The following is a 70,412-nucleotide window of genomic DNA, read 5'->3' as shown; positions in this document are numbered from 1 at the left end:
GTGGAGGCCATCTGCCAGCAGTGGCATGACCGGTTGATGTTGATGATATATCAACGCATGTTTGTTCTTCTTCCCGTACAACACGTAGTGCGGGCCGATCGCGTTGAAGTTAGCAAACTGTCTGTATGCGTATGGACCTAAAAATTATAGATCGGTTAATATGTAGGATTTAATTAAGATGATTTCATAAAAGTTTTGTTAACTTTTTATCGGTTTGGTTGTAGCCATGTTTTTTCGTAAAGTTGTTTGCTTGCAGGAATAGAGTTTTCATTGTTGATTCTGATGGATAGATCTATTGGTTCGATTCCAGAGCTTTCCAAATGCTGGGTTTTGTTCTTGCTGAATGTGTTATTTTGGTAAATCAATGAGGTTTCACTATTTTTTGGCTTGTATGGGTTAGTTAATTTCGTTATACTTTAATTCTTTTATTCAGTGGTTTGCTTTTAGTTTAATGTAAAGTAATTAGTCAAAGGGGTGCTTAGTCGCTTATTAGTTAGTTATATGTATTATAATCTATGACTGGTCCAAAAGCTTAATAATAATAATGCATTTTTGCATCTCCATTTCGATTAATCTTCGTTTCGCTTTATGTTGGTTTCGTTAAACCTTTATTTCTTTAGGTCTACGTTTCGCTAAAACAGTGGTTTCAGCTAAACCTTCATATAGTAACGTTTGAAAAATCTAACTAACCTGGAAATTAAAGTTGTTGGTATGATGTCACTTAAAGCTTATAAGAATAATAGCTTTTTCAAAACAACGTTACTCTAACATTGTTATTGTTTTTTTGTACGAATAAATTTTTATTTTAGATGATGCTAATTCCAGCTAAACAATCAACATTCCTTTTATGCATTAAGAACACCCAAATGAACAGCTATAGAACAAATTGTTGCAACATATACTTCTGCAATCTGACAACTAGAAAAAAAAAATCAACATCACAAATTGTTACCTTAACTTAAGACAAGCATGAAAAAATACAAAGCTCTAACAGAATGCGAGCACAAATTTTGCAACACGTAATGACACCTGATGATAAAAACACACAAACAAATCTTCAAACACAAATTTTAACGTTACAAATTATGCAAATGAAACTTGTGATATTTTATTGTATTTTCTTAAGCTTGTAAAAATAAAATTGCAATTTGTTGAAAATATTTTTTAAGTTTGTAAAAGAAAATTTAAGTTTGTAACTTAAAATAATTTTTCATGTGTATGTTTTCAGAGATAAACTTTCAGATTACAATTTGTTGAAACTACTTTTTTTATTTTCAGTTTGTAAGTTATGGAACTTAAAAGGTTGCAGCTGGTCAGTTAATTTTTGTTTTGATTTGTCAATCATACAACTTAAAAGTTCATAGTTTGTTAAAAAAAATATTTTTAGTTGTTGGTTTTTACAAGGAAAGCTTTGTGATTTATTAAAATTATTTATTTTCATTTTTGCAAGTAACAGAACTAACATTTTCAATTTCTTAAAATAATTTTAGAGTAAAAACTTTCAGTTTACAGTTTGTTGAAATAATTCTTTTATTTCTTTCAAGGATAATACATCTGCTTATTTATTTATTTGTTTAATTTTTATATGTTACACAATTCAGTTTGTAATGTTTTAGCATAGAAAATCAAGATGAGGTATTTCCAGCAACTTAAAGCACGCTTATGATTTTATATATTTATGAATATGAATGGACTTGTAAATGTATTAATCCTAAGTGATGAAGCACATTTGATTTTATGTGAGAAAGGTAAATCGCAAAGTACAAAGTCCGAATTAAGTGAAGCGACATAATTGTGTAACCGGGTTCGCTTCATAATTCTCACGATAGGATATTGATGAAAAGGCACCTTATTATGAAATAATTAAAAAATACTCATAACATATATAAAGTATAAAAAGAGTGGAATGAATGTTTTTTTTTTATGTGATAGTTTGGAAAACATGGAGAAACAAATCTCACCAATCTATGCGCCACAACCGTATGAATATAAACCATTGTATGAGGCTGAACAAGGCTTAGCTAACGAATCAAAACTTAAACGTGCTTCAGAAAAAGTTGTTGACATCGCCAGTACTTTCAATGTGAAGCATGAAATTGAATTTAATCCTCACTTAAGACGAGCTTCATTATCTGTTTGCGTCGGAAGAAAAGCGTTTCATCCTGAACAACTTTGCAAAGTCGCGAAAAAGCTAATTGTGAAACAACCGTTTTTTGCTTTTCCCTCCACGAAAAATATCTTACCAATTTTATACTGGAGCAAAGAAGAAGATTTAAATTATTGTTCTCATAGTCAGCATATCCAGCGTGTGAAAGAGGAGCTCCTACCTCAACAAATTGATTTGAATTTTACCAATGGGAAAGTTTACGCGCCAGCTGCCTATCTCTCGTATATTATCGATGGGAAAGTGAATGTGAAGGTTTATCATGAAGCGTGTCCCTTGCCAACTCCAGAAGATCAACACCAATTACAAGAAATCCTCAAATATTTAAAAGTCCTAAAGGATCAAACACCCAGCGCTTTTCGACCTCAAAAACGTATTAAATTAGATTCGATTCTGTGATTGTTTTGAACCATTTGTCAATAAAATATGATTGAAACTGTGCTGTCTTGTTTCTTTTGTCAGTCAGCACATAAGTTTTATTAAACAACAAGATTTCCAATAAAAAACACAGCAAAAATTAGTCGTAAAGCACATAGACACATACACAAATTATATTGATAATGGCAAAGTAGTGACAGCATCAGAACAGACGATACGTTTCACATAAAAATACGCCAATCCTTTTTTAGTTTGATGATATGTGTAAATTTTGTTTCTACATTCTGACAATTAGAAAAAAAATCAAAAAACCTAACGCAAACTACATCACTAATTGTTGCCTAAACTTAAGACAAGCATGAAAAAATACAAATTCTAGCAGAATGCGAGCACAAATTTTGCAACACGTAATGACACCTGATGATAAAAACACACAAACAAATCTCCAAACACAGATTTTAACGTTAGAAATTATGCAACAGAAACTTGCGATATTTTGTTGTAGTTTCTTAAGCTTGTAAAAATAAAATTGTAATTTGCTGAAAATATTTTTAGTTCGTAAAAGAAAATTTAAGTTTGTGACTTGAAATAATTTTTCATGTGCATGTTTTCAGAGCTAAACTTTCAGATTAAAATTTGTTGAAACTATTTTTTTTTTATTTTCAGTTTGTAAGTTATGGAACTTATCAGTTTGTTAAATATTTTAGTTTTTGGTTTTTGCAATGAAAACTTTGTGATTTGTTAAAATTATTGTTCAGTATGTAAACGAAAATTTAAGTTGTGATTTAAAATAATTTTTCGTGTGTATGCTATTAGAATATTTTTTTTTAGTTTACAATTTGTCAAAACTACTTTATTAGTTTGTACTGTAAAACAAAACTTAACTATTCTTTTTATTTAAAATAATTTTTCGTGTGTATGCTATTAGAATATTTTTTTTTAGTTTACAATTTGTCAAAACTACTTTATTAGTTTGTACTGTAAAACAAAACTTAACTATTCTTTTTATTTAAAATAATTTTTCGTGTGTATTTTCTTTGAGCAAAACTTTCATCATGTTTCCTTATTTCACATTTATTAACTTTACAAAATTAAATGTGAATAATTATATATAATGTAAACTTGATATTTGATTTAACTTATAAATTAATTAAGATAATAATAACTCAAATTGATAGTTTTCTTGTACATAGTTTTGTTTGAAGCAAAAAATATTATGATAATGTTTAGTTTACAATAACTTATTACTACTTATTGCGAATTAATGTGAGTTACTCTTAGATTGATATTTTGTTTTCTTATTTCTAAAAAAAATAATACATCGGCTTATCTATTTTTTATATGTTACACAATTCAGTTTGTAAAGTTTTTAGAGTAAAAAAAATCAAGATAAAGTACTCCAGCAACCATATCGGGGTGCTTGAACGCATAAGATGTGGCTACTCAAAGTGCACTTATAATTTGCAAACTCTTCAAACACTTTCGATGTGTCACATTAAACTTTTAAATGGCAACACCATGTACTTAAGGTTTCACCTCCATTCTGTTCTGAAGTTTTTATTATTGAGCTGTTGATTCTCTGATCGATCCCATGCTTCCATTTGTAAGAAGTATTAGTTGTCTTGTTAATACTGGGGTCACAAGTGTTTTTTTTTCACATTTTCAACCCTCCTGTTAGTTTTGTTAAAAACAAGCATGGTTTACTTTGTAAATACTAAAACTTTTATGCTGGTAGTTTTATCAAGCATATTAGGATATATTACAATTCATCTGGAAAGATAATGATTACCTAAAACTTGTTGTTTTAAAGTAACAACAAAATATTCCATCTGACTCTTCCTTGTTTCTTCTCCATCTAAATTTGTTGTCTTATTATAAATCTCATGTACAAAATCGTGCCCAATAGACATCTATCAATGTCATCATACTTCTTCCACTAAATTTGTTCTATTGGCATGTATATCGTACTTGTGATTGATGTTACACAAGCGACAATTTATCAATCACCAAGCCAAGGTAGTCAACAAACCAACATGTTCAAAAAACATATATTATAACTAGGTTATCCTACAAAATTATACCTATTTATGTTATTAACACATATATATAAAATATATTATAAATATTTAAATAGAATATAGTATTATAAATTATATCTAATTATATGAACTTTAAAAATATATACTATAAATATGATAGTTTTTTGTAAACATGTTGGTTTGTTGACTACCTTGGCTTGGTGATTGATAAATTGTCGTTAGCGTAACATCACTCACAAGTACGATAATATATGCCAATAGAACAAATCTAGTGGAAGAAGTATGATGACATTGATAGATGTCCATTGGGCACGATTTTGTACATGAGATTTATAATAAGACAACAAATTTAGATGGAGAAGAAACAAGGAAGAGTCAGATAGAATATTTTGTTGTTACTTTAAAACAGCAAGTTTTAGGTAATCATTATCTTTCCAGATGAATTGTAATATATCCTAATATGCTTGATAAAACTACCAGCATAAAAGTTTTAGCATTTACAAAGTAAACCATGCTTGTTTTTAACAAAACTAATAGGAGGGTTGAAAATGTGAAAAAAAAAACACTTGTGACCCCAGTATTAACAAGACAACTAATACTTCTTACAAATGGAAGCATGGGATCGATCAGAGAACCAACAGCTCAATAATAAAAATTTCAGAACAGAATGGAGGTGAAACCTTAAGTACATGGCGTTGCCATTTAAAAGTTTAATGTGACACATCGAAAGTGTTTGAAGAGTTTGCAAATTATAAGTGCGCTTTGAGTAGCCACATCTTATGCGTTCAAGCACCCCGATATGGTTGCTGGAATACTTTATCTTGATTTTTTTTTACTCTAAAAACTTTACAAACTGAATTGTGTAACATATAAAAATAGATTAGCCGATGTATTATTTTTTAGAAATAAGAAAACAAAATATCAATCTAAGAGTAACTCACATTAATTCGCAATAAGTAGTAATAAGTTATTGTAAACTAAACATTATCATATTTTTTTTTTGCTTCAAACAAAACTATGTACAAGAAAACTATCAATTTGAGTTATTATTATCTTAATCAATTTATAAGTTAAATCAAATATCAAGTTTACATTATATATAATTATTCACATTTAATTTTGTAAAGTTAATAAATGTGAAATAAGGAAACATGATGAAAGTTTTGCTCAAAGAAAATACACACGAAAAATTATTTTAAATAAAAAGAATAGTTAAGTTTTGTTTTACAGTACAAACTAAAAAAGTAGTTTTGACAAATTGAAAACTAAAAAAAATATTCTAATACCATACACACGAAATATTATTTTAAATCACAACTTAAATTTTCGTTTACATACTGAACAATAATTTTAACAAATCACAAAGTTTTTATTGCAAAAACCAACAACTAAAATATTTAACAAACTACAAACTGATATGTTCCATAACTTACAAACTGAAAATAAAAAAATAGTTTCAACAAATTTTAATCTGAAAGTTTAGCTCTGAAAACATGCACATGAAAAATTACTTCAAGTCACAAACTTAAATTTTCTTTTACGAACTAAAAATATTTTCAGCAAATTACAATTTTATTTTTACAAGCTTAAGAAACTACAACAAAATATCGCAAGTTTCTGTTGCATAATTTCTAACGTTAAAATCTGTGTTTGGAGATTTGTTTGTGTGTTTTTATCATCAGGTGTCATTACGTGTTGCAAAATTTGTGCTCGCATTCTGCTAGAATTTGTATTTTTTCATGCTTATCTTAAGTTTAGGTAACAATAGTGATGTAGTTTTGCGTTAGGTTTGTTGATTTTTTTTTCTAATTGTCAGAATTTAGAAACAAAATTTACACATATCATCAAACTAAAAAAGGATTGGCGTATTTTTATGCGAAACGTATCGTCTGTTCTGATGATGTCACTACTTTGCCATTATCAATATAATTTGTGTATGTGTCTATGTGCTTTACGACTTATTTTTGCTGTGTTTTTTATTGGAAATCTTGTTGTTTAATAAAACTTATGTGCTGACTGACAAAAGAAACAAGACAGCACAGTTTCAATCATATTTTATTGACAAATGGTGCAAAACAATCGCAGAATCGAATCTAATTTAATACGTTTTTGAGGCCGAAAAGCGCTGGGTGTTTGATCTTTTAGGACTTTTAAATATTTGAGGATTTCTTGTAATTGGTGTTGATCTTCTGGAGTTGGCAAGGGACACGCTTCATGATAAACCTTCACATTCACTTTCCCATCGATAATATACGAGAGATAGGCAGCTGGCGCGTAAACTTTCCCATTGGTAAAATTCAAATCAATTTGTTGAGGTAGGAGCTCCTCTTTCACACGCTGGATATGCTGACTATGAGAACAATAATTTGAATCTTCTTCTTTGCTCCAGTATAAAATTGGTAAGATATTTTTCGTGGAGGGAAAAGCAAAAAACGGTTGTTTCACAATTAGCTTTTTCGCAACTTTGCAAAGTTGTTCAGGATGAAACGCTTTTCTTCCGACGCAAACAGATAATGAAGCTCGTCTTAAGTGAGGATTAAATTCAATTTCATGCTTCACATTGAAAGTACTGGCGATGTCAACAACTTTTGCTGAAGCACGTTTAAGTTTTGATTCGTTAGCTAAGCCTTGTTCAGCCTCATACAATGGTTTATATTCATACGGTTGTGGCGCATAGATTGGTGAGATTTGTTTCTCCATGTTTTCCAAACTATCACATAAAAAAAAACATTCATTCCACCCTTTTTATACTTTATATATGTTATGAGCATTTTTTAATTATTTCATAATAAGGTGCCTTTTCATCAATATCCTATCGTGTGAATCATGAAGCGAACCCGGTTACACAATTATGTCGCTTCACTTAATTCGGCCTTTGTACTTTGCGATTTACCTTTCTCACATAAAATCAAATGTGCTTCACCACTTAGGATTAATACATTTACAAGTCCATTCATATTCATAAATATATAAAATCATAAGCGTGCTTTAAGTTGCTGGAAATACCTCATCTTGATTTTCTATGCTAAAACGTTACAAACTGAATTGTGTAACATATAAAAATTAAACAAATAAATAAATAAGCAGATGTATTATCCTTGAAAGAAATAAAAGAACTATTTCAACAAACTGTAAACTGAAAGTTTTTACTCTCAAATTATTTTAAGAAATTGAAAAAGTTAGTTCTGTTACTTGCAAAAATGAAAATAAATAATTTTAATAAATCACAAAGCTTTACTTGTGAAAACCAACAACTAAAAAATTTTTTTTTAACAAACTATAAACTTTTAAGTTGTATGATTGACAAATCAAAACAAAAATTAACTGACTAGCTGCAAACTTTTAAGTTCCATAACTTACAAACTGAAAATAAAAAAAATAGTTTCAACAAATTGTAATCTGAAAGTTTATCTCTGAAAACATACACATGAAAAATTATTTTAAGCCACATACTTAAATTTTCTTTTACAAACTTAAAAAATATTTTCAACAAATTGCAATTTTATTTTTACAAGCTTAAGAAAATACAACAAAATATCGCAAGTTTCTTTTGCATAATTTGTAACGTTAAAATTTGTGTTCGAAGATTTGTTTGTGTGTTTTTATCATCAGGTGTCATTACATGTTGCAAAATTTGTGCTCGCATTCTGTTAGAGCTTTTGATTTTTTTTCTAGTTGTCAGATTGCAGAAGTATATGCAACAATTTGTTCTATAGCTGTTCATTTGGGTGTTCTTATTGCATAAAAGGAATGTTGATTGTTTAGCTGGAATTAGCATCATCTAAAATAAAAATTTATTCGTGCAAAAAAACAATAACAAATTTAGAGTAACGTTGTTTTGAAAAAGCTATTATTCTTATAAGCTTTAAGTGACATCATACCAACAACTTTAATTTCCAGGTTAGTTATATTTTTCAAACGTTACTATATAAATGTTTAGCTGAAACCACTGTTTTAGCGAAACGTAGACCTAAAGAAATAAAGGTTAACAAAACCAACATAAAGCGAAACGAAGATTAACCGAAACAGAGATGCAAAAATGCATTATTTATTAAGCTTTTGGACCAGTCATAGATTATAATACATATAACTAACTAATAAGCGACTAAGCACCCCTTTGACTAATTACTTTACAATAAACTAAAAGCAAACCACTGAATAAAAGAATTAAAGTATAACGAAATTAACTAACCCATACAAGCCAAAAAATAGTGAAACCTCATTGCTTTACCAAAATAACACATTCAGCAAGAACAAAACCCAGCATTTGGAATGTTCTGGAATCGAACCAACAGACCTATCCATCAGAATCAACAGTGAAAACTCTATTCCTGCAAGCAAACAGCTTTACGAAAAAACATGGCTACAACCAAACCGATAAAAAGGCAGCAAAACTTTTATGAAATCATCGTAATTAAATCCTACATATTAACCGATCTATAATTTTTAGGTCCATACAGACAGTTTGCTAACTTCAACGCGATCGGCCCGCACTTCGTGTTGTACGGGAAGAAGAACAAACATGCGTTGATATATCATCAACATCAGCCGGTCATGCCACTGCTGGCAGATGGCCTCCACATATGTTTCCACATCATTCTGTCTTTCGCTGTTCTCATCCAGGTGATGCCAATCTTTTCTTCTATGGCATCTCGCCATCTTCTTTTTGGTCTCCCTCTAGTTCTTCTTGCATATCTTCGTGTCCATTCTGTGGTTGCCACTTTAGGTTTGTTGTTGTTTTTATAACATCTTTAATACAAGTTTTGTTTCTGATGACTTCATTTCTAGTCTTGTCTTTTCTATTTATGTTTAATATTATTCTTTCCATGTTCCTTTGCGCCGCGGCCAGATTTCTTGTTTGTTGTTTTGTGAATGACTATGTTTCTTCAGTATCCTATCGTGAGAAAAGCGAACTCGGTTACACAATTATATCGCTTCACGAATTCGGACTTTGCACTTTTGCGATTCACCTTTCTCACATAAATTCAAATGTGCGTCACCACTTTGGGTTAATACATTTACAAGACCATTCATATTCATAACTATATAAAATCAAATGTGGTTGTGGCAGGTTAACACTGAGGGTTAATACATTTACAAGACCATTCATATTCATAACTATATAAAATCAAATGTGGTTGTGGCAGGTTAACACTGAGGGTTAACACAAAAAAGGGCTGAAATGAGCATTTCCTTACTACTCAGGGGGTTAGCAGCAGATTTTACGTATTGGAGCAGTTCGATTTGTTCTTGATGAAAAACATATGAAGTAGGCTAGCATCTACTGTACAGCACAATGATGGAAAAATACTCAAAACTACCCATTTCACTCAAAAATTTGTTTATTTTTAAGTTGGTAAAATTTTTTTAGTAGCAAAAAATGGGCCCCCTCAAAAGTGAAAAAACGAAAAACTACTCGTTTTTCCTTTACAATGTTATGCTAGGGGGGAAATTTTTCCGACTTTCCCCCCTCTCAGAGCCCCTGCCCCTCATACACACATTCATTGCCCTGGAGCGTCGACATGTGCTTGGAAACATAGGAGGGAGCTTGTACCAATACTACATTTAATAGAAAACTAGATGGACATGAAAGTTAAAACAAACCAAAGTGAAAGAATTGGACATGGTAAAAACAAGGCTTCCTATGTTTCACTTTTTTAATGAAATTATAAAATATTTCACTTTTTGCTTACCGTCGTATTATAAATAATGTTCATAATACTTTACCCATTCAAAAAAATACAAATAGTTCAAAAATTTAGTGTTGTTAGGGGGTCAAAGAGAACTTCTAAAAACCGGCCGTTTTATCTATTTTGGAGAACCGGTTAATTTCAGATTAGTTAGATCTATTTAGACATACTACACAAGTACATGTTACCACTGCTATTGTGACATGTAAGTTACTTTAAACTAGTGTTCTATCCCCAAGTATTAACTACTAACTTTTCTTTCAAACGAAACATACTGCATAAAAAAAAGATAAAATGATGGTTGTTAAACTGTTTAATTTTAAATTAAAATTTCATGTCTTTTTGTAGTCTATACTTCGTTTAAGGGAGGGACGTTTCCGTTTGTTTGTTTGCTTTATCGGCTGCGCCTTGCACATCAGCATACTACTCAAATTGTTTGCTCAAGAGCTGATTCGGGGACCCAGATTATTGTTTAGCATTGGGCCACAAATAATATATTCTCCCAACGCCCCTGGCAATATGTTTTAGTTTTTATGAAATTATTTTCAGATTTAGGACACTTTGTTGTAATTAATGCTAATAGGTTGGTTGGTTTTTGAATCTTTATCCTCCGACTGGTAGATGTAGGTATTCCTGGTAGTTTCGCATACTTGTAGAGTAAAGACTCTTGACGCAGGGCCGGTTATCGAGATTGGCAGAGTGAAGTTTTCGATTGTTGAAGTGTTGTTGCCAAGGAATTATTCCATTCAGTAGTTGTCGCTGAATGAAAAGCAGTCCTGAAATGCGTTGCTCAAGCGCACACCCCGAGAGCCGAACCAGCGCCGCGTGATCTTGAGCCGGGCGCGTAACTGCTGAGCTAACGGGGCGGACTCTGAGCTAACGGGCGGACTTCAAAATGATTTAATTACATCGAAGTTAATTTGATTTTACTTCATCTTTGCTGTTTCCTTTGAAATCAACTGCTTTTTATTCATTATAGGCAAAACTGAAGCAAAGCACAAGAGAATAGTAAAACTTAAACGATGTAGCCTCAACTTAAAACTACACTCAGTTTATTGTGACCCTGCTTTTGTTGCTGGCAAGTGTCAACAAATGTTGGTTTAAAGGTTTGTGAGTTTTCTTTGAGCGTCGAAGAATGATGTTTGAGCGGTAACTACAAAGTATATATTTGAATCAAGATCTTCAAGACAAACTTTAATTGTTTAATCTGGTTGTATGCTTACAAATGAATAAATGTCACGTCAATTGACAAGATTTAAGCAGAGTTGAGCATACGATCTAACATGAAAAACGGGGAAAGAAAGGCAGTAATCGAATAGACTTTATGAACAAATGCGAGACGGTCTTGCAAACTTTGTCGATGTGTTCATCAATTGGAACTCGAGCCAGCATTTATCAAAACAGAATAGAAACTGCGAAAGCAGACTCTGCGGAAAGCAAATTTCTGTAGCAGACGATGAGAATACGCTTTGTCCTAACAATGAAAAAAAAAAAAAAGATTGCAGCACCTGATAAGTTTACACTTTTTTGTGGTTAGGACTGACGCATCATGAGCAGAGCTTTATAAGCAATCCAAACAGCAGAAAAAATTTTCTTCCCGTTTGTTGCCATCACAATCTCACTTGATAAAGAAATATTTTTTCATAAAAATTGCTTGAACTCTTTGTGAGCGGTGCGTTTTGAGTTATTCAATGGAAACACTTTAGAATAACATTTCATTTTTACTGGAGAAAGGCTTCTAGTGCTTTGCAGAAAACACCAAGATATGAAGCTTTAAACTGCAATTTTTTTGGCCGTGCAATAGCCCTTCAATAAAAGTAATTCATCCACATATAAACTATGATTCTCTGTTTAAAAAAAAAAGATAATGACTGAAACCATGTGCTTTTGCATTGGTTGCTTACGAGCCTTCTACAACAAAAGCATTAAATTTTAAATGAAACAAAGTTTTAAAAAATACAATAACTTTTCTTCTTAGAGCGCTTTTACCTGCAGACTAAGGAAAATAGTAATAATGGTTAAAAACCACTTGATGAACAATTTAAATTTATCTAACTATATATTTTAGTTGGTTAAACGTCCGACATTCTGCACACAAAACCAGCGAGGTTAAACAGCACTGGTTCAGGCATCGCGGTGTGCGCTTGAGCATTGTATTTTCATGACTGTTGTTCATTCAGCGGCAACTGGTGGATGGATAATTCACAGACATGAACACTTCAAAAACAAGCGGAAACTACACTCTGTCAAACTCGGTGGCCGGCCTGCTTCAGTGGTACAAAGCCTTTACAATGAAGCTTTCTCAGTAAGAGAATAAAGATTTCTACAATCATTCAATAACTCTGATGAACATGAGGCCGGAACGAGATTTTTTTCATCAAACAGAAAGAACCCTACATTGCTCTTTGTCCCCATCAGTCGCTGAGCACACAATGTAATACAATGTAGTTAGTCATGTGAATCATATTCAACTATCTCAACAATGCAAACGCGATCAAGTTTAGACGACAAAGACTATAAACTAACTTAGTTTGAAACTTTACAGTCTTTGCATGGATTTAATGACCGCCGCATTTCAACCAGAACCTTTTAAAGCCCAGTTTATTATTGCCATGTAACGCTGTATCCTGCATTGTACAAACACAAAAATCCAGTGTTCAATCACAATATTGTGAAGAAAAGGTGAAAGCGATTTGATTGAAAAACAAAGCTGGACGGAAAAACAAATTTAGATTTAATCAGGGATAGGTTTAATTAAGGCAGTGGATAAAGAAAATCACATATAGATAAATCTCTTTAAGCAGTATAGAGAAAGCTTTTTTCTATTAATTTTGAAAAATTTTCTAATGAGAGACCGTGCCAGATCTTTTCACATAAACTTTAGCTTTCCTTTGATTAAAATACTTGAAGGCTGAATGTGTGAAAAATACTTTTACCTCAACACAGAAACCTGTTGATTCACAAACATTTTACTCTTTGTTGTCAACACGGACTATGAAGATGACCAGCTCAGTGGCCGAATGGTTTCACCTACGGCTCTGGTGCTGGTATATCTGAGGTCGATTCCAGGTCGGGTCAAATCAAAAACTAAAAACGGTACAGATTGTGTTCTTACTGGCATGACGCAGTGAAAATAAGTGGAGTAATAATGTAATGACATCGTAAACCTGATATAAGATTTAAAATGAGCTTTGTCGCTAAACGACCTTAGCTGTTGTAAAGCGAAAATGAATAAAACTATAACATTCAGCTTTGAAAATAGCTATATCAAGTTAGTAAAACCACAAGCCTGCAATCTTCATCACTTTGGTATTATGCTACCAGCACTAAAGCGGCAACCGAACAATTTGGCTTTTGTGTTTGCATTCAAATTGCTTTAGCTTTTTTCAATGGTATAAAATCGAAAAAACGCAGATACCGTACCAATGTTGCAAGAACTACTTTAGCTGAAAATATTTACCTTTCTGCTTCTTAGCTGGAAACTGATTACTGGAGCAAGTAATTTTTTTTGTATTTTGGAAGTTGGCTATATACTAAATTATCAAGTTTAGTCTTCAGAACATTTTCGAGAAATGCAAATGAGCAGTAGCCTACTCAATTTATAATAAAAAGAAGTACCGTGGTTATATGAAAAATCTATCATAAATCACTACCGTTGACCTAGCAAACTTTCTAAGATTTCCGATATGAAAATAAATATTTCAATGTTTGGCAAAACACATATTTCAGGCAGTGGTTTAAAATAATAAAACTTTAAAAAACATAAATATCTTCAGTTGTGGAATGCTTTCTGGTCTCATAATACACTGAGTTACGTTTTCTTGGCTTGTTTTTTTTGAAATTTATAAAATTTGAATGAGCGGCTTTACTGACATGACGTGAAACCTTGCCACTCAAGCGCAAGGAGTCAAATTAACAAAAACAAGTTTTTCTGATCGGTTAAATAGTTTGTTGCCAGTAGCAAGGCGGTCAAGTAACGATTCCAAGTCATCTTTTTTACTGCAAGGATCAATATTGAAGTTTAAATTGGTTTAATTGGTATTTAACTAATCATTGATACAGCATCTTTTCGCAGTTGTTTGATCATTAATTTTCTGCAAGAATAGAACATGTCATCCGATCCTCCTAAAACTTTGAGTGCTCCTGATTACGTTGTGTTTGCCACCACCTTGTCCATATCCGCCGGAATTGGAATCTATTTTGCTTTTCGCGATAGAAAGCGACAAAGCGACACCGATGATTACCTGCTCGGGGGAAGGTATAGTGTTGGACTTTCGTCTGCAGAAGCAGCAGCAGACAATAACTAGGCCTAACTCGCTATTGGCCTGACATTGGCAAAAATGTTTGACTTAAAACCTTTCCTGATAGGGGCAAACTGTGCGCTTGCAAGAGCTACTTTTGGTTTTTCGGTTTTAGAATTTTACGCCAAGATTGAATTGTTTTAGGTTTTCTTGTCAGTCCATTTTAATTTTGTAATAACTTTTCACAGATTCCACGATAAAAGAATGCGCAGTTAAACTTTTATTACTCGAGCAGCATCATAACTTATGATAAGGAATTTAAAGAAGTGATTATTTCTTAATAACCATTAGCTTTACAAAAGATATAATATGACATAAGCAGAGCTGTTGAGAAGCTAATTTTTGGCCGGTACCAATCACATTCTCAGGTTACTAACCATTGAGAAAAGACTGATATTCAATTGATGCAAATCCTCTAAAGAAAGCAAAATATGCTGTGTTTTCTACAACTTTCTGGGCCTCTCTAATTATCCCAGATCATGTTCCAAAAGTTCTTCTTGGACCCCCTTGTCTATGCTATTTGGCATAAGAAAGAAAGCTACCCAAAACATTTTTGTTATTCTAAAACAACAATAAAGGTTGTAAATAGTTTCGTATGCTTCTTAGATCAATGGGAATGGTCCCAGTTGGATTTTCCTTAGCTGTCAGTTACTTGTCAGCTATAGCCCTGCTTGGCACTCCAGCTGAAATGTATATATATGGAGCAATGTTTTGGTGGTAAGTCATACGATACAAACAATATATTTTTCAAACTGGTTTACTTTGTGTTTGTATTAGCTTAGTTTGTTAAAACAGCTAAAATTTAATACATAAGCTTCCATGTGGCGATAAAAGTTTAAAAATTATATAAAAGATATTTCTGTCAACAAGGCAACAAGGTTTACGAACAACATTGTTCTATCAACTTTCAAAAATTACCTTCTCAAAATTACAGTTTGGTGTGTTGTTGTTGAAACCACCTGTTTACAGTAAGCATTATAGTCAGTCTCTCTGCGCAGCAGTTTGTTGAAGCAATCGAACTGACGATGGAGAACATTTCTCAAGTACGAAGCAGAGTTCTAATTAATTTTTCTTTACAGGTTTGTGGTGAGCCTTTTCATTGGCACCGTGATTACGTCGGAAGTGTTCGTTCCAATTTACTACAGACTGAGAATTTCCAGCATGTTCGAGGTGTGAATAGTAGATTTAATCCATATTTCATGCGCCTATTTTTGTAAAATTGGATTGCTAATATTAATATAGAGAAATAAAACATAGTAACCTTAGCGTGTTTAACATACTTTATTACACACAAAAATATAACATAATTAAAATAAACTCAAACGTTTTCGACACGTACGTGTGTCCTCATCAGGAATTAAATCTCCAATAGACATAAAATGAAAAATCGTAAGATAAATTTAAATTTAAACTTAAATTTATAAACCCGCTAAGGTTACTATGTTTTATTTCTCTATGGTTCAACAAAGCATACTCTCTACCAAAGCTTTAATGTTAATATATCAATGAATAAGTAAGCTACACTTAATCGGTTTACAACAGCATAGGCTACAACTGTATTGCACTCCATGTTGCTTTTTGCACTCTTTGGTTTTGTGTAAATATGGTTGTGAAGCGGCCTTGCTTAAAACTCTTGCACAGTTATACTGTAGCGTGGACGTCGCAATAAATCCTATTATAGCGACGTCCACGACTGTAAGTGCTTCTGTGATTGATTTATTTCTCCACTACTCCAATATGACCACTTTGTCGGAGTTTAATTGTTTTAACCCAAGATAAAGAAAACACGAGATTAGTTTTATCAATCAATCAATTTGCCATGTGTTAAGTTTAATAAACACAAATATTTCTTCACAACATGGCTCATAAAACGATGTGCGCATTTAACTGATGTCATGAAAACAGGAATGTTTGTTGAAGGCTTGAAGTAAGCAAACATTTTGGCAAATGGATAACTTTTGTATTTAGTAATACGCCTTCCCAACCATTGGTTGACAGACGTTCAGTATTGTTCCTGAAATCACAAAATCACAACGTCAAGAGCGGGGGCGGGTTTAGCAAGTTTCTCTAGGGGAGAGGGGGCAATTTTAACAAGCAAAAAAAAAAGATGTACAAGCATACATTATTCCCACCTTGCAAATACAGCATAAAGAAGTTTGATTTCTGTGTTTTAGGATGGGGGGGGCGATCGTTCAAATCGCCACCCCCTGGATCCGCCACTGGTTGAGTCTAACAATTAAAATGCGTTCTTGTAAAAGTTGAAATAACCACAAAACGAATCAACACTGTATAGTTCAAATAAAGCACTTGAAGCACAAGCTAAATTTTATTGTATGTGCCGAAGCGTTCAAAGCAAATCGCATAAATTTGTACTACGGTACACTTCCACAAAACAGTTTTAGCACTGACAACCTGGTGATGAATGCTGGTCGTCGCATTTTGCAGTATTTTAGAAAATAACCTGAATTTTTTTAAAACCGCATTTTCCCATCGGTCACTGTCTAGTAAACTCATAATCAGCAGTTAGTAAATTCCGAAAAAAACGGCATTTTGCAAATGTGACAAATCAGACAAGATGCTCAGTAACATATTTAAAAAAAAAAATTATAGAGGCCGCCTAAGTTTCAACAATGTGTAAATGTGTTGACAGAAATTATAGGCTCAGTTGTTGTTCTCCCCGATAGCTCAGGTGGTAAGCGCGTGACTTCGTGAACGAAGAAGCTTCAAGATCTAACGGCGCTGGTTCACCTCTCGGAGTGTGCGCTCTCCCCTGTGAGTGTGCCCTCTCTCCTTACTGTGAGTGTGCCCTCTCCCCTGTGAGTGTGCCCTCTCCCCTCTCGGAGTGTGCGCTCTCCCTCTGTGAGTGTGCCCTCTCCCCTTATATCCGCAACTGCGTGGGCTATATCTATAGACAACCATGCAAAAATTAAGCCATGGAGTAATTCGTTGGCGTTTCAAACTGAAACATATATTTGATAACAAAGTTTTTCCTTTGTTCTTGGGAACTATTTTATCAATTAGTTGTAAGTGAAAGAAATGTAGCTCATGTTTTATTGCTATAAAAATTAAAAATGATTTATAGGATAGGCTACAATTTACCAGATGAGTTAAAAGTGATTGATTGTGCAAAAAGTGACTGATTAATATAAGTTTTGCGACCGTATCTACGACCGTCACTTCTCCATGAATTACATTGTCATTACTTTACCAAAAAACAATCATTTATAATAGCCTATCACCCCTTCAAAATTGAATTCAAGCCTAATAGTCTAGATCACTACAAGTTGCAGACCGTAAACCAGCAATCGACCAAAAAATTGGTCTTTGTTGTTCGCAAGCTACTTGGTCTTATTCATCTTTTTCGATTACTACTGCCTAGAATTAAAACCAAATTAGATTCAAATAATTTCGTTTCATTAAACCTACCTACCTTGTTATTATTTGTTATCGATTAAACCTACCTACCTTGTTATTATTTGTTATCGATTAAACCTACCTTGTTGCACAGTACTTGGAGATGCGATTCAACAGAGCTGTCAGATTGCAGGCAACTGTAGCATTTCTAATCCAAACCGCGCTCTACGTTGGAATTGTCATATACGCCCCTGCTCTTGCCCTGAACGCAGGTAGGTCAACAATGAAATGTTTGATGATTGACCGCTTGTAGTTTTTCTTTTATTTCAGCAAAATTTTTTGATACACTTAATGGTACTTTTAATTGATCTTGCAAATTTGTTGTTTATACCTACAGCTGGTGCCAAATACTTGTACAGTACTGGAAAATTTATTATAGATTTGTTTTGGACAATTTTACAGCAAATCTTAATTTTTTTGTTTTTCCTGTAACTGAGAGCTCGGAAATAATTGTAATGGTGGCCCAAAGCAAAGAAGCTGCCATTCTACACAATCGGTATTCAACAGCGCCACATGTGTCGTCATAATGAACGTTACAAAGGCTCAACTGAACTGCTGGTATTGTAGTAGACTTACGCCATTATGACGTCATAATCCGGCATTATTACGTGTGTTGAATACCGATGTTGGAGAATTGCAGCTTCTTTGCTTTGAACCACCATTACAATTATTGTAGTGCTCTCAGTTATCAAAAAGAAAATATAAAATTTGCTGTAAAATTCTCCAAAAACAAATAAAATCCATAATAAATTGTCCAGTACTATATTGTGGTTTCTTGTGTAAAGCCTACCGTATATGAGGTGGTAGAAGTCGCGTTATTCCATCTACTAGATAATAGGTATAGGCATGGCCACCTAAAGATACGCCTGATTTGTCACATTTTGCAGAAATTTCCAGGTTTTTCTAACTTTGGGCGAACGTTTAAATAAATTTTTCTAAAAATTAGATTTTTACGCTTTCTTTATTCTTTCCCCAGAAGACACAATAGGTTTTAACCTCCTCACATGTTGAAAAACAAAGAAAATTTGATTTCGAAGATTTTAGTCAGACTGTTAATTTTCAATAACAGTCTGATTTTGCGTTTTTCAACTTACTTTTTCTCATTCGCTACTGCTTCCCCAAGGCAACAAAAAAGTTTTATGTCATTAGGAAACCGCAAAAAAGTAAAAACATCTCAAAAAATGTCAGTCAAGCACTAGTAGTAGCTGTAATCAAAATCTGCAAAATGTGACAAATCAGGCCGCATTCCCAGGTGGCCATGGTATAGGCTACTGCAGCGATTGGACTGTATTGATCTCTATCATATCTTAATTGGTATTTTAACTTATTATTTTATAACAGTCACAGGCTTCAACTTATGGGCAGCTGTCATGTCAACGGGGACTGTGTGCATTTTCTACACTACTTTGGTATGTCGGACATTCAATAGCGATAGAACATGTAACTTGTTAATATAAAAATGCAAACAACACGTTCAGTCACAGTTTTACATTGAGCCATCACGACTAATGGACAAGAGAGTTTTTTTTAATTAAGAACGATTCGCTAGACTAGCGCTTTGCACCATTGATAAACTAAACCGAAATAACTCTGATCATCATTCCTCCCGTTTGCAACTTTCCAAAAGGTACCATAGAAAAATCTCTTATGTTGAAACTTCGAAAAACAAGAGTCATCGGTTTGCCATCGGCTGACTTGGCGCAGAGGGTTAGGGCGATGCTAGTCATTTCATTGGTGTGGGTTTGATTCTCACCACTGCCATTGCTCTTTTTTCCTCTGTAATTACCAAACAATCTTCAAAGTGATAAATGTTAAAGTGCCTACCCTACTGATCAGAGAGACTCTGATTGGTCAAATTTCAAAGTAGGGAATTTTTTTACAGTACCTTTTGGAAAGTTGCATCCCGTTTTACAAAGGCTTAGCATGCGTACAACTACAGTAATTAGTTTATACCTACAAGTAACTCTCATATCAGGGAGGTTTGAAAGCCGTGATTTGGACAGACGCTTTCCAAGCCATTGTCATGGTAACAGGATTTTTAGCAATCCTGATCCAAGGGAGTATACAAGAAGGAGGGTTCGATAAAGTGTGGAAAATTTGTGAAGAAGGAGGGAGAACAGAATTTTTATAGTAAGCTAAAGCTAGAGGTGGGCATCTACTACTTCTTTTAAAGTAACGCGCTACCGCTACTCGGACAAAAAGTACTCTGCGCTACCGCTACCTATGCGCTTTTGTTGTAAACTGACAGTAAAAAACTCCACTCAAGTAGCCTACCTTGTAAAGTCAAAGTGACCGTAAAGCGAATAATATCACCTTCAGCATCACATTCGTTTACATCCATTTCACTGTTGTTATGAAAAACAAGTTCTAGGTAAAATTTGTTTTTATGCTTTAGTGTTTCAATTAAAAATTTATAAAAGCAACTTATTATTTTCCACTTTTAATGGGAAAGCAGCGGGCTGTGAAAGTACGACTAAAGCAAAAGGAGCCCTTTTACGCTACCGCTACATTTGGAATGCGTAGCGTCGCTACTGCAGTCCCTACTCTAACAAAAATGTAGCGCCGCTACAGCTATTGCTTTTTAAAAAAAGTAGCGAGCTTATAGCGGCAATACAAAATTAGCGCCCTACTGTCCACCTCTGGCTAAAGCAGTGTTTAAATAAATGATGTAAATAAACTGAATCCTATTTATTATGGACTACTGTATAGTTTGTTTTAATCGTTTTAACTTTTGAATCAATCAATACGTCGTTTCCAAGTTCTAAATTTTAAATGTATCCAAGTTTCAACCTTCGTTTTGCGAGTAAATTCATTTGATTTCCAGCTTGCTATGTAATTTGGTTTCATTTCCAGCGCCGACTTTGATCCACGGTACAGGCACACGATCTGGAGCATTCTTTTCGGTGGAACTTTTCTCACTCTGTCAATGTACTCGGTTAGCCAGTCGCAAGTTCAAAGATACGTCTCATGCAAGAGCGAGGCTCAAGCGAAAGGGTCAGTAAGGCTACATTCCTCTCTACAATTTTTGGATATTGATATTTTCTGAAATTTATTTTGGATTGAACAAACAGGTTACCTACTGATTTTAGGCAAAAACACGCTTTGGCATTTTATTAAAAATTTGCTAATAGCATGCTCTAGCTCTAGATAGAATGTAGAGTCTTGATTTTGTATTTCCATTTGTATTGCATTAAATTTTTTGCTAACACTCTTGTGTCAACAATTAGAGCTCTGTTCATCAACTGGGCTGGCATCACTCTCATCAACAGCTTATGTTTCATGAACGGAGCAATCATTTACGCCGTATATCGCGATTGCGACCCAATATCTTCTGGAAAGATTGCCGCCTCCGATCAGGTTAGGACCGATAGAGAGTATACAATCACACAAATTCATTCGTCTTGTTATTACATCATAAGTCCATTGTGCAACAATATTGCTTGTGCTCATCCATCGCTGTATCGCATGAGTCAAAACACAAAAAATGTGTTTGCTTTCATTTTGTGCAAATTTTGCTTTTATTTTTGAAACTTTTCTTTGTTTCCAGCTGATTCCTTACGTCACGTTGGATTTATTTCGAAATATACCAGGACTTCCAGGTCTCGTTGTCTCTTGCATATTTTCTGGAAGTTTAAGGTATCTAACCATAGGTGTGACCACGGCCTACTAGAACACGGCCAAATATGTTGCTATTTGAGGAAATTTCTAAGAGTCTGAATTGTTACAATCATAGCTATGACAAACCTGTCATCTTCCCATTTCCAGAAGTAAGTAAAATAAGCAATATTTGCAACTAGACATATGTTTGGCTTGTTTAACCGGAGATTAGGTTTTTATGTTAAGCACAACTTATGCAATAACAATGTAAAATATGTAAGATTTTCCAACTGCATCCTTGAGGTAGTATCGTTTGGTGTGTCGCTTTTGGTGCAATTGTATGTTCCATTTAAAATATCAAGCATTTTTGTGAATTCTATGTTGTAAGCGGTTCATTTGATGAGCCGATTTAAATTTTAGTTCGTTTTGTTTTTCACCAAGTTTAATTTTGCAAGTAAAATGTGGCTATTGGCAAAAGATCCTGCTATACAAAAAACCTAACAACTGTATGATGAGACTACCTCCAGGATGCAGTTGGAAAATCTTACATATTTTACATTATTATTGCATAAGTTGTGCTTAACATACATATCTAATCTCCAGTACAACAAGCCAAAAAGATGTCTAGATGCAAATATTGCTCATTTTACTTACTTTTGGAAATGGGAAGATGACAGGTTTGTCATAGCTATGATTGTAACAATTCAGACTCTTAGAAATTTCCTCAAATAGCAACATATTTGGCCGTGTTCTAGAAGGCCATGGTGTGACTCAAACTAATAAAAAAATTGCAAATTAATATTGAACAAAACTATTTGTCATGACCGAGCTTATTCTCCACTCGGTGCCAATCATGGCTGCCTATAGAGATCTACAGGTGGCCAAGAACCAGTTGACACCAGAGGATATTTAACAAGCAATACGACAGTTTACCGAACGACAGTTCATCGAAAGACCAAAAACCTGTTGGAAACTCTTTTTTATTGTGTATGGAAATGAAACAAAAAAAGTTTATGAAAGGAGGTTTGAAATAAAAACGACTTTTTTCCAAAAGTTATTCAAAGCAAAATCAATTCAAGACCAACAATATTGCGTCGAAACGAATCTTTCGAAGTGTTTTGTCTTAAACAGTCACAGAAAAAATAATAAAACGAAAAATCACAGTTTTAACTTGAGCCATTACGACGAATAGACAAAAGAGTTCTTATTTAAAAATTGATTCAATAGAACTTTGCAGAATTGGTAGGTTTGCCTAAATCAAAATAATTGAAGATAGGCAGAAAGAAAATTTTATGAAACGAAAAAAATTGGCTTTTTAAATGCACTTATACAATGGATTACGAAACCGAGCTTAAACAGTAATTTTTTGAATCGGGTTTAGTGGTTGGTACTTGCTATACGATAAAGTTTAGGGCTTTGTGTATTTTCTTAGGTTTTAGTGCAGTCAGCAAACAAAACTGAGCATCACCACAGTGCTTATAATACCGTACCAAGAACATCTTGTCAAAAATTAAACAACCTTGGTTTCTTTACGCTGTAACAAAGAATAACCATGAAAAGATTAAAAATAATAGTTCTTTTACGTTATCAAATCAGAACTATTGGTAAGAATTGATTTCGTAACTCCTAGGTGTTGACACCAAAGCTTGAAAATTAGTTTATAATTTTGAACCTGTCATTCTTGTTGTCATGTTTAACGCAACACACAGTTACTAGATATCAGATATCTGATAATCAGATAGTCAAATAGATATTTACCAAAACGATATAAGTTGATATTGAGCCGTTTTGTTATTATTTTATTTATTTGAAAGCCAACACATTGTTTAAATCAGTTCGCTAATTCTGCAATACCATATGTTTCTCGGCAGCCGATTTGTAGCAAGAATTGACAGCGACAGACACGTGTTTCGCCCATGAGGCTGGGCTCATCAGTATTGCACCGTATTCTGCCACAAATTTATTCGGCCACCGCTTTACCAGTCAGTTTAACTCTTATCTTTGTGGAAACAAAGAAAGAGCCAACAAAACCAGCAGGCGCCAGGGCAGAGGACATTGTGAAGAAAGGGGCGTTCTTCCCGGCTATCAGCACAAGGCTGAGCACTCACTAGTACAGCGAGCAGCTGCGGTTCGCCAACCATAACGGTGTAGCTTCCACGCTAGCCATTCAGACCATCCAATCAACAATATGTTTCTCGGCAGCCGATTTGTAGCAAGAATTGACAGCGACAGACACGTGTTTCGCCCATGAGGCTGGGCTCATCAGTATCGCACCGTATTCTGCCACAAATTTATTCGGCCACCGCTTTACCAGTCAGTTTAACTCTTATCTTGATTGGATGGTCTGAATGGCTAGCGTGGAAGCTACACCGTTATGGTTGGCGAACCGCAGCTGCTCGCTGTACTAGTGAGTGCTCAGCCTTGTGCTGATAGCCGGGAAGAACGCCCTTTTCTTCACAATGTCCTCTGCCCTGGCGCCTGCTGGTTTTGTTGGCTCTTTCTTTGTTTCCACAAAGATAAGAGTTAAACTGACTGGTAAAGCGGTGGCCGAATAAATTTGTGGCAGAATACGGTGCGATACTGATGAGCCCAGCCTCATGGGCGAAACACGTGTCTGTCGCTGTCAATTCTTGCTACAAATCGGCTGCCGAGAAACATATTGTTGATTGGATGGTCTGAATGGCTAGCGTGGAAGCTACACCGTTATGGTTGGCGAACCGCAGCTGCTCGCTGTACTAGTGAGTGCTCAGCCTTGTGCTGATAGCCGGGAAGAACGCCCCTTTCTTCACAATGTCCTCTGCCCTGGCGCCTGCTGGTTTTGTTGGCTCTTTCTTTGTTTCCACAAAGATAAGAGTAAAACTGACTGGTAAAGCGGTGGCCGAATAAATTTGTGGCAGAATACGGTGCGATACTGATGAGCCCAGCCTCATGGGCGAAACACGTGTCTGTCGCTGTCAATTCTTGCTACAAATCGGCTGCCGAGAAACATATTGTTGATTGGATGGTCTGAATGGCTAGCGTGGAAGCTACACCGTTATGGTTGGCGAACCGCAGCTGCTCGCTGTACTAGTGAGTGCTCAGCCTTGTGCTGATAGCCGGGAAGAACGCCCCTTTCTTCACAATCTGCAATACCAGTGTTACGTTTTATTGGTAAAACTTACAAAATAAATTTGAAATATTAAAACTATAAATTCTTATATTACTATAAATAAAATTTATTGTTTTCAAATATCACTGACTTCAATCAAACTATTGAGCATGAGCAGTAAATTTTCCAAGCATTTTCATGGCTTGGGATACGTAGGAATTGCGATAGGCTACATTATTATTTGGTGATAATAAAATTTGGTCATTTATTTATTACCTAGACTTTAAGTTTTTGTTTAAACATATAAGAATCTGCCAGGAGACAAAAAGTAAACAATCTAACAGTACAAAAATATCAAAAAGTGAAATAAAACGCTTTAACGACAAGACAATATAACATGGTCTTTTGTGTAAATTTTCCTAAATATTACAAAAACCTTATTTGTTAGATAAACTTTGTAATATTGCAAAAGTAGGCTTAGTCTTTCTATTGATTTCTCCAAGTTACTTAGCAGTATTTCAATCAAACCAATATTGCGCTATTACTCGAAGATTTATTATCAGTTTATTCACTCACGTTTTAAATTATTATTTTCTGCAATTTGATTTGTAATGGTTTGTTTGTACACGTTGCGCTAATGTATTTTCAGATCAGTAGTAATTTATTTTGCAATGATCTTTACGCAAACCTTTTGCAAACCGCGTTTTATTTTGCATCTCTTTTTTTGTAAATAAAAAAACATCAGTAACATCTCAAGTACATGTAGCTTCACACAAACTGAAAATTACATGACTTATTGACTCTTTTTTTAAATTTTTTAAAAAGATAATGTCTACGAAGACATTCTAAAGTGACAGTTTAATAATGTCCCAGACAGCCACTTTATCTGGCCCAGATCTTTTCCAGATTGGGTAGCCTACGGATCTGACCAGATCTAGGCCAGATAAAGTGACTGTCTGGGTGTCTTTTAATTTTACTACGAAGATAATTCTCTACATGTACATAAGAGGTTACTGATATTTTTTTTTATTTACTTGTTGATTTATGCGTATCAAGTTTGTAGTTTATTCTTTGTGAATTCTTCTCTTGTGTCATGGGCCAATTCAATAGATGTTTGTTGGTACAACTCTTCATTTTGTTTAAATTTCTTTTTTAGCACTGTTTCTTCGGGTATCAATGCGATGGCTTGTGTTGCAATCGAAGACTTTATCAAACCTATGACCAAATGGAGTGACAAAAAATACACTTGGGTATCAAAAGGTAAACTTTGCTGTAACAAAACGTTTAAACACTGGCATGCTCCATTTAACAGCACGGCCGTTAATACTATATTGATGTCAATTTTATTGATTGATGAATTATTCTTTTGGATTATTAAATCCTTAGATGTGCTGAACTATTTCTTCAAGTAGCCTATAATTTAATCATACGTAGTAATTTTGAAACTGTTCTAGTACTTTTCACAGTATTTCGTTTTTCAGTATGTTCAACAGTATTTCATTGTGCTATATACAAAACTTCAATTTCTGTGGAGCAAACGGATTGGCCTACATCAAACACGTTAGGTGTAATTGTTAGGGTAAGCCTACCCTATCGGCTTTGCAAACAAATTAGCTTTGCAACATAAAAATAATATAAATAAGTTTATCCTGAAGAAGAAATTTTTTATGCTGTAAACTTTTCTTTTAAAAAACAATTTGCACACTCGGCTAAGTGTCATGTATTTGTTTGTTTCAAATCAATTTTATATTGTTGTGTTTATGATATATTAAAATGTATTGAATCTTGCATTCTCAACAGGTCTTGTTGTTTTATTTGGAGCAATCTGCATCGCGGTTGCCTACTTAGCCTCCATACTTGGGGGTCTACTGCAGGCCGCGTTCAGTATTCTCAGCCTTATTTCTGGTCCTTTAGTTGGACTGTTTACAATGGGAATAATTTTTCCCTTTTCGAATTCATTGGTAAGAAAAACTTGATACTAGCAGTTAGTATATGATAATGTTATTAACAGGCAGCAGTGGCCGAGTGGGGCAGCAGTGGCCGAGTGGTTAGCGCGTTGGGCTTGCAGTCGAGAGCCTGCATGTTCGACTCCAGCCACCCGCACTTGCTGTTGTTTCTCTGGGCAAGAAAATTTACGATAATTGCCTCTACCCTGTGATCGATTTCGAATAATGGGTAGTACCAAATTTAAGTCATGAGTAGAGTAGACAACCGGAAACAGACATTGCCGTCGGCTGCAGCGTGGGTCAGATGTCGTCGGAAAGAGTAACCTACACCGATGCATAGCGCTCAAGTCCGCTTTCCCGCAATGCAGGATAAATATATGAAAAAACAACAAACAAAGGTGAAATACAAATTTAGTTTTTTAATGTAGACAAGGCAGTTACAATAAAGATTTGCTTTGGTGCATTTTAAAGTGCCTCTAACAGGAAAATAAATTTGCTAAATTTACCTAAGATACCAAAGAGATGACACTAACAAACTTCCCTGACCAGCAAATCGTAAAAAATATCAACAGGCTAGGCCTACTAAGTTACACGCTTGCAAACTTTCGTTCACTTTCGGCAAATTTGGCACTCATTCAATTGCGAAAAATAAAAACGGCAACCTCGCTGTGACGTCACCATGGGTGGGAAGGATACATTCTTTCTCTGTGGTGAGTTGGTAAGGTATGGTACTGGTCACAGCGGTAAACCATAATCTCTTCGTGAGAAAATTGTAACATAAGATTCTCGGATCCGTTCGTCTGTATGTAATGACCGAAAAAGAAACACTCCTTTGAAACGTCTATTCAAAAAGTGTATTTCTGTAAAAATAGCCCAAGGCTGTCGAAATTGGGACGCAACACCGTACGCCACTAAAAACTTGTCACTACAGAACAGATTACTTGGATAAAAGACGGAAATTTTGTCTAGCTTATTCAAGCAATAAGCAAACAGTTAAATATGCGGCCAACTTTCAAGCAACCATTTTACGAATGAGAGAAAAATTTGCGATATTTCAAACTCACGTACGCAGTTACGTGACGTAATAATGAAACATTGTCAAGCAATTCAAACAGGTGTTCAAAGGTGTTCAAATGTTTCATCAGGTCTTACAAACGATGGTGCAATATTTGGACATTTTCTAGCAATTTCCATGACGTAAGATGCAAGCTAGGTTAAGTAGACCTTAACACTTTGCTCCTCAAAGGGAGGCCAGATTTGGCCCCCCCCTCATATTTCCTTTGATTATTTGAAGCACAGTAACGCCATGCACTTGGTTTTTCTTGACTTTTCCTAAAATTGCCAGGCGGATCTGATGATATTAAATTTGATGCTAACAGTTGTGTAGTTTTCTTGTAAATTCAAGATTTTGGTGAATTTTTGCTATTTCTAGCTAACTTCCAGCAAAGCGTGAAATGGATTACATTGCGATAACAAGCCATAAGCTCATAATTGCTTCGTGCATCGATATGCGCGAGCAGAGAGAAACGTCCTCTTGTTTTCCTTTGTTTGGTTTGACCTCAATAATACAAAGCGCGTTATTTCTTACGTTACAAAAGAAAGGCCAGTGATCACAAAGCTATTAATTAGAAAAAATAATAGCAAACGTTTTTTGCGTTATCAGCTCTACAAAGAAGAATAGCAATCCATGATCAAAATAGTAGGCTATGTAGGCCACAAACTATTCAAAACAGTTGTTTCAAGCAGATAATATTCATTGACGAATAAAAAGCGTTACAATAAGAAATCTTGGGTAAAGGCACGAAAACATGGTTTCGAAATAAATGTTCTATGGAAATACTCTCATTGACAAGCATTGCAATTGCGGAAATGTATGACTGCAAATGCTTTTGGGAGAAGCCGTAGAGAAATAGCGTTTTTGCAAACAGTAATTGTGAGATACACTCAAAATTATGAGATAGGCTCCATTTACACGTAGCAGCTAACTCGATGGCGTCCCTTCCCTGCTTTATGTCGCCTACTTGTTGTTATGTCCTGCATTTTTGTTTCACCGTGCACTGTGTGTTGTTCCAAAGAGCGCAAAATAAAGATGATAATGCCTCATGTACAATACAAAATATTTTGTAATGTAGACAAGACATAAAGTTAGGCGTCACATTAGACAAAAAACAAATCAGCTTTCTTGATCATTGATTCAACATCTGAATACGTTGCGCCAATGTACAGTATAAGAGGCCGGCTATTGTGAAGATCCGCCATTTATAAACGATCCGATTATACCAAAAGTGAGACAAACTAGTGGATCAAAGAATGAACAGACAATGCTGAGGAAACTAAATCTAAGTGACGAACAATACCGATGTCTTCATTTATCTTGGAAAAATGCTGCCTGAACTTATCAACAAAAAATACAGTAAATAACGGCAAGGATCCCGAAAGCAGAATTTGCTCGACTTTGGCATGAATTTAGTCAGACATCTACAGTAATAATTCCACACATACAATAACGGGCTCTCAACGGCTGTAAGATACATAATAATCAACCTGGTTCTGGGCGGTTTGTGTAACAGCTTAGGGGAAGACACTACTTGAAATGATGCACCACACAAAAGATTTTCAATGAAGACTGAGTCTAAAAACCGATGTGGATTGTGCTTCACAATGACTTCAAGTTTAGGACAGAAAAGGCACAAAAATATCACGATAAAAATAAAGACCTTTGGGAAATTTTCGAGAATCATAACACGATGCAAATACCAAAAACGCGTAGTTTGCATGCTGGTCTAAGCTGGCCGGCAACAACAAAGGTAGACAATACAGGCAGTTTATAATTCGATAACAGCGCAATAAACATTATAAATACGTAAACCGACAATTTTCTTTTACAAACATATTACGTCTAATAGTAAATTTTCCCCCAACAATTTTTTGTAAAGCGCTTGCAAACCACGGTTTTGTAAAATAATTCATCATTATTATTTTTTTTTACTTCTCGGATATTGTAAAACGTCATCAGCAAAATCACAAAAAGATTTCATTACTTCAATGTAGTAGGCCTAAGAATTTTTTATAGAATTGTAGCCACGTTGTTTCAACAAAGAAGCCATTTTTTGGCAATATAAAGTTATAGAAAATAATTTGCAATCATGCAAATGTTTGGAAAGAATTTAGGAAGTCTTCTCACAATCTGGCACAAAATGATTATGTTTATTGTATCTCTGCAATATTTTTTACGACAAACTTTGAAACTTCGTTATAATCATTTTTATCTTTGAAGTCAAAAGTTAATTTTTTTTTGGCCAGAAACATAATCGCTGCCTTGCTGATGTTGTCGCCTTTACGCGTATTTTTTGTGCTTCAAACAATAAGGAACCAGTCAGCAATCCAGTCCTTTTACATTGATTCAACATTTGTAAACGTTAAATTTATGTAGATTTGCTGACTGTGGGTTATTTCACATTTCCTTTGTTTACGCATGTTCCTCGATTCGCTGTTGCATTATTTCGACGCTGGCGGACTAAAAATGTTATTTCAAATTGATTGACACAATCTTCAATAAAAAGTGAGCTTCGAACTTAGCTTTGTTGATGTAAATGCTGTATTTTTGTGGATGTAATTTATGAGTCATGTTTATAAACACCCGTAAGCGAAATCACTTATGATGTGGCCTGCATGATATTTGTGTTGCGACTTGACACAAATCCACAATTTCAAAAGCACCTAATTTGAACTTAGAAATTTCAGATAATTTCAACAACTTGTTCAATTGTCTTCTCTCTACTAAAAATATTCATACTACAAACTCAATTGTAGACATAAAATACACAAACGAAGATGTAAACAGCTATTCAAGCAGGCTAAGGTGTTACTTATGAGAAATTTGGTTCCATAAAACTAGAAGCTAGCCATGAGTTTCGGAATGCATTAGTTTAGGATAAAAATGTAAGACAACAAACGCAGTTTTGTTTTTTTTTCAAGTTCGTGTAACAATGTTACTCTGATTGTAACTATTTTAGAATCAGTGAGTAGCTTACAATAAGATTTTCTCGCAAGTCGTAAATTCTAATCAATGCAATGATTCGGCACACCGCACACACACTTCGTGCGTTCGATCGAGCTCTTTGTTATTCAGAAGTTTGCATGAAATCGGATTAGCACGGTAATTAAATAGCGGCAAGTTAAATCAAAATTGTCATTTTTGGGTACCTTTGCAAAAATTGAAATATCAAGTTTAACATATAAAATTTTAAAATAATGACTTTTCAAACTTATAGACAAATGATTTGCTTTCACACCAGTGCAACTTCTGTTGAAATAGCACCAGCGGATAACACGTAACAGCTGATTGAATTTGATCCAAAAATGGCCCCCCCTTGAGCAGTTAACTTCCAAAAAAACGTTGAAAAGCAAAGGGTTAACGGTTTTTATATGACGTTTGATTTGGTGAACCATTGTCGGGAACAGGTACAACTGCTTCAAAACGTCAACGTGTGGGGCTCTATTGGTCTAAACGAGAATTACCGAAATGAAAAAGTCAACTTATTGTTACTATCAGGTTTAGATCAAATAGATTGAGTTTATTTTTATCAAACAGCATCTCAATTCAATTAAAATTACAGTTTTTCTAAACTCTTGTAGGGCTACAATTTGGATAATTTTTTATTTGTTCTAATCTGGCTATAGCCATTTGCAGTGTAACAGCAGTATCTCACAGACAGTATCCTTAATTTATTGTTGAGGTAGCCTAATGCCTGGAAATTGCTGTTTATGTGACAGAGTCAGTGACAAAGACGTGTGCTATCTTTTCATGCTTTCAAACAAAACAAGGTGCTGAGAAGAAAATAGTCAAAGTTTTCTTCAAGTCTTCGAAAGTGGGATGGACCATACAAAACTAGTCGTATATGTTCTCTTCACTTCAATGGAGATGATTTTGTTAACACCACCAACCCGATTTGGATCTTCTCAGCAATGAGTAGCGTGCTGGGAACTGTAGGTGGTGCGTTTTCCACAAGTGCGAGTCTATGTCCCAGCCCAATGAATGTGTATGTTGCCATGAAGTGCCACAGACGAAAGCACTTTTGAAGAAAGACGCATCTAGCTGTGTTACCAATTTGACCGATTTTGAGGCACACTTACATCCTGCAGTTCTGAGGACTTTTTTTATGAGAAGCAGGAAGAACTGGAGAAAAAGCAATAAACCGAAAGGAGAAAACGGAGACCTATCGAAGGAGTAATGATGCTACTTTAGGCTAAAAATACACTAAACGCTAAAGAATGCACACTAAACAAATTGATTTTATTTTCTTGCAGGCAGTATCAGTAATTAGTCGCTTACAGGCATGTATTGGAGTGGATACTACAAGGCGATGCTCTCGGAAGCAACAATCGGATTGTGATGCCGTCATGCATTGTTTGGCGAATCCGAAACAATTTTAAAGTCCAGATGGCCGTTACACCGGATTTCAATGGCCAACCGAAGGCACATTATGAGAGAGAGAGAGAACTTTTATTTATTTATCAATATAGTAGAGTCATTTTCAGAGGATCCGTGACCGTGGTGAGGATACCAAAGTTTCTCAGTGGATTTAACAAGGGCAACTGATACTAAAAAAAATAAGCTCCCATATACCTCGCGAAAATGGCGGGAAAGTTGTTATTTTAGACGTTTTTCAAAATGGCCGCCGCCGCCATCTTGGATTTCAGAGGATCCGTGACCGTGGTGAGGATACCAAAGTTTCTCAGTGGATTTAACAAGGGCAACTGATACTAACAAAAATAAGCTCCCATATACCTCGCGAAAATGGCGGGAAAGTTGTTATTTTAGACGTTTTTCAAAATGGCCGCCGCCGCCATCTTGGAAAACTGATAAGGTTCTATTTCTTGACGTGGATGGCCAAAAATGACAATTTAGATGTCAATTCCCACTAATTTTGGTGTCAGAAACACAATGAGATGGCATAATTCATGATTCAGAGTCCCCTTGACCTCAAAATCCAAGATGACAGACGTATGCGGTCCCCTACTGTATTAAGATTCACTATCACTGCAGGACAAATACGATGCACAGCTGTCAGAATCACTTCCGCTATCATCATTGTTGTCAGAATCACTTCCGCTATCATCATCTATATATAGATGACTTGGAGTTGTCGGACGTTCCAGGGATGGTGGAAGTGCAGGTTGGGTATAGCGTACTGGGAGGCATATGCCATTTACAAGGCACCACCCATGGCCAATTGGTGATGGATGATTCTGAAGCTGGAAGTTCTTCTGCAGATATGTGAGGTAATTGGTGCGCTCCAAGTGTGGTCGTAGACTGTCAGAGTCAGGTACCAGTCTGATGATCGTCTTTTTCTTGAGTACTGACCACTTTGCTGCTCTCACCTCTCCCAGTGTCTGGTGTTTGGTGTCACGATAGATGTACCGGATAACAAATTTCTGTAAGTCATTGATGATTTCATGTGTGACCGGGAGGATTGTGCCACAACTCTTAAGGAGGTTATGGGCTTCTGATGATTGTTGTACACTGTCAACAATAGTTTTCTTGCCTATTCCATAAAAGCCGGAGTTATGATCGCATCCGGTAAGAACATGAAGTGGGATCAAAGACTCAGCCAAAGAGCACCATCTAAGTTCTCGAATAGGAAGTCAACAAGCACCTTGAGATCGGCATTGTTCTCTAACTTAGCATTTGCATCATATAGTTCTTGTTGGTCTACTGAACAGCGTAACTTACTGAGAGATGCCTGCATCTCTTCAGACAGAGTGAAACCTTCCAAACGTTTGTCTAGTGCATGGTGGACTAAAGCCTCGTAGAAGAGTCGAAGGCAACGCACACCGCGGTTGAAGTGTTTTCCACACAGAGCTTGATCTACGGATCCATCTGCAACGACACCTGCAGCCACCAGTACATCTGAAATGCCTGAGCCTTTGAACCTCTTGTAGACCGCATTGATGAAAGACATCTGGATATGAAAGGGTCCCATGAATGGCAATATGTCAGCAGTCATGTCTGGATTCTCACTTTTCAATTCTAGCAATAATGCGTAGACAGGATGATCACCGACAATAACGGAAAATGGCATGTTCTTGTCATCACTTGCCTTTGCAAGCTTGCGCAGAACTTCATACAGAATGGTCTTGCTTGGTGGATCAGGATAAGTCATGTGATAAATTGCTTGACTTTTCTGGGTTTCTGGTGATAGCTTGGCCTGGAAGCCAGAAAAGGCTGGTACGGTCTGATCTTCTGGCTTTGGTCTTGTTCCGTCTGCCTTAGCTCGGGCCAATGCATGGATAACACCTCTCATTCTTTGAGGAGCTGTGTCCAGATGTTGTTCATCCGCTACCTTTGGTCTGATGGGTGGTTCACCACGTTTGACTGTTTTGTATGGTTCAACTCTTTGCATCTGGCTCCCGAGTTCTTTGAGACTAGCAGAGAGGTAGGAAGGCAAGGTGGTATTTACAACTGGTCTATCTTCAATCAGGGTAGGTAGATTTAACTCAGGCAGGTCTGGCTGGACAAACATGACATTTGTACGATGTGATTGGCCACTTCCAGTCAAAGTGTCACTTTTGAAGTCATCATTGTCGACTATACATATTGCGGGTGTTCCTTCATGCAGTTCAAATGGACACTCAGTTGAATGCTTCAGGTCAGTAACTGACCAGAAATCTCTAAGCATAAGTACATCGTTGTAACTGATTCCCAGGCCATCCTTATGTAATATGTCTACCATTTCTCTGCTCTTTGCCATACCATGTAGCAGTACAGATAGGTTTGTCTCAAATGCAGTACGTCTTCCAGTGATGTAACTGGTCAAAATAGATGCAATTGATCTGACTGGGGGCGTGTCATCGACTTCAGGCTTAGTGGGGTGCTTTAACCAAGTGATGAGCTTCAAGAGGAGATCATTCAGGTCTTCATTTTTTAACTCATGTATGTATGGAGGCCAAGGAATAGTTTTTGTTTTGATGATCTGATCTCTGAGTCTCCCAGCTACATTCTTCACCAGGTTATCGTCGCTTACACCTAGAGATGATATTGCAGCCTCAAGATATGAACCTGCAGCTCTCGTATCATATACCAGTTCACTCACATTCTTCTGACCTCGTTCATGAAATGCTATGTCATTTCCGAATTCCTTGATCAGAATTTCTTTCAAGAAACTGGACTTTGCTGTGGAATAGTAACCATAATTTGAAGTAATGCGTTTGTAATCCATTAGTAGACCTTGCAGTGTACGGATTTCATGATTTTCAAAGATAACTTGACGGACATGATGAAAGAAGATTGCTTGGGCCTCTCGAAGATTAACCTGTTGTAGATGCTCTGTATTTTCATCAGACAAAGACTTCTTCAGAGGGTTGCTGACATAATTGCGCCAACATCCACGATGATAACGAATTTCCAATCCAAAAGCCGTTCGACTGTCTGGAATAGATGCGAGTAGGGTATTCAATCTTTCTCTTATAAGCTCATCTAACAGACAAACTGTATGCAATTTGAACCGGTTCCATGCGTCTTCTGTTGACAGAAGCAAAAGTTTGGATTTGCCAGGATTACTGTTTTTTTGTGGTCCCTTCATACACCATACACAGAGATTCTTATCATGAACCACTCCAGTACTAGAACGAAGCTTTTTAGGCACATTTCCTGGCAGTTGTGGACTTGAAGTTGATGCTTGAGCTTCTTCTTCCTGTTCAGATTTCCGTTTACGATTCTGTGCTTGCTGAATATAGCGATTACTGCTGACCTGGATGTAACATTTACTATGCATGTACAGGCCTTTAGGCCCCTTGTCCCACTCCACTGCTGCATAGGCATGCTGAAATTTATCAAGTTCCTTACACCTAAAAGTCTTGCTCTTCAGATTCTCCCACTTTGTATCAGATGCATTGTCCATACGATCATCAGCTATACACGGTTGTTGACATAATATGCATTTTAATTCAGGACCTGGGTTAGGCACATCACTATCTCTACTATCCATGCTTAATGAATCTTAAGCAATAGACCTGCAAAAAGTAAACAGAAATCTTGATCAGTCAGCATTCTTGGTTTACATTTTAGTTTCAGAGGATCCGTGACCGTGTTTACGATGCCAAAGTTTTTCAGTGAATTTAAAAGCATCATATTTGTCCTGCAGTGATACTGAATCTTTATACAGTAGGGGACCGCATACGTCTGTCATCTTGGATTTTGAGGTCAAGGGGACTCTGAATCATGAATTATGCCATCTCATTGTGTTTCTGACATCAAAATTAGTGGGAATTGACATCTAAATTGTCATTTTTGGCCATCCACGTCAAGAAATAGAACCGTATCAGTTTTCCAAGATGGCGGCGGCGGCCATTTTGAAAAACGTCTAAAAAAACAACTTTCCCGCCATTTTCGCGAGGTATATGGGAGCTTATTTTTGTTAGTATCAGTTGCCCTTGTTAAATCCACTGAGAAACTTTGGTATCCTCACCACGGTCACGGATCCTCTGAAATCCAAGATGGCGGCGGCGGCCATTTTGAAAAACGTCTAAAATAACAACTTTCCCGCCATTTTCGCGAGGTATATGGGAGCTTATTTTTTTTAGTATCAGTTGCCCTTGTTAAATCCACTGAGAAACTTTGGTATCCTCACCACGGTCACGGATCCTCTGAAAATGACTCTACTAATAGTGATGAATGATGATGAAGTAAATATGAATGATGATTCGTACGATTTCTTCATTTTTCACTTCAAGTATATTTTAGGTTTTGTAGGAACGTATCCAGCACAGTTTTATTAAACTGCAAAAAACAATAAATCTTCGAAAAAAGCAACCGTTTGTACCAACTCCGACCAAACTGTGATTCACCAATTACATCTAGAAAGCATTTGTTTTATTCGTCGCTAACGACGCCCACCCAAGATGACGTAACACCACCAAAGTCGTCGCAGAGCAGTGAAATATGGAGTTTCGCCTGTGGTGGCGCTGCGGAACTGTCGTTTTGTGTAAATTTCGCCCTAACCAGTCGAGCTTCGAGGTTAAGATTAAAAAGTTCGCTAAGCATAATTCTGCGCTAGAAAATGCTTAGAAAAGTTCTTATACTTGGGTCCAACCTGCCAGGGGCACTTTAAGTAAGCACCAACAGCGAAGAAGGTGAAGTTCAAACGCTGGATAACCTTGCAGCAGATCAAAAATTTAGTTACAACAATTTAAAAAAACCTTTTTCCAATTTTCAATGTAATTTCCAGAATTGGTTTAAAATTATTTTTCCGGTGTAGTAGGCTATGGGTTGAAATAGCGCAGAAAATAAAGCGCTCGCTTTCCAATCATGCAATCCTGGTTCGACTCCTGGCTTCAGGTGGTTGTGAAAAACACCACTTACCTCTACTCAGGGTGTAATAAGTTGGGTGGAATTAGTTGCTGAAAGAAAGACAGCCGAGACCTCCTGTCGTTAATGCTGAAAGCTTAGTATAATGAGAACCTTATCTTCACATTCCCCGATGCTTCAAGCAAGTAGGCCTATAGGATTCACATTTACCTTTAGTAGGCTATACTGAACTGTCTGTTGTAATAATGCACTGTAAACTGTTGTGTTAACCTAATAACCTTGTCCGCCCCGTTAGCTCATTGATTATTCAAGATCAAGAAGCCTTGTTTGGCTCTCGAGGTGTGCGCTTGAGCAACGCATTTCAGGCCTGCTCTCCATTCAGCGGCATCTAGTGAATGGTATATATTCTCCGACAACAACAACTATCGGAATCTTTTGTAAAGCGCGGTAACCTGACAAACAGTTTTTCAAAGCCTCTTCAAGTACGGCAAGCCAACGCAAAACTGCTAGGAATAGCCTATATCAAATGCTTTGTCAATCCGTGGATAAAAATTTTCTATAGTGAGTATAGTCAGGTATAGTTCTGACGCCTGGAAGATCGCTCCTTCTCGACTTTGTTCACTAATATCGATTCCATAATCGTTTTCCACTCAAAGCGTAGTTCTTTGAAAAATTTGTGCTGATGCTTTATTAAAATATCATTTTTGTTGATATCTCTTTGTTAAAATTTGGTGTGACCTTTAACGAATTTAGGGAGCTTTTATTGGTTTGATATGCGGGATTGCAGCTACCACCTGGGTATACATTGGACAACTCTTCTACCCACCAAATCCCAAATTTGCCCGCGCTTTGACGCTCAGCACAAGTGGGTGCAACATGGCTGAGGTATGACTATCACCATACTGCAACAATTTTTATATTTGTCTTCTTTTTTTTTTATCTTGATTCAATGTAACAATACAGCAATTTTAATCCATCCCACACTGAAACGAAAGTTCCACCGTTAGAGTCCCTCTCCCCAGGAGAAAACGCCACTTGGGAAAAGTGGAGCACATTGCATCGACTCTAAATCGGTGTTTTCCGTGTTAATTCTGCAATGATAAAATGGGCTACAGCATAAGCAAAGTTACATATTGTATTTGTGGCACCAAGTCTCAAACGCTCTATTTGTGTGTCTTCAGCATAGGCTACCACTCAATGCAGTAAATGGGCCTTTTAGTATGCAACTCCGTGTAAAAGAACTTGTCAATCTATGGTGTATCAATCATATTTATAAGAATTTAGTAAAGAAGAACCAAGTTTGATAGTGTGCATTTGTGCAATTGTCATGTTTATAAAACCAATCCTTTTGAGCATAGGATTCCAGTATGATTAGAAAATCATGAAAAGTGGATAGGCGAGAACATGGTTTTATTTCTCCAGTGATGACATCTCATAACTTGATAATTTATTGTAGACATCAAATACGACGTTAACTTCCATGACAACGGTAACTATGGCAACTACTGCAGCAAATGGAAACTATTCAACGGTTACCGATCAACAATATCCACCAATTGCGGACTTCTACGACATCTCATATCTTTATTACAGCTTTGTAGGATTTTCTGGAGCTTTAGTTGTCGGTCTGATTGTTAGCTTGTTATCAGGTAAGATCTGACATCTTTTGAAATGTTTGTCAAGCAAGGTTATAAACCATCAGGATTGATGATTCTTTCTCAAAATTTTCTTAAAACATTCTCTTGTTCACGGGGAGAAGAGTATTTTATTAACCCGCTGAAGCCAGATTTGAACTTGGATGACAGTAGGGGATGGGAGAGTGAGTTAGCCTGCGTTTGTTTCAAACTCAACTTTATCCCTGATTTTAGGATACAATGGTGTAATCTAAGACCCTTGGTGAAAAAAATTGAAATTTTTGCCCAAAACTGTTGTAGGCTTAATGGATGGTGGTCGACGATAGGTGGTTGCAAAGAAAGCTTTTTCAAAAGAACACAATAAGCGGAAGACCAGGCAGCTTGTCCCTATATCTAGCCCAGCCAGCTATGGATATGGATCAGCTTGACTTTATAGCCTAACTTATCTATAGATGCACATTTCAGTTGCTTATAATTATTAATAGTTGCAACCATCATTAATTTACATAACTTACATTAGGCCTACTCCTGGGCATGACCTACATCGGATCTTGTCGTTAAACTTTTCACAAGATCTAAAAAGTAATTTTATTTTATACTGTATCATATAGCATGATCAAATGGCTTTAGTTTAAAAAAAAAAACTTTCTGGTAAATTTTTCTATAAAAATTCGACGTTGTTGTGGGGAAAACTGGTTTTCGTCCGAAACTAGGCTACTTCTACAGTGGGAAAAAAGCTGCATAAGATAGGCCTATTATAAACATGTTACCTTCAGAGACTTTGACCTGGAGTAGATTCTACAATAAAAATATTCACACGCAAATAATACAGGAATATTCATGCACTGCACTTCACTGTATGAAAAAAGCATAAATCCTGTGAAAGTTTCGAAATAGATTTTAAGTGGATATGTAGCCTATAGGCTACCGAACTTGTTTAAATTGTAAGAAAGCATACCGAAGACAGAAACATCCTAAATTAACATTAACTAGAGATGTTTCTCGGCAGCCGATTTGTAGCAAGAATTGACAGCGATAGACACGTGTTTCGCCCATGAGGCTGGGCTCATCAGTATTGCACCATATGTTCAACTGCTTTATTCGCATCAACAACGCACAGGTACAAAGGATTGACACGGCGAGAGAGCACAAACAAACATAACCAGGTCGAAGACTTTAAGAAACCGGCCTGCCACACCCCGCGGCGGCGGGGAGCGGCGTGATTTAGGAGTGACGATGCACCCGGAGGGGTAAGTCCACCAGCTTAGGTAGCGAGGGCCAAGCTGGGAAGTCGAGGTACCTGTGGAGGGAGACAGGCTCTTCAAGCTTATTCGACCGCCGCTTTACCAGTTAGTTTAACTCATATCTTTGTGGAAAGAAAAGAGCCAACAAAACCAGCAGGCGCCAGGGCAGAGGACATTGTGAAGAAAGGGGTGTTCTTTCCGGCTATCAGCACAAGGCTGAGCACTCACTAGTACAGCGAGCAGTTGCGATTCGCTAACCATAACGGTGTAACTTCCACGCTAGCCATTCAGACCATCCAATCAACAATATGTTTCTCGGCGGCCGATTTGTAGCAAGAATTGACAGCGATAGACACGTGTTAAACTGACTGGTAAAGCGGCGGTCGAATAAATTTGTGGCTAGAATACGGTGCGATACTGATTAGCCCAGCCTCATGGGCGAAACACGTGTCTATCGCTGCCAATTCTTGCTACAATTCGGCTGCCGAGAAACATATTGTTGATCGGATGGTCTGAATGGCTAGCGTGGAAGCTACACCGTTATGGTTAGCGAATCGCAACTGCTCGCTGTATACTAGTGAGTGCTCAGCCTTGTGCTGATAGCCGGGAAGAACGCCCCTTTCTTCACAATTAACTAGAGACTCAGAGTCTCTTTATCAAGCATATAGCTTAACACAAAATCGTTTACCCAGAGAAAGCCTACAAATATGATAATATTTAGGCTACATGTTTTTTAACTTTTTCGTTATTAACTAGGCCTATGTATTTATCTTATAAAGCAGCGTTTATTAACCTTTTCTGACTCTAGCACCCCTGTAAACAGGCCTGAACAGTCTAGCACCCCCTAGCTATCGTTGACATACGACTACTACAGTGCCGGCCAAAAGTTTATTAGAGGCCGAAATTTTGACATGCCTTTAGATCGCTGGCGATAGGCTATATTTTTTAATGAAGTCTCTTGTTGTTTCAGAAACTGTGCAGTTACTTTAACGAAGTTGATTCAGGATTTGTTATTTGACTTTCATTCACCAACAGAAATTCAAATATAACCGTATGTAAGTGAATCAACTTTCTTAAAACAACAGCACAGTTTCTTAGGCGACAAAAAATACAAAATATAGGCCTACCACCAGCGATCAATAAGCAATAAGCATGTCAAAATTTCGACGCCGCCAAGTTTGGCCTGTACTATTGAAAGGAAAGCGATGTACAAATTGATCATTTTGTTTATTCTTCAAAACTACTATCGTCATTGGTAATAAAAGAAATAGGAAAGCCCGAGAATAGTGAACGAACATGGACAAGCTTAAGCATACCCACTACCCAGCTGGTTAACTAGTTACACATGTATCAATGTGATTTCTGTTGTTGCTCATGTGTGACCAATTTCTTTATTCGAGGCTTCGTGTTGGTCAAAGCCTCTCTCATATTGTGGAGCAACCCATGTTGAAGGCGGTTCTGGCCAATTGTTTTGATTTGGAGCATGGTGGAGAACGCCTTTTCACACAAGTACAGTAGGTGATTGGAAATGGAACGATCAATTCCAATGCTGCTCCGTGCCAATGCAGGATATGCTGTCAACTGATCACACCAGAAATCAGCAAGCGGAAGGACGAAATTTTGTCTGACAACTTTGATTCACCTGCACGTCAATCAGCTCCTCCTTTAGTTTATTATCATCACTCATGTCTACCAAGAAGGGCTGCTATATTCACTCCGGATATGAGGGATTTGTGGGAACGTATTTTGCCATAGTGGTTTCTAGAAGCGAGAGGTGAGCAACAATATTACAACAAAGCACCCACCAGATAAGTTTGCGCAAACTACTCGGGATCAATTTTTGTACTTGACTGGGATATGACCACAATAACAGCAAATCATGTAAGCTACTTCGAAACAGCAATCATTGATATGACAACTGCTGATACTGGCAGAAAGCCAAAAAATGCAGAAAAGTAAAATCGCATTTTTTTGATATTATGCTGCATGCATTTAACACCCCCTGCAGTCGCTTCCAGCATCCCCAAGGGGTGTTAGCACCCCCGGTTAAGAAACGCTGTTATGAAGAAAGATAAAGTTATGCGTTTGTAAGAATGGTCGGCAGCAGTGGCCGAGTGGTTAGCGCGTTGGGCTCGCAGTCGAGAGCCTGCATGTTCGACTCCAGCCACCCGCACTTGCTGTTGTTTCTCTGGGCAAGAAACTTTACGATAACTGCCTCTACCCAGTGATCGATTTCGAGTAATGGGTAGTACCAAATTTAAGTCATAAGTAGAGTAGACAACCGGAAACAGACATTGCAGTCGGCTGCAGCGTGGGTCAGGTGTACGTCGGAAAGAGTAACCTACACCGATGCATAGCGCTCAAGTCCGCTTCCCCGCAATGCAGGATAAAGATAATAAAACAAAATGGTATATTATGTACTGACAAAGTCTTTTTTGTGTGGCAAAAGCTGTACAATACCTCTGGCTCAATTTAATGTGGTAGCCCGCTGCCCGGCTCTCTACTTCTTGAATACAGAATATCTGTATTTTCGGTACGGTACGGGTAGCCTACGCTTTCACACATGCGCGTAGTCATGCACACAAATCAAATTAACTACTTTACCGTGTTTTACGATGAACCAAGAACAAAAAAACTGTTTACGGCTGTCTTGTAACATACATAATGCACTAGCGAACAATATTTCAACTTTAAAGGCCATAAACAAAAAATGACGTCTATTCAATACAAAGCAATTTTACACCAAAAGTATTTTTCTGGTAAGGAGAAAGCGGAGTTTGAACAAAAATTTCAAAAAAATTATACTAAAGGTCTTAGAATATAGGCCTACTGTTCTAACCTAAAGTCAGGGCTAAAGTTGAAATTTAAATTATCCTCCTCCCTTACCCTAATGACAAAGTTGTAATGCGAGAGTTTTACCCGTTGCAAATTGCAAAGTTATCATCGCCTCACATGTGGAATTTCATGCTTTTTTTCTTTTTTACTTGATTTGATTAATATGCAAAAAATAGAGTTGTAGCAGAAGTCTCAATATTATCCAAAATCAATCTTGTAATCTTTTTTCGCTTGCACATTCCACATTGCTAAAAATAAGTCATTCTTTTTCTGCTATAAAAAATGCTCAAAATTCAGGACATGCCTGTTTCAATAGCAATATTGTAGCCTATAAGTAGGGTAGTGCGGGGCAAGACTAGTCACATTTTGGTATTATTGGGTATATCTTTACATAAAGTTAAAAATGTTTCAATTTTTAGTGTTGAACAGTTATACTAAGGCTTCCTTAAACCAGATAGCAAAAAAAAAGTGAAATTTATTTTTAAGTTATGTTAATACAACATCATTTTTACGACCGAGTCAAATGACTGGTTTTGCCCCTAAGTAAGGGTAAAACAGGTCAGTGTATTTTTGATGAGAGAAAGAGTATATTTACACATACAAAGTGCAGTTTCACATACAAAGTACACCACTGCAGCACATTCGTACAGAACAGACATCAGCAAACCAGTGGCGTAACAACGCAATGTGCCGCCCTTGGATTTTTGTACGAAACGCCGCCCCTACCCCTCCCTGACACCGTCGTAAAAGCTGATTAAAATTCCACACAACAGAAGAATTAAAGCAGTTGTGTTTAATTTTATTTAAAGTTCAAAATAAAACCACTTTTTACTCAGACAGCTGAATGATTCTTTGTCTCCTGTATTTACTCTAACCCCTGGCTTGAATGGCCCTTCTTTATTCTGAAACCTTTCGGGCCCTATTAGTTTGATTATCTCAACTCTCATGTTATGAGTTAATGTTTCTGACCAAGTAGCCATATCGTTATGAGAATAAATAATAGATAGCATCTGTTTTATCTTTATCTGACAGTGTTTCATTCACAGGCTTTCTGTGATCACTTTGTTATTGTTTTGCTTGAGGTAGTCCACACTTCTTCTTCCGTCTCAATTTGAGCTACCGTAGAGATTTACTGTGCTAATCTTTTCTGTTTTTTTTAGCAGAGGCAATTTTTACGAACTTCAAAATGACTCCTTCATTCTTTTTAGTTCCTCTTCTCTAGCTTTCTTTTTCTTTCTGAAAAAAACCTTTACTTTCTTTTACTCTCGTCATAGGCAAAAATTAACTTAAAAAAATTGCAACTTAAATCTTGTTCTGGAATCTGCAGCGCATTAGTTAAAAACAATAGCCTAGCCATGATTGCAAATTTGCTGAGTTAAGCTAAGTGATCTATTTCAGACCTGAAACTTTAAACCTTTCACTAACCTAACCCATCTTCACACATGAAGATGGAGGAATCCGGTCTATCTACCACAGACAGATAGTAAAGGTGGCATCAGTTGACTCGATGACTTCACGGTCCATTCCTGTCTCCTCCCGAAAGTGAAATAAACTTAAAACTAATCTGAACTTAACTACCGTACCAAAGCTAAATTGATTGAACAATGCTATAGCTTACAAGTTACAACCGAAATTCTATCATTACTTCAACAGCAGGAGTAGCCTATCATTAAACCGTCACAAATACCACATGGTGAGGCACAATCTAAAAAAGTTGCAAATTACTTAGTTTATAAGTTACGCATAACTTGTTTAATTTTTTGGCTTCACTTAGATCAGTGTTAACTTAGGTCGTTTAAATCTGAGTTTCTCCGAGAATAAATTAATGTGACTGCTTTGTTCGTTTAAACTTTAAAACGTTTTCACATTTTGCCGCCCTCTAGCAACGTGCCGCCCCTGGATTTATCCACAAGATCCAATGGGTAGTTACGCCACTGCAGCAAACATGCTGGATTCCATTTTATGACATTATTTGTTCAATTACTGTGCCGAATATCCATTGTTCTTCTGGACGACAAAACAAACTGAGCAAGGAAGATTATGACAAAACTTGCCATTTTGTTCACTGACAATGAGGTCCACATGGTACATTACAGTTGGCAAATGTTAGAACAATTGCTTTTGTGAACAATAGATAGAAACAGAATCAAAAATACACTTCAGATGTTTTCTAGTATAGTTCAATATTGTTAGGCTAGATTTTTTTAAATCTTTCATTTGTGTTTTTTTGCGTTTTTGTCCAAACTTTGACGCACACTTTCTATAAGAAAACATTGAGAACCATAAATGAATTTTGCATGGTAGACTTATCATATCTTAGTGAATAAGTGGACATAATTTCAGTGCAAATTTTCACTTTGGTCATGGGTAACCAAGATATTAAAATATTAAAAAGACCCCACCTTTTTGCTTTTTTTTCATTTTGACCTACGTTTCACATTAAATAAACTCCCAAATCCTTTGATATTTTGTACTGATATTTTCTCAGTTCATAGAAAATCTTATTATCAACATTTCTACCAAATTTCAGCCAAAACGAATCAAAAATGGGGTCTTGGCGAGGTTTTAAAATTTTGGAAAATCTTAGCCGAGAGCTGGAAACGGCCAAATTTGGATGTCCATGACCTTTGACCTTTTAGAGTGACAATGTGAACGATGTTGTTTTTTCAATGTTTGGCAGAAGTACTATCGTCTGTAAAAAATTTGGGTTGTTACTTAATTTGGTTTAGCAGTGATAGGGCCTCAAACATGGCAAAAAATCAAAAAATCGTGCCCCCTTGGCAGACCCCCTCAACTAAATGCTTCGCTCACACTAGGATAATTTCATTTTTGATGTAATAGGCAAATAATACCCTATGAACCAGGTACGCCTACATGACAGTTTGGTTAAAGAATTTAGCATTTTCACCAATTGAGGCAAAAGTTTGGCACAGCACTTTATGACTGACTTGTTTTGCCCCAACGAAAATAGCCATGACTGAACAAAAATAAATACCCAATAAAACTAATTTCCAAGGAAGAACTACAAGATGAGTAGTTTTGAGACAAATTACAATAATTGTAATTTCGTTTAAACTAGAAAGTCTTGGTTTAATTAACAATTTTCATAATGTAATGCTCTGTTTAGTCTAAAGTCTACTCTAAACCACAAAAAAAAAGTTAGTCCAAAATATGAAGGTAAAATTTTACACCAACTTACGTTTCGCAGCCTATACAAAGACAGCAAGCAAAAACTGCACAGCAGTTGCTGTTGTCGCATCACAAAAGAACCACTAAGTGCGCTAAAGCATTTTTTTGAGTGTATTATTTCTAAAAAAAAGTTATGCTTGAATAAAATCAAACTGACTGGTTTTACCCGACGACTTGTTTTGCCCCGAACTACCCTAATTTAGTTTTATTATCTTTCCATCTACATTTACGGGTAGGGGAGAATGGGGTTAGTTGGAAGGCGGGGTTAGTTGAAAAATTATCATTTTTTTAATCTCGATGACTTTTTTAAATATTTACTGCCAACATGTGAAGTAGTTTATAAAAACACATAATCCATGTTAGTTTCGAATTGCGTCAAGTTATGCCTGTTTGGCTGACAATTTTGTATTTTCTTACTTTCGAAGTAAAAGTTTTGGCGTTTTAAGAAACATCTTTTGCGTCGATGTCGTTAAAGATAGGCAGAAGTATTTTGGTGTGTGTCAGCTGTAGGTGTTCTACAACACCAAGAAATAAACAAATTTTAGTCAAATGCACCATGCTTGAATAGTTTAGGAAAATAGTTTGTCATATACTAATGGGGCTAGTTGGAAAATAGTGGGTGGGGTTAGTTAGAAAACGTTTTGATACCAGTATGACGATGTAATATGATGCGAGTATATCGTCGTGGTATGATAGTACGTAGTATAAGCTCCAATGTATTTGTTTTAAGCAGATATACTGGTAAAATTTTAATTTGAATAGCTTGGGAAGTGCAATATATACGGTATCACAAGTTTTAAGATTGAGTTTATTAAAAAACGTTTTTACGGTGATTAAGCGTAGAATTTATTGCACTTTGATTTCAAAGCAAGTGAACATATTTGCTTACAATCCCATGTAAATGTTTGTTGGTTGAAAAAAGAGCATCCAGTTAATTAGTGGGCAGTAAACTAACGTTTTTTAACTAACCCCAGGCATGGGGTTAGTTGGAAAATCAATTGTATGTTTGTTTATTTTAAATTGGTATTAAAAGTTAAATTGACTGAATACTTATTCTTAGTTGTATGATAAGGGACAACATAGGTGATAATTTAAGCCGCTTCAAGTTGTTAGGTTATGCACCAATTGTTTTAAATTTCTCTCAAAAAAAAAACTTTTCAACTAACCTCCGTCTCCCCTACTTTAAAAAAGAATGAGTTTAAATTTTAGGATGCCATGGTTTTAAGTTTAACACAATAGACAAGTCCCCTGCATTTTAAGCCCTAGAGCAGAGATTTCAACCCGTTTCCTCTGGTTTTGCTTTCTCTTTGGAGATTTTTCAAGAGATGAGTTTAACCTCGCCGGTTATTTTCAGATCAGAATTTGGAAATTCATAACTTTCCTGCTTTATTTAATTTAAGTTAAGTTCTGATTGATGTAAGTTACCCCGCCTGGAACCTTTGTCATATGCTATTGATAGTAATTTTATGTCTGTAGATTTATTTAGAATACCAACAAAAACCAGCACACTTTCTTGTACCCAACAGGTGGATGGCGACAGCGCACAACAGTGAATCCGTCTTTATTACATTTCTTCTTTGATCACTGGATGTTTTTATGGCTACCTGGTCGCTTCAGGCATTTCATGAGATGTGGAGTGGATGTCGATGAATGGAAGAATACGAGTGAACTGGAAGAAAAAAATTCAGACGAAGACACATATTCAGATTGCGTAGGTTTCAGGTTAAAATAAATAGGGTATTGTTTGACAGTAAACTTTAAAGAGAAATTTGATCGAAAAAAACATATTAGACATGGACTTCAAAGAGGTTTTTTATTTTGTTGCCTAGAATTTTAGTCATGAGCAGATAAAGCACATGGCTGTAGACCTCTTGCTTATTAATTTTATTTTGCAGTCTTCTATCAGTAAAAATATTCCATCTTCTCTGGGAGACTTGAACGAAGCTTATATCGAAGACAACAACAGTGACAAAAAACATGCCAAATTTACTAATCTGGTTGATGTTACCGCTCTTTAATGGATGGTTAATGAAAGCATGGCTTTAAATGATGCAACTTCATGCAGCTTTGAACAAAAAACACATTTAACAACATCGTCGCCTAATCTTTTCATTGTGATCTCGAAAGACTCACCTAAAACTATTTTATTTTACTCGATATTAGACGACGATTTTAAATGAATTGCTTTTTCGCCATCGATATGGCGATGTACATATTTTCGCAGTTCCTGCAAGCATTGTTTATGCAATGGACATGGCGATATATTATATATGCTATTACTGCTGTCTTGAAACAATTTACAGTAAATTTAAGAATTAAAAGCAAGCAACACAAATAATAATCAACTAGGGTATGATAGAGGCTTTGCCACAAAATTTGCTGTTTGCTTTTCATTGCTTTTTAGAATAAAACAGAACACAGCCACGTGCCCCCGAAGGGCATTGAACCAACGCTGTTTTAGAGATCAGACAGATGTTTTCACCACTAAATTAACTTACAAATAACAGAGAGTTATGGACAAAAAAATGATATCGTCTTTCGGTACTCTTGGTGGCCTATTTGCTCTGTAACAATGACCTAGCCTGGTTTGTTCAGTTGCAATTGGAAACGAAATCGTTGTTATTGATTTTTTTTTAAATCTGTTGTATGCTTGCATCTCTATCTATTTGTGAGTAAAGTAGCAATTTATTCTTCAAAATGAAAATGCAAAACAATCTCTCTTTCATTGCATCATAAAGGCAGCGTGTGAAAATCTCTCGCTATCAAAATTACAATTTGAATGTGTTTTGCCTCAATAAAACTGCTTGCTGGTGTAAAAGTGATAATGATATAAAAATGCAAGACTGCAGACAATGGTTCATTGTTTAAAAGCGAGTGCAACACTCTGTTGAGAGGATAATGTTAGAAGAGAGAAGTGATTCTTTGTAGCGTTATTTGTTGAACAACTGATGCAGCTTTGTAATAGCAAATGGAAAGATTTAAAGGAAGGTATGGGGGAGGAATGAAAATGATTGAGTCAAGTATAGTAGCATTGAGGATGTTCAAAAATAAGTTTTCTGGTTAAAACGAAACAAAATCTTTCAAAAACAAATTTAATTCGAAACGAAATGAAGACAAACAGTTCTGCGTTGAAACGTAGTATTTCGCATTATTGTTAAATAAACCTGTTTAAATGTTGAAACAAATGAAAAAAATTAAAAGTTTTTGTCACCACAAAAATATTTTTTCTTGTCAGTTCTAATACAGCGCAAACTTAAGGCATATCAGCAACTTTCGATGCGTCATTAAACTTTTTTTCAGTCACTACACTGCTTTTCATGCTCATGACAGCGTTGAAGGTGAACGCAATAGCAGATATAATAATAGTAATAATAACCATGTTTTATTTTACGCCAACTGCTTATAGCCTACTGCATAATAGTAGATAACTGCGCCAACTGCATAACAGTAGATCACATTTTAAAACACTTGATGCAAAAGAGCAGGCAGCTGAAGAGAGTGCAGGAAGGTATAGGCTACTCATCGAGTTAGCTGCTGCCAATTATTTTCTCATGTGATTAACTACTACCTTGCTAAGATAGCGGCGTGCTCTAAAGCGATGTCGAACCGACATCCTTTCGAGTGTCACGAAAACGTTTTCATCAGTTAACTACGCGGTAGACAATTTGATATTAGAGAGTTAATTTTTAGAACAATCTAAACAAAATAACGTACACTTTGTTTGTGCTTTAAGATAGGCTCACAGTAGGTTTTTGTATAGTTTGCAAAAAATACTTGTTTTTGACAACACAAAGGCACTATGAGTGAAGAAGAACAAGAAGAAGATTTTTTTGATTTATTCACAGCTGAAGAGAGAAAAGCGTACATTGATCAATTGAAGAAGGAAAGCAAGTTGGAAAGAATTAAAGTAAGTAGCCTACCCAACCAGCATATTAGTTTGCATTACATTTGATTCAACAGCATTCAACATCTGCAGATTGATCCGGCACGCAATTTCATCCCGCCAGCGAAAAGGTTATTAAAATCATGCAGCACGTCTACATCCGTGTTTCTCCAACTTCATTAGGTTAGTGCCCAGTGGATCAAAAAGCCACTTTTTTAATTTCTGTGAACTCCGAGAGATCAAAACCAATATCAACAAACAAAATAATCTACGCAAACATTTGTTTGACAGAGACGGATCCAACAGAATGCTTCAACGGGTACATTTAAACCGTTGAAAAATTGTCTCCTAGTATTTTTGTTATGTGAAAGTATTATAGTAGGCTAATAACTTAATGATATTTTTGTATAACCTCGTATTTATTCGCTGCTCTCAGCGCGTTTCAAAGCAGACAGTGTCAGCGTAGCCGTAGGCTACAAAGTTACAGACTGCAGCCCAGCAGCCTGCATTATTATGCAGACTTCCAATCTATGAGTACACGCAACATTGAGACAATTAGAGTTGGATATACTGTAGAGGAATCTCTCCCATGACTTTTGTGAATCCGACACTGCTACCACGTTACTTCATAGTACACCTATACTGTACTTTCAAACTTAATTACACGTAGTACGGTAAGCTACTGATTAAAAAAATCTTGTAGACCCATCGATAGGTTACAATCAGTTCGGAAAGATCTACGAATCTCCACCTTCATAAATTGCCACTTTGGAACAAAGACAGTCAACTTTTTTAAATGAAATTAGAATTTAGCGCTCTACCATCCAACCGTTTCAACATGACTTTTAAACGCTGTTAGATTGCAGTTTATAAATATCTATGTGACTGAATAAAACTTTCCTCAAAGCTTTCATAATTTTCATCTTGTGACATGGACATTGGACATGATATACTGTAAATCATTTAAGCAATAGGAATACTTGCATTTGTTTAGACAAAGAAAAACATGAATAAAAACTAATCTTTAGTTTAATGATGTTGTAAATTTCGTTCAGTAGGGTGATGATATGTTTATGCTGATCATCCTCGTCATGATCATCCTCATCCATCTTCATCGTCATCGGCCCTGTCTGAATAAGGCGTTGTCGGCTATCGTGATTCTCTACAACGATCGATCGTCCATCGTTCTCACTAAATTAAATTCCATTGTTTATGCTAGGTATGAGTGATAATTTAGAATTGAAGAGTCATTGAAAATAGTTTTTACAATTTATTTTTATGTTTTTTTTTAAAGAAGATGAACATAGACTGCTTCATAGAGTTTGTATGAAGCAGATTGCAGGCTATGCAGTGGCGCGGGAACTATTTTTATCTAGGGGGGGCTGAAGCTGCCGTAGTGTTGTCAGCTTCTGGAGGGCTTCGCTCCCCAGACCCCCCTTATGTGGGAGTGCTAACAAATGAAGAACGGCAACAACAAAAGCTGCTGTTTAGGAAATTAAAATGCAAACGAACAAATTAGAAAGTGATATGAAACCGACGGTTTATGGAAATGAGCTTTCACACGCTTCCGAAGATTGATTTTCGCTCAGGTGTTTTTTCTATGAACTGTGTTATGAGTTTTTTTACATCGACAGTGTCCAAAATGTTTTGGTGGACATGCATCAACGCAAGATGAGTAGGCCTAAGTCTTTTTTGTGTCATTGAGCTTCTCAACCACGTTTTCAGGCGTCTAGAGTAGAAAAAGAACGTTCTGATGATGCAGCTGAAACCGGGAAGCAAAGGCAGGGCTCAATATTCTCGTTTCTTTGAAAAGATACGGTAGGCCTATAGTGTTTGAGGGTTTAGTTGCGGCAATATCTCAGCAACCTTTTGAACGGATTTGGGGTTTTTCCACGTACAACATCGCTGAGCAAAGTAAGTTCCGTTTGTAGGCGATCTTTTCTGATAGCATCGGGTAAGCTGATCTCAGTACCAGATCTTTCCTCATCGTTTGCACAGCTCAGAAGGGCCTTCTTTCTGTTTGCTGCTGTAAGCAGATCCGCCTGGTCGAATCTTCGATCTAGCTCAGCTTGAACCAAATCAAGGGCTTTGATGTAGGCCTTATTGCCGTTTCCACGCTCCTTCTCCCGCAGACGACAAAGCATCCGATTCTTCTGTGTTTCGAAATCGAGTTTTGCTCACTCGGGATTCTTTGGCGTCTTTAGGATGATTGATTGATTGAATCTTTATCCTCAGACTGGGAAAGCTTCTTGCAAAGCTTAATCCTGGCAGTTTCGCATACTTGTAGAGGCTTTGGATCACTGACACAGGCCGGTCACCGAGATTGACAGAGTGAAGTTTCCGATAGTTGAAGTCTTGTTGCCGGGGAATTATTCCATCCATTAGATATGCCACTGGATAGAGAGCAATTCTTAACGTGCGTTGCTCAAGCGCACACCCCGAGAGTCGAACCAGCGCCGCTTGAGCTTGAAGTTTCTTTGTTCCAGAAGTGACGCACTAACCAACTGAGAGTGACAGGCGCAAAGACGTTCGCTACTTTCATAAGCTTAGAAACGGATTCATCTTTTCTGAGATTTTTGATCCGTTCGCGGAGAATTGTGATTGATTTCAAAGCTGAAGTAACATAGATCTTCTTGTTTTGGAGCTGTCTTGCGACGGCTTCTGCACTCTGCAGGCTGAAAAACTTTGCCGCTGCAGGTAATCGCAAAATAAAGCGGCATTGTGCGTGCTTGTTTTACCAAGCCAAATATGAATTTGCACGTGCGTCTCCTCTCATTGCACTATCTTCTGTCATGCCGGTCAGATATGACAAAACAATATCATGTATTATTGTAATGTTCAGCAGTACGCTTGAAATGAAAATATTGCAAAATGATGTGCAATAAACGATGGACAGCCGTGTTAGTAGGGAGGGTCGCTACGCTAGTACCGCTACCGCGAGGTGCTCCCTGTGATTGACGACTCTTTCTCGGGAATGATGAACGCGACTACACGTAACAGGAACTCGATTCTTCGTAGCAATTATTGTTTGGATTTTTTTCTAAAAATATGTTATGTACCTTAAATTGTAAGAATTTTCTAGGGAGGCTGAAGCAAATATTGAAAAATCCAGGGGGTCTGAATTTGCTCTGGGGGGGCTGCAGCCCCTTGAGCACCCCTACTTCTCGCGCCCCTGAGGCTATGTAGAGGTTATATGAAGATTGTATAGATCTGTATGAAGCAGTCTATGAGATGAGTTATCAGCAGCCCCATAACCTCATTTCAATATTCCGATGGCATTTTCCTTGACAATTCATCATCCTTGATTTCCATTTGTTACCTACTTGGGCAAACGTTGTTTCTTATGTTCATTATTCATCATAAGCCGAAAAATCTATCCAATAACTGCCAAGTGCATTATTTTGGCGAAGTCCAAGAAACAAAGTAACAAATGCAATTGATGGCTTATATAGCCTACAGGTCAATAAATATTAATGAGTAAAGTGGTAGTATTTTCTATAACGCACGCACGCAACAAAGCTTTTTTAGGAAAGAATCGTGTGAATTTCAACTGTTTATCATTGATTGGCCCTCTAGCAGTGTTTAAGGTCGCTGTAGGTCTGTTCTTTTTTTAAGCGTTATAGCTTACTAAGCTTTAAAAGCTATACATCTTGGAGTTGTTTCAATTGGAATCACAAGATCTTGTGTGAACCTACAGTACAGTTCATTGAAACGCAGTTATTAAAAATCCGTTTTCTGAGATTAAGCGACTTATTAAAAAACAATTGAACATTTTCATTGACAGATACAGAAAAACAGATACGATCAATATTATAATACATTAAAATTTTGTTTTCTAAGCGTAGTTATGATGTCACAATATGTTTATATTCACTTCTGCCACCCGGTCATTCAAAATGACCTTCATTTAAGCTAAAAACTAAATTACTTTTCAACTGATTGCTTTGCCTCAACGCATTTTATAAGGATTTAAAAGTAATAAGCATTTGAAGATTTAAGTATTATTTCGGAGGCAAGAAAAAAAAAACAAAGCAATGTTTCTGACGTTGTTTATCGAAAACAACGTTATTGAAATACAGTAGCCTAAGTTACTATTCACCTAAAAATATCTACAAGCTGTTTTTTTCTAATTGAGATCATCAGGAGGCTTTTGTTTAAATAGAAATTTACATAAACTTTACATAAAATTACCTAAACATTAATTTTTTTTTCAGACTTCCGAAGGGTGCAATGCAATATTAGAATGGAGTAAAAATGAATGGGGTCAAGATCCTTTAATTATAGGAATAAAATCCAAAGACAATCCTTACAACGGAGAAAAGAAATCCTGCTCTGTGTTGTGACCCTACTTAAATTATTATCATTTATTTCATGCAATAAAGCTGACAGGATTAAAGAAGTGATTATTCTCTTGATCTATGACACGATGGGTATTTCTTAGTCCACCAAATGAGACAGAAGACCAGTGTATCTTTTACTATGAGACCAATTACTGGCTGTTCTCGAGTAACTTATCAGTGTAGTCTGGGGAGACATCTCTATTCTGGGATACTAAAAAACATAAACTCTGCGACCTCTTCAAGCGACAAAGACTAGGTTTCATAAAATAATAATTTTCCAAACAATCAACAAAATTTTACATTTAGAAAGTATAATTAGGCTTCACAGTTACAAAAAGAACAGTGTTTTCCAGGGTTGCTGGGTCTTCGCTGAATGATAGCCAGCTGAAAGCTTTAATGCAAATGTTTGGGTCGGCTAACACCATGTCCTTTCTTTGAACGAGTTGTGCATATTTCAAGTTTCATCTCGCCAATCATTTCAGTTATATCAATTTATTTTTTTTTTTATTTTTTTTTTTGTACGTGTAATATCTTTCTTGAACGTTTGAATAAATGCTTTTTAGATAAATACAGGGTCACAATAATTAACGTTACAAGAGATCTAATTTAAAAACTGGCAAAGGAGGCGAACGTGGCCTATGGAACCATGATCACAGTTCTCAAGAAGGATTTTAAGATGAGCCCATTCAAACACATGGAGAAACAGTTACTAAATGCCAATACCATTGAGAAACGTCTCTCCAGAGCCAGAATTCTGCTCTCACGCATTGAAGGAGGAGACACGCTGCCAAACCTTGTGTTTAGCGATGAGAATAAATTTGATGTCTAGCATCATTTTAACAGTCAGAATGATCGTGTTTGGTCAAGCGATGGCGGCGTGGAACCCGGGTAGTCACTCGGAGCCAAGGGTGGCATCAGTGATGTTGTGGGCCGCGGTCAACGAATCAGGAAGGAGTTCATTGATTTTTGTGGACCAAGGAGTGAAATTGAACCAAGAAAACTACCGAAATGATATTCTTGAGGGTTCATTGTTGCCTTGAGCAAAGAAACACTTCAAAAAACGTAATTGATCATTCCAACAAGATTCTGCCTCTTCAGATGGAGCTAAGAAAACGCAAAACTGGCTTTAAGCCAATGTGCCGTTCTTCATTTTCAAGAAAGAATGGCCTCCTTCATCTCCAGACCTGAACCCCCTAGACTTTGACATCTGGTCTTACCTGGAGAACAAGGTTTCGAATAAACATCACCAAAGTTTGGAAGCGCTAAAGGCTAACTTAAAAAAAGAATGGACCTAAATACCTCAAAGAGTTATTCGAGACTCTAGCAGGTCCTTTTCGAAGCGTCTCCGACTTGTTATTGACGCAAATGGTGGACACATTGAGTAAAACTTGTTTTTCCTAAATATTTATTTATTTGACAATAATATTAAATCAAATATAGTTATTAGTCTCTAAACCCTTGACAGCTTGCTTCACCTAAATGGAGGATCATCAGAAGGTCCTTGTTCAAATATAATTCTATTTGAACAATACATAACTTTCGAATTTAAGGTCTACTCAGTGCAGTAAATCGTACACTAGACTGGATAATATACTGGAAGGTCTACTGAATAATATATAATATATATATTTTTATATAAAACAATGAAAACTATGAATACTACAAAAAGTGCTCAATTCTAAGCAAAAAGGCAAAGCAGAGCGAATTAAATCAAATATTGTTATTTCTAATAAGACCTTCTGATGATCCGTTAGGTGAAACAGGCTGTTAAAGATTCAGATAGTAATAACTATATTTGATTTAATTATATTTTTATATATATATTGAATATTTTATTTAAATAAGGACCTTCTGATGATCCTCCTTTTAGGTGAAACAGGCTGTCAAGGCTTTAGAGACTAATAACTGTATTTGTTTTAATTCGCTCCGCTTGGCTTTTTGCTTGGCTTTGAGCACTTTTTGTAGTATTAATAGTATTTATTGTTTCACAATAATATCACATGTTTATTACTTAAAAATTGTCCACCATTTCTTAACCCTATCTTAATACGAGCTGATTTCGTACGCAAAAAGCACGTCACGGGCTATCTTAGCCCCGTGCTAATTAATCGCTAATAACGGGAGCTATGAAAATCACAGAGCCAAACTATTTTACAAGATAATAACCATGTGTATTGTGCGTATAGAAATTAAATTTTTACCCAACAAATTTATTAAAATGAATTGTTTAAGATGAAAAAAGGCAGAAAGTCGGTTTTTATTCTAATTTCCCGAAAATAGCTTCAAAATTGAAGTTTTTGAATTATAACATAGAGTAATGCTAAACTACACAAAAAATTACTTTTGATCATAATTATAAGGCACTTTTTGGCGTTTTTACATTTCAAAGTAATTGCACTAACATATACATATATATAACTAACATTGCACAAAAATGTCTAGCTACCTGAAACGAAATGCTTATCGTGAAGGGCAGGAAGGTAGAAAATTGACCAGTATAGGTTTAAAAAATTCTTAAAGAATAAAAACTAAAAGTCAAGAAACTTTGCATTTTTAGCATACTTCCTTCTGTGAAATATTTCACTACTAGACTGGGGCGTCCTTATAAAACCCCGTGTCGCTACAGATAAGGTTAAATATAGTTGCTTGAAGTTGTAATGTTAATTATTGATGACCATATCAGTGTATACCTGGGATTCAGAATCCCTGGTGTGTACTCATTGTGAGCAAAGTTAAACTACATAAATTTTACATGTTTTAGATTTCAAAACAAACTTCTTTTTTTTCATCATACGCAGATCAAAAGATTATCGCAGCCACCCGTTGCAGTATCCACACATTCTATGTGATCGTTTGTATTATTTGACTGCTTTGAATGTGTGCATTTATACTCGCAACAAAATAAACGCCAATCCATCAATCAAACTGGATAGTTATCTACTCTTTCTCGCATTAATAAGAAGAATGTAGGCTACAGTACTGTACTGTAGTCAGGCCCGGATTTAGGGGGGGGGGGGGGCAGAGGGGGCAGTTGCCCCGGGCCCCCCCTATGTGGAAAAAAATGTGATTTTGTGTTATTTTTTTCCTTTTGGCCTTTAAAGTTTCTGCAAAATGCTCTGCAGTACTGGACTGATGCTACTGTGGACGTAGAGATGGTTTTTCGCGTCGTAGGCGCGAAAAATGTTTTGCACGGGGGCCCCCCCGATCTAAAAGTGCCCCGGGCCCCCATCAGCTAAAGCCGGCCCTGACTGTAGTTGCTTTTTCGAAGCCAGTAGTATAACTCGTGGCTTAGTTGAAGACAATGCACATCGCATGTGACGTTCACAGTTAAAGTGCCCCTGACAGGTTGGATCCAAGTATAGTAACTTTTTAAAGCATTTCCTAGCGCAGAATTATACTTAGCGAACTTTTTAATCTTAACCTCGTAGCTCGACTGGTTAAGGCGTATTTTAATCAAACGACTGCTTCGCAGCGCCACCACAGGCGAAACTCCATATTTCACTGCTCTGGGACGACTTTGGTGGTATTACGTCATCCTAAGTGGACGTCGTTCGCAACGGATGAAACAAACGCTTCCTAGATGTAATTAGTGGATCACAGTTTGGTTGGAGTTGGTACAAGCGGTTGCTTTTTTCGAAGATTTATTGTTTTTTGAAGTTTAATAAAACTGTACTGGATACGTTGCTACAAAACCTAAAGTATACTTTAAGTGAAAAATGAAGAAATCGTACGAATCATCATTCATATTTAATTCATCATATTCATCACTATTCAAAAATAAATAAAAGTTTTCTCTCTCTCTCATAATGTGCCTTCAGTTGGCCATTGAAATCCTGTGTAACGGCCATCTGGATCTGGAAAATTGTTTCGGATTCGCCAAACAAGGCATGACGGCATCACAATCCGATTGTTGGTTCCGAGAGCATCACCTTGTAGTATACACTCCAACACATGCCTGTAGGCATTTTTACTTTAGTGGTATTAACAAAATCATCTTCAGTGAAGTGAACATATACGACTAGTTTTGTATGGCCCATCCCACTTTCGAACACTTGAAGAAAACTTTGATCATTTTCTTCTCAGTAGCCTACCTTGTTTTGTGGGAAAGTGGAAACAGAAAGCACACGGCTTTTGTCACTGACAATGTCACATAAACAGCAATTTGTAGGCATTGCCTCAACCATAAATTAAAGGTGCTGTTTGTGAGATACTGTTGTTACACTGCAAATGGCTATAGCCAGATTAGAACAAATAAAAAAGTATGAAAATTGTAGCCCTATTGAATTGAGATGCTGTTTGATAAAAGTAAGCTCAACGTATTTGATCGAAACCTGATAGTAATAATAAGTTCACTTTTTCATTTCGGTAGTTCTTAATTTGCACATGCTTTAGACCAGCAGAGCCCCACGCATTCACGTTTTGCAGTAGCCGTACCATACTTCACCAAGTCATCACAGAGAAAGAATGTATACTTCCCGCTTACTGTGACGTCACAGCGGTGTTGCCATTTTTATTTTCGCGATTGAATGAGTGCCAGCTTTGCCGATGTCAACGAAAGTTTGCAAGCGTGTAACTTGCTAGCCTGTTGATATTTTTTACGATTTGCTGGTCAGGGAAGTTTGTTAGTGTCATCTTTTTGGTATCTTAGGTAAATTTAGCGAATTTATTTACCTGTCAGAGGCACTTTAAGTTATTTTCTAGCTTGTGTCTTCATGCTTGCAAGTCCAGAAAAGCCACTTTCATACAGAACAACGTCACAAACAACGACTGTTACCGAACAATAAACTGAATAACACGAAGCGAAAAACTTGAAATGAGCGCACGGAACTAAAATGTCAATAATGTTGACACAAGGTGGAGGACACAAGGTTGGTGGGGACACAAGGGGTGGAGGACACAAGGTTGGTGGGTTGGGGGACACCAGGTGGTGGGAGACAAGGTTGGGGGGGAAGAACAGTCACCTTCACGCGGTCCCCCCTGTAAGTAGCATGATAAAAAATGCGAAACGAAGACTGTCAAAACCGAACCTCGACCCGGAATGCTCAGCACAGGACCCTACGAGAACCGCTCTTTTCAGAGCGCGGCAGTTACACTGTCGACAAGTACCGTCATCCCATCATCCTACAGCTGAACGCTGAGGGCATTACATCCAGCAAGATTGATGTGATCGAGCAGCTCGCTCATAAGAACCGAGCTCTTGTCATCCTCCTCCAGGAAACCCACTGCACTTCTGCAGACAAGCTAGTAATTCTACACTACTCACTAGCTGGGTTTACCCAAAGCAGGAAACATGGCCTTGCCACATTTGTCCATGAGAGCTTGAACTGGACGCTTGCAAACTCCTCCGCCAATTAGGAAATAGATTGGGTTTGTGTGAGCTTCGAAAATTACAACATCATCAATGTATACAAGCCACCATCCTCACGCCTGAACTCATCATCTATACCCGCATTCCCCTCACCCAGTATCTCTGCTGGTGACTTTAACTGCCAGCACACCGACTGGGGTTACAAGTACATCAACAGCGACGGAGAATGCCTGGCTGATTGGGCTGCAAACAACAACTTCGCCCTCCTTTACAATCCAAAAGATCCAGCCAGCTTCTACGAACTTGTACTCCATGCTGGCACCGCCATGAAGTCTTGGCTGCGCAAATTCCTATCTTACTGCTTACTGCTTTGCCAACTCAAATCCCCAAAATTTGGAGACGAGCCAAAGTTGTCGCGATCCCTAAGCCCAATAAGCCACAAGAGGATCCGAAGAGCTATCGATCTATATCTCTTCTCTGCATCCCTTTCAAAATCTTCGAACGTCTTATATACACTCAAGTCGAACCAATTATAGACCCACTTTTGCCCCGGGAGCAAGCTGGTTTTCGACGTGGAAGATCTACTGTGGACCAAGTCACTCTCATGACTCAAGACATCGCAGACTGCTTTGAGGCAAAGAAGAAGGCTGGTGCTGTGTTTCTTGACCTCACAGCCGCATACGACACCGTATGGCACCAAAGCTTCACCTGAAAACTGCTCTACCTGCTCCCGGACAGGCACATGGTCCGCATGATCATGGAGCTCGTTTGCAACAGAAGCTTTACTCTCACTTCCGGAAGTGGTAAACCAAGCAGGTTACGACGCCTTCAGAAGAATAGCGTCCCTCAGGGATCTGTCCTGGCCCCCCTTCTGTTTAACATCTACACCCACGACTTGCCAATCACGGTATCTGCAAAGTACACCGTATGCCTATGCCGATGATTTGGCCATTCTACACTTGTCGAATCAATGGGAAACATTAGAAGGGACTCTAAACCAAGACATGTCGACGCTTTCGGCATACCTCCAGAGATGGAAACTGAAGCTCAGCGAAACAAAAACAGTGACGACAGCTTTCCACTTAAACAACCGGGAAGCGAAGCGTGAGCTCAAGATCAACACCAATGGAAAAACCCTTCCCTTCTGCCCAAACCCTAAATATCTAGGGGTGGTCCTGGACAGGTCGCTCACTTACCGTCAACATTTGGAGTCACTACGCTAAAAGATCTCGACTCGCACAGCTTTGCTAAGGCGCCAGGCCGGCTCAGGCTGGGAAGCCGGAGTTGATACCTTGCGCATTGCCACCATCGCACTAGTTCACGCTCCAGCAGAATACTGTGCACCTGTCTGGAGCCGCAGTGCCCACTGCCATCTAATCGACACTTCCATAAACGACGCCTTGCGTATCGTGACAGGATGCCTGCGACCTACACCATCGGAAAATCTCCCTGTCCTTGCAGGCATCCAACCAGCTGAGCTTCGTCGCGAAGAAGCTATCCTGTCTCTTTCTCGTCGCGCTACGGACCCCAACCACTTGCTCTATTCAAGTCTCTATGAGTCTGTGAACGAGAAACCTCGGCGACTGAAATCGAGACACCCATTTGTACGTGCCGCACAACTCCTGATGAAAACTGCTGAAGACCAATCCATCAGTGCGGCTACCTGGGCGGAGTTGGAGCTCGGAGTGGAAGAAGAACTGCTCAAGACTCCAAAGTTTCATCTCCGACACCAGCCACCACCCACGTACTGGCGTCGGACTATTCCGCTTCAACATGCACAAATGGGGGATAGCTCGATCCGCGATCTGTGAGCGTGGCATGGAGGAACAAACCATAGACCACACTATCTGTAACTGCGCCACCTACCATGCGCCAAATGGTGTGCGTGGTCTGCGCAAATTGGATTACGAATCAACTCAATGGCTGCTCGACACATGCCCAAACATCTAGACCGCGTCGCCGCCACTGCCCAAGGGTGGTAAAAGGCAGAGCCCCTCGACCCCTGGAGTGGCGAAGAAGGTTCAAACGAAGAAGAAGAAGACACAAGGTAAGTTGTTTCGAACATTTCTTTTAACGGCTTGTACAATACAGTCAGGGCCTCTGAGAGAAATTTTCACTAGGGGTACAAAAAGTCATTCCGGGCCCCCCTCTCACTCCGGGCCCCTTTTGTTTTGGGCAAAACGTGTGATGTTTGCTTAGGCGTATTGCACACCATACAACATTTTACTGAAGAATTGGACATTTGTGCCCAATAATAGTTGGTCACAGCGGTAAACCATAATTTCTTCGTGGGAAAATTGTAACTTAAAGTTCCCGGATCCTTTCGTCTGCATATAATGACCGAAGAAACACACACTTGAACTTCTTTTCAAAAAGTGTATTTCTGTAAAAATTAGCCCACGGCTACCGAAAACGAGGGGGTGCAACGCCTACACCACTTAAACTGTCACTACACAACAGATTACTTGGATAAAAGACGGAACCTTTGTCCAGCTAGCAAGCACTAAGCCAACAGTTAAAAGTGCGGCCAACTTTCAAACAATCATTTTACGAATGACCAGAATAGATATCAATATCTCAAATTCACGTAGAAAGTAACTGTGACGCAATAGTGAAATCAATTGTCACGCAATTCAAAACAGGTGTCCAAAGCTAGTGAACCAATGCATTCATGTTTAAACAGGCCCAAACAGGTTTGAAACAAGTCTATGAACAATGGTGCAATTTTGGCACATGCTTTAGGAATTTCCATGACGTAATATTCAGTAGACTTGAACGGTTTTTATATGACGTTTGATTTGGTGAAAATTGTCGGGAACATAGCGGCCCCTAGTTATGACAGTCTGACATGGCATAACTAAAAAGAAATGACGACAACTGTGAGCCAATGAATAAAAACACATGATACACAAATTGTTTGAATCACTCACGTTTAAGTTAATACGCAAATACAAAGGGCATGCAAAGAATGAACAGCAATAAGAATAAACACGACGATACATGAAATTGGTACCATAGGTACACGCTAAATGACGCTATATACAATAGTTGCGATAATAACCGACTGTTCCGGGCTCAGACAAGGGTCGGCCACCGCAGACAAAACCAGGCTCAAACCCTAACACTTAGGTGTTCTTTACGGGGGCGAGGCACGAAATATCCCTCAACACGTAGTCTACTTTCACTTTCCCCGTACTCTCATCATAGTTGCAGACGGCAACTTTGGCTCTACGAACCACAGGCTTCCCTTTCCTAATTTGTGGAACTACCTCATGCACCCTCCCAAGTTGATACTTCCCACGTCTACCAATGTCTTGGAGAGAACCTACCACTACAAGTTGACCAGGCTCCAAATTCTCGGCCATTTTTAGCCATTTTTTCCGGCCCTGAAGACCTGGCAAGTAAAAATCGATCCATTTATTCCAAAACTGCTGAGAAAGTGACAAATTGAACCGATAATCCCTTCTTAATTGGTCACGATCATGTGGTTGCCCAACAGCACAGTATGGGTCTAAGTATGGGGTCAAAAGTGAGGCAGGGGTGATGACAGTAAAATCCCTAGGGTCGTCACTCAAAGGTACCAAAGGGCGTTCGTTCACGATCCGAACGGCACTACCTGTGTACGTAAGCAGTTCAATAAAACTGGGCTTACGTATTGAAGAGTCCAAAATGTGAAAAAAGTATTTAATCACATCAGCCATGAAACCAAATGTTTCAAGCCGAAATCTAGCCAAGACATCTGCCAGAGGGTTTAACAAGTCAGACAAGTCAGGGCAAGAAGACATTACATCATTTACACAAGTTCCTCGAAATTCAGATTGTTTTAAAGCCTTCTTCCTTAAAGCAGCAGCTCTATCTGACGCCAACACAAAATTGTTAGGTAAATCAATATCTTCCTTCAACGGAACAGGTATCTCAAATCGACCATCTTTCAACTCAATATTCGGTTCGACAAGTTCTCTAGCCAAAATATCATTGCGAGACAATTCACAGGTTTCATTTTGCAAAGTCAAATCCTGAATGACTTTATTCAGGTCTGCTATTTCCATATCGCGAGACTCAATTTTACGCTGAAAGCCAGAGATGACATCCGACTCTGAAGACGTCTGCACTCTGCACACTTTAGCAACGCTTTCAACTAAGGGTGACTTACCACCACAAGCCAACCAACCGAGAGGAGTGAGTAAAGCATGCGGTTCACTGCGATTTTCACCAACACGTTCTTCTTTTGCCCACATCAAATAAGCGTTGTCATTGCCAATTAGTACATCTACAGTACTACAATCATTCAAATGAAACATATTCACGTCATGAAAATGACGGAAACCACTTAAATCTTGTTTATGAGGTAAAGTTTTAACATCGTCAGCCCAAGCTGGGTTAACCACCGAGGTTATATCACAAAACAGTTCATCAGTCTCTAACGACTGGATGTTGAGTTTAACAAGGTCAGCACAAGTAGGTTTCTGACCAGCCAGAGTATCCATTTTAAACGACGCTTTATCATACGGTTTAAGACCAAGTTCGCACACCAAGTCACTCGAAACAAAGGTCAACTGCGAACCAGGATCATGCTGACAATACACCAACTTCGATTTGCCAGTCATTGGAGTCAAAACACGAGCAGCAGTAACGCGGTTAAAGGCTGCTTTAACATTTCCAATCTTAACATTACGCACAGGAACTCTGGCACCAGCATCATCTTTACCGACCGAATCCAGAGAATCACGTGACGTCACATAAAAATCATGCAGAAGAAAATAGTGTTTCCTATCGTTGTTAGGCCCACACTGACGACAGTTGTTTGCATGATTACAGTCCTTAACCATATGCTGGCGCAAACAGTTCAAGCATTTTCCAGCTTTCACAATGACATCTCTCCGACCTTTAGGTGTCAAGCGCAAAAATTCTTTACAATTAGACAAAAAATGATATTCAACTTGACCACGTGATGAACAACAAAAACATGCCGGTATGTCACTACGTCTGGCCACACCGCCGCGCGGTGCGCCAACAGCAGTCGAGTACTGCGAACTCCCTGAAATCACATTATCATGGGGTTTTACCGACGTCTGCCTAACCGGACATGAAAGCAATTTTCCTTTGCCAAACTTTTTAAAATGCTGCGACTCACCAGAATCGCCCATTAGCATGATGCTAAAATCAGTCGACTTGCGCGTTTCCTCCCGTACTACAAAATCAAACAAACTCTGAAAAGTAGGTTCCTCAGTGCTACCATACTGATCACCTAAAAAGTCAAGATAACGCTGCTTAGCGTCAAACGGGAGTCGCTTAGCCAAATCCAAAACAAAACGTCCTTCTAATTTATCACGCTGACCATAAGCTTTCGCGTAAAGCAAACACTGCGACAATTCATCTTTAAACTCTTTCAAATCACTGGAAGAGATAGAAGTCAATTTGCTACCATAGCGATACTTTCTAATTTCTGGTTCTGCGAAAAGACCTCCACGAACCCCAAAACGTTGGGACAAGCGAGCTAACGACATTTCTATCCTGTCTTCCTCTGACAAGCCAGGAGTGTCAGAAACCAAATTAGCAATCGTTTGTGCAGCTGTTCTAACACAAGCTGCTTGCAACAAAGTCAAACGAGTTCCCTTAAAGGGCGAAGCTGCCATCAAGGCCATAACACGATTTTTAAAGAAGACAAATGGCATATTATTACCATCGTAACCAATCAAGGCCGCCTTATCAAAGAACGTCCTACTATTTTGGTATTCAAAAAAGCAATCCTGCTGTTGAGAACTCGATTTAGCGGGAGAAGACAAGCTATATCCCTTAAGGGGCTGAGTGGGCTCAGTCACATGCACAGCCCGATCACGATCCTCACACACGTTAAAATCAGGAGACGCGATACGCCTCTCACAACCACCCAAATTACGTGTAGCTGGGCGATCAAAAACTAGCGGCGCTGAAAACTGTGAAGGGGGCAAAGCATTACTGCTAATGGCGGCCCCGTGACCTGTACGCTCTGGGGGAGGAGTTCGGTTGTAATTTGCAGACCTTGGCTCTACAGCCTTCGGAATACCCTTAGCCGCGGCCCCGAGACCTCCTGAAACAGCTGGAAAACATGTGGATTGTACAGGTCCACTTACGGATTGAACAGGCGTGTGGAAAAGGTTAGGTAAATTAAACTGTGATTGATGTTCACTTCTGGAATGCCTAGAAGAGCCCTTCCTAGAGCTACGCCGGGAGCCCAACTCAGAACGATATTCAGCTAAAACTATCTCTTTACGTTGTTCGGCCCTCAACTGAGCGTCTTTGAGTGCGAACTCAGCAGCTCTAGCTTCGGCTCTCGCGGCGGCCTCAGCAGCTCTCGCTTCGGCCTCAGCAGCTCTCGCGTCGGCCTCAGCTCTCGCGGCAGCCTCAGCTCGTATGGCCTCAGCTCTTGCGGCAGCCTCTGCTCGTGCGGCAGCCTCAGCTCGTATGGCTTCAGCTCTTGCGATGGCCTCAGCAGCTCTTGCTTCGGCCTCAGCTTGGATCTGGAGCTCCTCTCGTCTTAACTGTAGGTTAATTTGTGCAACTATCCGTGACGAGCTCTCAGACATCCTAGTGCTTACATTTGAGGCGCTATCCTCAGGATGTATGTCAGCATCCAACCTATCTGACAACTCACTTTCTTTTTGTTCGAAGTTATTTTTTAATGAGTTAAATTCGGGATCTACCCTATCACGAAGTTCTGCCAAGATTGCAGAGTTAACAATTTTACTCAAAAGAGCATGGAAATGCCGTAATTCCTCTTCTAAAGTAGATAACTTAGATCTAAAAATTAACAGTTCCTGCTTATCACTCAAAGAACCTAGGGCTACAGAAAGTTTCCCAATTTGAGTCAAAATATCCCGTCTAAGATGCCGGGCCTCTCGAACTGACTTAGCCTCATCGTTAATGGGTCCCTCCCCAGAATGGCCTGCCCGACCGCAAAGAACATCATCAGGCTTAAACTCAGTCGAGTCGACGGCGGTCGAGTCCCTGTCACCACCGAGTGTAGACATATTAAATGTTAGGGCTAAATTTAACAATTAAAAAATTAAGTTACACAAACACACAAAATTACAGTAGTTATAAAAAACTTAACTGCAAAGACCGTAAAAAATACAAAAAAGAATTTAAATGCACGATACCGTAGCTGTACGAGTATGTGAAGTCCAAACGTCCACAAAACTTGCTTGGATTCTTCCACTTGAATCTTCAAGCACAGATGGATTGCCTTTAATCTTCTTTCTTGCCAATGAATGTCAAAGTTATTTTTCTTCTGTACCAAACTGAGAAGAAATGTCTTTACTTTTTAGCTTAAAGTTCTTCAGTTGCCTACCGAGAAGAAATGTCTTTAATTTTCTTTGCTTCTTTAGACTACCAACCAATAAGATCTTCTTTTATTTTTTCTTTGCTTCTAAGTGCTTCTTGGCCTACCAACTAACTAACTTCGTCTTTTATTTTTTTATGCTGCCTGTGCTTCCGTACAAACACTAGCCAGAGAATCGTCTTTTATTTTTTATGGTCACAGCGGTAAACCATAATTTCTTCGTGGGAAAATTGTAACTTAAAGTTCCCGGATCCTTTCGTCTGCATATAATGACCGAAGAAACACACACTTGAACTTCTTTTCAAAAAGTGTATTTCTGTAAAAATTAGCCCACGGCTACCGAAAACGAGGGGGTGCAACGCCTACACCACTTAAACTGTCACTACACAACAGATTACTTGGATAAAAGACGGAACCTTTGTCCAGCTAGCAAGCACTAAGCCAACAGTTAAAAGTGCGGCCAACTTTCAAACAATCATTTTACGAATGACCAGAATAGATATCAATATCTCAAATTCACGTAGAAAGTAACTGTGACGCAATAGTGAAATCAATTGTCACGCAATTCAAAACAGGTGTCCAAAGCTAGTGAACCAATGCATTCATGTTTAAACAGGCCCAAACAGGTTTGAAACAAGTCTATGAACAATGGTGCAATTTTGGCACATGCTTTAGGAATTTCCATGACGTAATATTCAGTAGACTTGAACGGTTTTTATATGACGTTTGATTTGGTGAAAATTGTCGGGAACAATAGTATCAAGCTGCAATAAAACTATTCTTTAATTTTAATAGGCTATGCATCATAATACTGAATATGAAAGAGGATAAATGTGTCATTTCCCTCATATGATATAGGCCTACCCCGTAGCCGGTCGTTTGGTCGACAGGACATTTGGTCGACAAGACATTTGGTCGACAGTACATTTGGGTTAGGGTTAGAGTTAGGGTTAGGCTAGGTTAGGGTTAAGGTTAGTTAACTAACCCTAAAATGAATCGTTCTGTCGACCTAACGTTCTGTCGACCAAATGTCTTGTCGACCAAATGTCTGTCGACCAAACTTCCTGTCGACCAAATGACCGCGTACCGGCCTACCCTGCCCTGCTGCCAGATAGGATTAGACTGAGCATCATAAAATACAAGTTTGTAACAACAGAGATTGGCATATTAGCTTACCCTAGATTACCTTCTATCCCATGCATCTGAATAATGACATAATGTAAGGTTTAAGTCGCCTCGATAGCTCAGTTGGTTAGCAAGTGACTTCGTGAACCAAGAAGCTTCAAGATCAAGCGGTGCTGGTTCGACTTTCGGAGTGTGCGCTTGAGCAACGCATTCTAAGGACTGCTCTCCATTCAGTGGCACCTAATGGATGTAATAATTCCCAGGTAACAAGACTTTAACAATCGGAAATTTCACTTTGCCAATCTCCGTAACCGGCCTTGCTTCAAGAGCTTCTACAAGTATGCGAAACAACCAGGAATAGCCTATCAAGGCTTCGTCAGATTCAAAACCAAGTTTGTCCCCTTTTTCAAATAGTTTTTAAAAAACACAGAAAAGCCCAAAAACACCAGGGCATTAAAAAAAACTAGCGGTTTGGAATTTAAAAAAAAAATCCCGGGTTTTTCTTAACCCTGCTTTTGCTACACTATGCTCTTCCCCCCAAGACAGGAGAATAACCAACTTTTGTGATTTAATTTAGGGTGCTTTTAACAGAACATATTTGCACGTAAGGCATTAAGTCACCCCTTTAGACACCTAATTTATTTCCGGGCCCTTTTGCTACATTACGGGCCCCCCAACAACTTGTTCCCGACAATTTTCACCAAATCAAACGTCATATAAAAACCGTTATGGTCTACTTAACCTAGCTGGCATCTTACGTCATGGAAATTGCTAGAAAATGTCCAAATATTGCACCATCGTTCGTAAGACCTTATAAAATATTGCATCAGCCGCTTTGAACACCTGTTTGAATGACTTCATAATTGTCTTTCATTATTGCGTCACAGTACTGCGTACGTGAGTTTGAGATATTGCAAATCATTCTGGCTATTCTTAAAATTGTTTGTTGGAAGTCAGTCGCATATTTAACTGTTTGCTTGGTGCTTACTAGCTGGACAAATTTTCCGTCTTTTATCTAAGTAATCTGTTCTGTAGTGACAAGTTTTAGTGGTGTACGGCGTTACATCCAATTTCGACAGCCAGGTGGCTAATTTTACAGAAATACAAATTTGAATAGACGTTTCGAAGGAGTGTTTCTTTTTCGGTCATTACATGCAGACGAACGGATTCGGGAATCTTACGTTACAATTTTCCCACGAAGAGATTATGGTTTACCGCTGTGACCACAACTAACGAATAACAACATTTATGCTTGAATTTAGTCGTTTAGGATGGTTTTAACCAAACAATTTTTCGCGTAAAGTATAAAATCACAACTTCAGGCCCCCCAACAACCACAGGCCTGGGCCCTCAAGGGTACGCCGTACCATCCGTAACCCCCTCTCGTAGGCCCTGAATACAGTAGGCTACGTAGCATACAAGTGCAAGTAATGCAACAGCCTGCCATCTTTGCGCCTTTCCTAGAGAAACTTCAGGCTCTCCAATGGAGGCGCGCCCCCAATTTAAGAACCACTGGCTTAGTTGGTAAGCGTTCGACTTTGTGCAAGAATAAACTTGAAGATCAAGAAGCGCTGTGTGCCCTTGCATTCAGCGGCACAGAATGAATGTAGGTAACTGAATAAGTGAATAATTTACAAACGACAGTAGGCTACTTCAAAGGCAAGCAAAGACTTTATCGATTTCAATGATCATGTTTTTTTATTTCTGACTTTAATTATTAACTTGTCTGCGACAACAACAATACATCTTTCAAATTCATTTGTAGCCCTGATTTCAGAACACAATAGTAGATCCTTGGTAAAAAAAATTGATATTTTTGCTCGAATCCGCTCCCCTGAAAAGTACTTTTCGCTTAAAATTGCCTTTTAGTTTGATTGTCAATTTTTGTTTATGGCATTTAAAGTTTAAATATTGTTTGTGAGTTGTGACTGTACTAAAACACCTTAAAACTATTGCAAGACAACCGCAAACAGTTTTTTTCGACCTTGGCTTCATCGTAGGCTATTTCTTTGTGAATATCTTTGCTGTGGGTCCAACTTTCACTTCTATATGACATGAAAGACCTTAGAGTGCAACTGCACGATGACTTTGACCGCACTTTATCTGAAAGAGCATGTTTCAATCGATGAATACCAACCTCGCCCTTACATTTTAAGACTATGTTTATCTCAATAAAAATTATCAAAACCATGGTTCTCCACGGGCCTGCATTTTTGGCCACGTTCCTGCAATGGCGGATTGAATTACGCAACACACGGATTATGACGTCAGTTTGAGACAGACCGAAGCGACAATCGCTTTTGCAAGTCCTTTCGTTTTCTTCGTCCTAGAGGAAGGAGGTTTTATTTTCGCTGCTTCGATCTTGTTGCGCGTGCTTTTTATGTGAAGGCAAGTAGTAGGCTTACGGCTCTTTGCAATCTCGAGTTTTAAAAAATAAGCCAGGTCTGTTGGCATATCCATTGAGATTGTTGGTTAAGGGACCAACTAAAGCTGTCTGTATCGCACCCAGCATGGAGCTAAAGGGGCTGAAGCCCCCCCCCCAAAAACCCGCCACCAAAAATAAAGTTTTTGTATGTTCCCTATTTATACTTTTTGCTTACAGGTTAG

At 37.5% G+C, this 70,412-nt stretch overlaps 1 protein-coding gene across 1 annotated transcript; it reads left to right on the top strand.

The window, feature by feature from the left end:
* The first annotated feature begins 14,362 nt into the window (after positions 1-14,362).
* On the top strand, positions 14,363-48,640 carry LOC145771995 (sodium-coupled monocarboxylate transporter 1-like). The gene is made up of 15 exons (XM_082583796.1): positions 14,363-14,529; positions 15,179-15,289; positions 15,652-15,742; positions 18,081-18,198; positions 19,328-19,395; positions 19,962-20,116; positions 20,840-20,980; positions 21,214-21,343; positions 21,534-21,622; positions 25,828-25,931; positions 26,472-26,632; positions 37,680-37,811; positions 38,383-38,575; positions 47,355-47,539; positions 47,724-48,640. The coding sequence occupies exons 1-15, from the start codon at positions 14,381-14,383 to the stop codon at positions 47,844-47,846; spliced, it is 1,950 nt and encodes a 649-aa protein (XP_082439922.1). The 5' UTR covers positions 14,363-14,380; the 3' UTR covers positions 47,847-48,640.
* Positions 48,641-70,412: the final 21,772 nt, after the last annotated feature.

Source organism: Aplidium turbinatum, chromosome 6 (assembly GCF_918807975.1).
Source record: "Aplidium turbinatum chromosome 6, kaAplTurb1.1, whole genome shotgun sequence".
Taxonomy (NCBI): domain Eukaryota; kingdom Metazoa; phylum Chordata; class Ascidiacea; order Aplousobranchia; family Polyclinidae; genus Aplidium; species Aplidium turbinatum.
The sequence above is the reverse complement of the archived record's forward strand: the minus strand, read 5'-3'. Positions and strand labels throughout refer to the sequence as shown.

What these genes read in the sequence shown, in the direction of transcription:
- LOC145771995 (XM_082583796.1), top strand. Translation starts at nt 14,381, where the DNA reads ATGTCATCCGATCCTCCTAAAACTTTGAGTGCTCCTGATTACGTTGTG. An exon ending in TGCTCTTGCCCTGAACGCAG is followed by an intron (nt 18,199 to 19,327) that starts GTAGGTCAACAA and finishes ATTTTATAACAG; the next exon opens with TCACAGGCTTCAACTTATGG. An exon ending in AGCGAGGCTCAAGCGAAAGG is followed by an intron (nt 20,981 to 21,213) that starts GTCAGTAAGGCT and finishes GTCAACAATTAG; the next exon opens with AGCTCTGTTCATCAACTGGG.